The sequence below is a fragment of the Micromesistius poutassou genome (genome assembly GCF_964030765.1).
Source record: "Micromesistius poutassou genome assembly, chromosome: 15".
Lineage (NCBI taxonomy): Eukaryota > Metazoa > Chordata > Actinopteri > Gadiformes > Gadidae > Micromesistius > Micromesistius poutassou.
The window spans coordinates 8,204,305-8,274,635 of record NC_140285.1 but is presented as its reverse complement, the minus strand read 5'-3'; the positions used below and the strand labels follow the sequence as shown (position 1 = coordinate 8,274,635).

Sequence of the window (70,331 nt, the reverse complement as noted above, 5' to 3'; positions counted from 1 at the left end):
ACCAACCAAATGGCCATTAGAGGCAGGCAGCGGTTGAAGTGTGTGTGTGGGGGGAGGCTTCCCCTGCACACTCTTAACCACAAACTCCACATTGATGTTCATTTGATTGTGTCCCTGTAGCCTGTTGTAATCTGTCAGTTAATGCATTAAAAAAACTAGCATTTGAATAAAAAAACACTAAATAACAACACACACACACACAAACATGACATACAAAGGGCCGGTGACACAGGAAGACGCACACACGCCCACACACACTCCTATTGTCTTTGCAATGCCTGAGGTCACATCCTGCACAGTAGCAGATGTGTGACACTGAGCGTATCTGTCAGTCACCTGTCAGGGAGCAGTTCATCTCCCCTCACCCTGCCCGGCACCTCTAACCCCTTCACCCCCCCTCCCCGCCACAACGGCCCTGCTCCAATCACACCATCGCCTTTTAAAGAAAGACAAACTCGTCTTTAAACACTTGGCCCAAGATGACATCATAGTTTCGGTTTAATCCCGGGCGATGATCCAGATCTGTCATGGTCCTCAGGCATCACCCCTGACAACCTGAGCACCCCCGCCCCCACCCCCCCTTCTCCCTCTGCCCTCCATTGTTCTGAGGTCTCAACCCACAGAGCTCATTTTCATAACTACATAAGAGCGGGCCGACAGCAGGGCACAGAGAGGTTGAGTGTATTCAGGGCCTGGCGCCCGCGAGCAGAGGGGATATGCTAACGCGCGTGTCCTCACCTACAGTTTGAAAGGGAACAATGCCGTGCCTCCCACTGTAAGAATAGGGAGTCTTCTTCTGGCTGTCATGCTGTCGAGTTTCTAATTGGCTCTAATTCAGCTGAACGGCGCCCCCCACCCCCCCTCCCCTCCCCCGCTTCTGTGGAGTTGAACGTTGGCCATGTAGCGTAATAATCAACTAATTTCCCTCTGATCGCTTTTTTCTTTTTTCCCTTGTTTCTCACATTTTCTCTCTCAATTTATTCATTGAAAACATGTTCTATCTCTTCATCCCTTTACTTATGTATCCTTCTTTTTCTCCTTTCTCCTTTCTCTTCCCTCCTTCTTTCTTTATTTCTCTCCTTCTCTCCTTTGTCCTCTCCTTCTTTCCCTCTCACTCACTTTCTTCCTCTCCCTTTCCTTTTCGTCCTTCTCTTCCCCTCTCCTCACCCCTCTCCTCACCCCTCTCCCCCCCCTCCCCCCACGTTAGGAGCTGGACCGCGGGGAGCAGCTCCAGAACAAGCTCCACTCCTACATGCTGTTCGGCCTGCCCAAGGTGCCGCGGCAGCTCGCCTTCCACCAGGACGCCTGGGGGGAGGACGAGGATGAGGAGACCAACCTGGCCCTGGAGGACAGCTGGCAGACCCTGCTGGACAGCCCTGAGGTAGATCAGACAGACAGACAGACAGACAGACAGACAGACAGACAAACACACACACACACAGAGACACACACACAGACACACATGAATGCGCATGCACACCACATGCTCACATGTTGCTGTGCGATTGGAGTCTGGATCTCATTAAGTACATGAAGGAGTCCTGTCTCTCATGCTGTAAGTCCCCTCTGAAGGGAAGCAGTAGCTCAGGAGTGTGGATGTCATCAAAATACGAGATTCGACTTTCTCTTAAATGAAACCTTGACTCCCGGTTGACCTGCCTGGTCTTTTGATTGTTTATGACGTCCCGTATGACCCAAGAGTCCCAGCGCTGAGGCTGATAGACCGTTTATGGCAACTGTTATAGATTTACTTTGTCTGTGATGCGTCTTGTCTGCTCTGGAACAAAGACTCTGTGTGTGTGTGTGTGTGTGTGTGTGTGTGTGTGTGTGTGTGTGTGTGTGTGTGTGTGTGTGTGTGTGTGTGTGTGTGTGTGTGCGTGTGCTAGCTAGCTAGCTCATGTCAGTGGCAGAATTTATGCCAATTCTCTGGTGTGTGTGTTGCTGTACTATGGCATTGAGGATCATGTGTTTCCTGCAAGCTGTCCCTCTGATTAGTGTGATCCTGAGTGGCCATTGTCCTGCTATTGAGTCTGTTTATCAGCTTGTGCTAATATTGGTCCACAACGTGTTCACAACCCCTGGCTGTAAACCACACAGTATGTTATATAGAGCCTGCTTTGATAAGGCACATGCATCACTGTCTGGTTTTATGATGCGATGCACATGTGTAACTTATTGTCGTGTGTGTGTGTGTGTGTGTGTGTGTGTGTGTGTGTGTGTGTGTGTGTGTGTGTGTGTGTGTGTGTGTGTGTGTGTGTGTGTGTGTGTGTGTGTGTGTGTGTGTGTGTGTGTGTGTGTGTGTGTGTGTGTGTCTGCAGGTGCTGACCAGGCGTCAGTTCCACCAGCAGGAGGCGATCTGGGAGCTGCTCCAGACTGAGGCCACGTACATCAAGAAGCTCAGAGTCATCACCGATGTAAGTCAGGGGTTGGCCGCAGGACCGTGTCTGCACGCGCTCGAGAGAGAGAGAGAGAGAGAGAGAGAACCGTAGAAGGCCAGGCCGAGGTGCAGGTTGCATGTCGATGCGTGATTCTCCGCCCATGAGTCACGCCGCACTACCTCGCTGACTGACTCACCTGGCCGTGAGCCCCCCCTCCCCCCATCCCCACACTAGCAGTCAAGGTTTCAAATGGAAAGGTTCGATTTTTCCAACGTTCGGGAACTTTCGATGACCTGGGATTCCTGGCAGGATTGCGTCTGTGCCGGTCGGGAAGAATGAGATCATTACCACGTTAGCTGTAGCCCTACTGAACTGTCCTGAACCTACTGAACTCTCCAGACCCTACTGAGCGGCCCAGACATTACTGAACCGTCCAGATCCTAATAAACTCCTGTTGGATCTGGTCTTTGTACATGGTGATCTTTGTTTTTGTGCTGCACTCTTATTCATATTGATTTTCTCTCTCTCTCTCTCTCTCTCTCTCTCTCTCTCTCTCTCTCTCTCTGTCTCTGTCTACCTCTCTCTCTACCTCTATGTCTCTCTCCCGCCCGGGCAGCTGTTCCTGAGCGGCCTCCTCAACCTGCAGGAGAGCGGCCTGCTGACGGAGGTGGACCCCACCAAGATGTTCAGCAACATCCAGGACCTGGTGCGTCTGCACACGGCCCTGTGGAGCCAGGTGATGCTGCCCGCCCTGGAGCAGGCGCGGCAGGCCCGGGCCCTGCTGGACCCCGCCGCCCTCCACCATGGCTTCACCACGGTGAGTGGAGCCTGGGCCCTGACATGACCGCCGTCCAGCGTTTCTGTACACGGAGGCGTTGGTTGTTCATCCTCACAGAGATGGAGGATGGAGAAGACTTGTTTAACACACATTTACTGACAAACCCTACAATGCTGTCCTGCAAATCTGTTGAATATTGGATGTGATTTAAATTATGTAGCATAATTTGTTATGCCAAATGAATTAAACATCACAGTCTTGCGCCGTTGTATTTCTGGCGACTCAACGGCGTCATCTGATGAACTCAGTCATCATCATCTCATCATCTCTCTTCTGGCATGTTGAAATCATCAGAGACAACCGTATTATTATCAGTAGAGAACCCTAACCCTCACAACAGTATCATTATCAGTAGGGAAGCCTAACAACGGTATTTATCGCCTGGTGTTTCTTTTGTCCAGTTTGGCTCCAGGTTCCAGCCCTACATCCGGTACTGCATGGAGGAGGAGGCCAGCATGGAGTACATGCGCACGCTGCACCGAGACAACGAGCTCTTCAGGACCTACGTCACGGTCAGTCCCTCACACTCACTCTCTCTCGGTCTCTCTCTGTCTCTCTGTGTCTGTCTGTCTGTCTGGGGTTTTTGACTGCAGTTTGTGTTCACTCTGGCTCAGTATCCATCTTGACTGTGTGTGTCTGTCCTCTCTCCAGTGGGCCGAGACCCACAAGCAGTGTAACCGGCTGAAGCTGGCGGACATGCTGGCCAAGCCTCACCAGAGGCTGACCAAGTACCCCCTGCTGCTGAAGAGCGTCCTGAAGAAGACGGACGACTCGGCCGCCCGCGACCTGGTCAGCAGCATGGTGAGCTGCACACCCCACGGCCCCTGCTGGGGGTTTACTCCCATGTCACTGGTTAAACAGAATAATACTGGATCGGGGCATGACTAGTGGGTAGGGTGTGTGACGCCCTGCTGGGAATCAGAGCTTACCTTGCGTGGGCATCCGAGAGCGACATGCCCTGTGTCTGAGATGAAGTCGTTTTGAACAGAGGATTTTGTTGAGTGTAACTTGAGCCCAAATGAACGGTTGCGTTTCCTCTTGAAGGTGGTCTCGGTGGAGTGCTTCATCAACAGCGTGGACTCCCAGATGCGCCAGCGGCAGGACAAGCAGAAGCTGGCCACCATGTCGGCCCGCATCGAGTCCTACGAGGCCGTGGAGGGCAGCAGCGAGGAGGTGGAGAAGGTCAGAATGTGTTCTATGATCCACTTTCATCGCCCTCTCCTCTCAAGTGCATTAAGTCTGAAACGATTTGTTTTCAGTTTTTATCTCTCTTTGCGTGTTTAAATGTGAACATTGTATTGAACCTCTGGAAATTCCTCCCGCCGTAGATCCTGAAAGACTTCAACCACTTTGACCTGATGGCGCCCATGAGGGGTATAACGCCAGACGAGACGCGCCAGCTCCACCTAGAGGGCGCGCTGAGAATGAAGGAGGGGAAAGACAGCCGGGTAGGAATAACAAATGTCCTCCTTAACAGCTCTCTTTGTAGAGCTGCATTTACAGAGCTGTGTTTTTATAGAGCAGCGTTAAGAGAGCCGGTTTGAATTCGGGGGGGTTCTAAGGTGGTGGCTTTGTCCCGTTCTGCAGATGGAGGTGTACTGCTTCCTGTTCACCGACCTGCTGCTCATCACCAAGAGCGTGAAGCGGGTGGAGAAGGTGAAGGTCATCCGTCAGCCGCTCCTCGTGCACAACATAGTCTGCAAAGAGCTCAAAGACCCCGGTGAGGCCCTCTGCTGCATCACACTCACACACACACACACACACACACACACACACACACACACACACACACACACACACACACACACACACACACACACACACACACACACACACACACACACACACAGAAATGGCCCAACACAAAAGAGCTTATTAGATCCCGTCAGATCATTGTACTTAAACTATAGTTTTGTGAAAGTCTTGTATTTGCTGACATTTCTTTACTTTGTTCAGTAATCCTTCATCGTCCATACTTTTATCTTATTGTCTTGCATCTTTTACTCCTATTGGTTTAGTATTGGTTTGTATTTATTTCAGTCTTTCATTGATATATAACCAAATGTGTAGGAAGCCAAATGTCAGGTAGAGAACTCAACATGGACTTGGTTCATTGTTTGTTCTTGCGGCTGTAAAACTACTCGCACTTTGTAAACCTGCTCCCCACCTTTTACACATATTCCCTTTTGACTTGGCAATCAGAAAAGAAAGCCACTTTGGACCCACAGGGAACTGAGTCTACATGCAGGGTACTATATATAGATCCAATGGTGTCATTTCCTCCTCCTGTCAACAGCATTGACTCATGTTTCTCCTGTCAACAGCATTGACTCATGTTTCCTTAATTTTCTCCTGCAGGTTCGTTCATCCTCATCTACCTCAATGAGTTCAAGAGCGCCGTGGCTGCCTACACGTTCCAAGCCAACAGTGCCACCCAGGGGCGAAGCTGGGTGGATGCCATCTGCAATGTCCAGGTAAAAGGAAATATCTTCATTTGGCGTCTATGTATCCATTATCTGATGTTAGTCTATTTGTTAATACAGTAATACACTTATTATTTTATTATGTTATTGTTTTATTGTGTTGTTGTTGTAGTAGTAAACATAAATAAAATACTTAATAATAATAATAATAATGGACTCATGGACAGAGTTCTCACATCAGATCATCCGAGTTTTGCATTTTAAATATTCTTTCTGAATTTTGAGGATCACTATGATGATAGTGATCTTTATAAGTTAGAATACATAATGCTGCTATGATGCCCCTCTGGGTCCATGACGCTACTCTGAGAGTTACCACGGGAGTGTGGTTCACTGCATGTGTGTGTGTGTGTGTGTGTACTGATGTGTCCTGGTCCGGTTGACTCTCTGTAGAACCAGCTCCAGAAGCTCCGCACTGCAGAGCTGCTGCGGCTGCAGAGCTGCCCCCCGGTGGGTCCGGGGGCGGAGGAGGAGGAAGATGCCAGCAGCAACTCCCCCACCAGCTCCCCCTCGCTCAGACACACGGAACAGCTGAGCACCAGGTAACACGCACGCACGCACGCACGCACGCACGCACGCACGCACGCACGCACGCACACACGCGCGCAGCCATGACCTATTTATATAATTGAATTGCGTCTCTGTAGGTTGCTATTTGTTTTGGGATTATATTGGGAACAATTTCAGTGTCTGGGTCCAATACATTTTCTCCTAAAAATATTAATTGTACATATTTAAGCTGTGACGTCTTTGAACCTTTACTGATTGACCCACATGAATGTGCGTAAAGCCCTAGTCTATTGAACTCACAGACCCTCGTCCTCTTTCAGCCAATCGGACGGCTCGACGGAAACCCTGTCGGTGATGGACATCGACGAGCTGGTCGGGCCCCCTGCCCCCACCGCGGCCCTGGGCGGCCCCAGCAGTCCTCTGCCGGCCCCCGAGCCCGCGAGCCACCACCGGTTCCACGGCAGCCTCCCCCAAGACCTCCACCGGGACCAGGGCCTGGGGGCCGACGGGGCGGCGCCCGACCCCCAGTGCCGCTCCCACTCCATGGACAGCGCCTACGGTACCCTCTCCCCGGAGTCCCTCCTGAAGGAGCTGGGGGCCCGGACACGGGCCCCCAGCGAGGGCGAGGACACAGAGGAGGACGAGGGAGGGGAACGGCGGGACGTCCCGGAAGGAGAGCATCGGGGACTGCAGGAGGAGGAAGGGGAGCAGTTTAAAACGGAGGTAGAGGAGGAGCCGCAGCACGAGGAAGAGGAGGAGGAGGAAGAGGAGGAGGAGGAGGAGGATTCGACTTCGCTGGGCTCCCAGCTCTCCGTGGTCCAGGCCTCTAAACCGCGGCGTCGGCCTCACGTCCTGCCCCGCCTCCGCTGCCTGCAGCGCCCGGCCGCGCTCACCGTCTCCCGCTCGGAGGACAACCTCCTGCAGCGCTTCCATGGCGGCGGCGGCGGCGGTGGCGAGGTGGAGCCCGCCAAATCCCGCTGCGCCCTCAGCAGCCAATCGGAACGCAGCAAGTCGGCCAGCGACGGTCCATCGCCGTTGATGGTGCACAGCCAGAGCCTGACGGAGCTGGGCCACCACAACGGCATCGAGCTCCTGCTCCGGGCCGAGCCGGTGCCGTCAGAAGACGCGTGTCCACCCGCCGAGAAGCTGGGCGCCACCCTGAGGCGAGCGGAGGCCCGGAGGGGGGCGGCGGCGGTGCAGGCGGGCCGGCCGGACGAGCGCTCGGGAGACGCGGCGGCGACGACGCAGGCCCCCGCCTCGCCGGAGGGTAGGCGGGGGCCGCCGGTGGCGGTCGACGGTGCGGGAGAGGCCTCGGCGAAAAACAGGAAGTCGTCAGGCCCGCAGCACAAGAAGCTGACGGTGGCGCAGCTGTACCGGATACGCACCACCCTGGTCCTGAACTCCACCCTCACTGCGTCGTGAGTTGCATTTCCTGCATTTCCTTCTGCTCCGTTCCTTTGCAAATCACTGTTATTAATGGTTGTGTGTTACTTGGAACTGACCTAACTCGTGTCTTTTTCATTTTCCTAGGGAGGTATAACCACTGTGGCGGATCAGCCTCCCGCGGGCCATGAATAAGGAACAAACACTTGTTTTTTGAGTCTTATGTGGCTGGACTGAAATTCCTATTGACACAAATGCACTCTCTCTCGCTGCCCTCTCCCTTCCAGTGTGACCGTGGATAATCTGCGGGGACTCTCCTTACCGTTTACTTTGCATTGGGACAATAACAAATCCCCTCTTTTTCTTTCTCCAGTTGCATTGGTTTCCTATTGTTTCTATATTGGCACAGAGGGGGAGAGGAGAGTGAGACATTTAACTGCTTTGCACTTTGTTTGATAAGTAGCATTTAAGGGGCTGGATCCTTGATGTTGAACTGGGACCGGGGGTTGCATACAAGACATGAAGGTGCTGCAGGCCCCACCGTGCGAGTTGGACAGGGGACGCATGAGTGAGTGAGTGAGAGAGGGAGAGAGAGAGAGCCTTGAGACGAAGAAGCCATGGTCTCTCTGCCTCATCCGGCTCCAAACCAGAGCCTGGGCAGGGGTACGTGGAGCACGGGCTGGACGGACAGCCAAAGCTCCCAGTCCACATACCTTTCACACAAGTCACAGGGAAAGGGCCACGCAGCTCCGACAGTACCAAAGTACCGAATGGCACCACCAATCGTTTTAGTATTTATACTGCTCCTCGGTCACTTTGAGAAAAGAGAGAATAAATTAATATTGCACAATTATCTTTGTTAGGTAGAAGAATCACTAAGGGGTGAAATTATATTTACAGTGACACGATGAATTTCAATCAAATTGTTTGCCGTTTTGTGTCTGTGTGTGTGTGTGTGCGCGTGTGCGTGCGAGAGAGTGCATGAGCGTGTGTGTGCAAGTGTGTGCACACGCATGAGCGTGTGTGTGCGTGCATGGATGCATGGATGTGCGTTTGTGTCAGCGAGTGAAAGACACAGTCCATTATTCCTGACTGAACCAAATGTATTTTGCATCTGTGAATTATTTGCTAGCATGCCCAAAAAGATTTGGAGGCAGACTTGGTAGCCAGTAGAAGCCAACGCAAGAGAACAACGGTCACAGCCCACCAGATATCTGTCCATGTCATGTGGGTCCAGTTATCGGGTTGAGTTACTGGAGTTTGACGATGAACTGATGCCGAGTTGGTTTTGTATTAAGCACAGGGATGAAAATGAACCATAGGCTTAATGGTTGTTTCTACTATATTGCCCTGGAAGAAGAGGGGATCAGTGTTCTGCAGACATTAGTCCACCCCCATGAATTAACATTCTCACACACTGATGTTTGGCTTCTACAACCTGTTTCCAAAGGTTTCCCCAACCAAATAGGTTAACTTTGTTTACTTTTAGTTTGTCTTTGAAATATTGTAATATTTATTATGCCTGCGCTATCTATATATCTATTCCTATGTCTTTATATAGATGTAGATCTATATCTATATAGATATAGTTATATATAGTTTTCCATAAGGATTTTTGTTTTTGTCTGTGTAGTCTTAATAATTGTTGTCTCGTCTTTCTCGTCAGGCGTTCATGTACTGCTATGAACCAAAATGATGTGTGGCCCCTTTCAGGAATGTCTCTTTAAGTGTCTTACAAAATAAAACAAAAAATGCTAAAAATATGTATGTGGTAATCCTTGTTTGAATGTTTTTAATCCGTTGTAATGGAGCGGGTTTCAGGGAGCTTGTGGTTTGGGTTCCCACAGGTCATTTTCATACAGCCAAAACAAATGTCAAAAGAACACGCTTGTCGGCAGAGCGTGGATTAATGCGTTATGAATACTGGGTTGGTGTGGACGCAATTGAACTGTTGTGTGGAGAAGGAAGTCCTATCAAGTTATTTTCTTTTTTGCTGTGGGGGTGGTTCTCGGAAAGTACCGGTGCACTGCGCAATACCATGTGGGTCTATGCCTCCCTCCCTCCCTCCCCCTGTGTGTGTGTGTGTGTGTGTGTGTGTGTGTGTGTGTGTGTGTGTGTGTGTGTGTGTGTGTGTGTGTGTGTGTGTGTGTGTGTGTGTGTGTGTGTGTGTGTGTGTGTGTGTGTGTGTGTGTGTGTGTCCTACACAGGTGTGCCCCGTCCATCCCTGGCAAAGAACGGCACCTCATGTCCCAAGTCAGCGCCGTGGCCAAGGTGTATTTACAGGTGATTATATCGGCTAATCTGCAGATTACAGCATGTTGAGGCCACACGGGCCCTAATCCACAGGCAAAAGCGGTCCTTTGGGATTTCACCCCCCCCCCCCCTTTTAATCTGGTACTGGACGCGACCGGGCCCCTCCCCTTCTCACATCTGGCCCCCCATTGGATTAACAGTTGTAATCCTCCATTTTAAAACTATTTTATGATGTTCTATGGCTGATAGGCGGGTCTTTCATTATTAAAATGCAGCTTTCATTTTTTTTTTTTTTTTCATGAAGTAATTAAACATTCTGGATCTATTAGCTTGTGGTGGGCGGTAACCGGCTGAACGCCAAAATATTAATGCATGCACAAATGATATGATAAGGTAGAGCAGGTGTACAACTACTTTTGGCACTGCACCGGGTTCAGCATGACATTCTTGCCTTCATTGTAAAACTGATTTATACTTTTTTGGTGGACAGACTTCTGTTGTGAATTGGGATGTTGTTCTTACTGATGCTGCTCTGAATTACTGCTACTGAACGGTTTGATGTTCAACATTAGACATTGTTTGAGTATGTTCTAGTTCTGCATCCCCACCTTTCCCTTTCTACCAAGGATTTTGTGCATCTGGGGGGCGATGGAGAGCCAACAACATCCACGACATGACAGATGTCAAAAATCATCCTGTAACAAAAATGTCAGATTAACACAAAAGGGGCACTTTGGCAAATCCTGATTAAAGGAGCACTTTGGTTTATTAAAACTCCAATGCCAATCCTCTGTACTCTTGGAGCAGGGATTAAAACCAGGTAGACACCATTGTCTGTCTAAAACAATCCCCTGCCCTAAGCTGCGCCCACTTCCTGGTGCCCCCCTGCATGGTGGGCCACCAACAGGCTGGATGGCAGGCTGGCTGCCGGGCCGGTGGGTTGCCTGGGTGTAATCTCAGAGGGGGGGGGGCTTATGGGCCGCTACTACTACCACACATACACATTCCCATTAATCAACATCATCCCCTTCAGAGGGGCGCGGTTGATTGGATTTGGGGCATGTTTAACAGGAGTGGGGAGGAGGGAAAAAAAGGGCAGAGAACATGGGGACTACAGCTTGTTTACAAGGGCCGTTGCTGTGAAAAGGCCCAGGGACAAGCAGCAGCCATATGGACTGGATATCCCCTGTGAACAGCTGCCCTCCATCAGTACCAGGCATGAGGTGGGCTTTAGCGGGCCGGTCCTGTTGACCTTCATAGGCCTTTATCCTGCTGCTGACCCTCATATGCCATGCTGCTCAGGGGCCCTCAGTGAACATCTGGCCCCTGTGGGCTCCCGTTGACGCCTGTGCACCAAACATGACCACCAAGCTAGGAGTTAGTAGTGTGTGTGTGTGTGTGTGTGTGTGTGTGTGTGTGTGTGTGTGTGTGTGTGTGTGTGTGTGTGTGTGTGTGTGTGTGTGTGTGTGTGTGTGTGTGTGTGTGTGTGTGTGTGTGTGTGGCATTGTGGGATCATCCTCCTTGCATCTTGAGATAAGAGTGTCTTGGTTGCTAAGTTTGTGTTTATACAGTTTATTAAGTGATTGTGTTGTCATGTTAATACTAAGAGCTGCTTTAGTCCAAGTGTGGCATAACAAGTGATGCCAACTTTCTGTTGGGGGACAGTGGTGGTGGTGGTGTGTGGTTCACAACCAAGTCGTACAATAGTGGATGCATGGCTTTTTCGCAGATATAGGCGAAAACACATGATGTGCACAATGGAAATTCAACAAATGTTCAATTTTGGTGAAGGCCTATGTGTGTGCAAACGTGTGTGCATATTTGTGTGCATGCATTTGTGTGTTGTGCCTGGATTCTACATATTCTATAAGGTGTAGACATGTCAATTATTTCATATAAACATACACCGACATTGCACACACCAAATACTGAATGTCCATAAAGTTCCCTAGAATTCACATGTATTCTATTGAGTTACATATGCTCTGTACCGGTAGCACCACTATGGGGTAAATGTATTACCAGCTGCTGTCTGACATAGATTCATACCACATAAGCTAGACATATGTTTAGGGGATCAAATCCTCCGGAAAGTGTTGTTTCATAAATGGTGAGAGAATAAGGTCCCATTTTTCACGTGGCAAATAAAATCCTCACCTCAATAATTGTATCAGTTGATAAGAAGCTTACTGTTATTTCAATATTGTTTTTTTAGGGCTAGGGAAAACATCAATTGAAATTACCTGCAGACATCTTAATTAAATGGAAAGGGGCGTTCATCCGGAGAGAGGTTATGGCCTATCTGCTAATGCAATGTAGAGGGATTAAAATGTAATTCGAACACATTTAATATTCACAACCCTTTGACACAATTCATCTGACAGTGGGCGATGGAGGCAGCCTGTGACAAAGCAGGCAGCCCTCTGGTTTTATCCAGAGGTTTAGGAGTCCTGTCGATTATTCTGGTCACTTATTAACAGTATAGCCTACTGCTACACTTAACCAAATATACGATAAAATAGGCATTTCTTGTCGGCGATGTCTTGTTATCTCCATTCACCATGAATATGAGTTGATCAGTTAATTCAATGTGTTCAACAATTGAGTGTGATCTGAGAGTGAGGAGGCGGTGTCTCCCACCGGAGACGAAAGGGTTAAGGGAACCAGCGGGGGTCCTTCTGCTACAGTACATGGGTGGAGTAAAGCTGGACATATACAACGGGGTTTTCCTCCAAAATTAGCCTAGGGTGGGCGTTATGTCTTGAGTAAACGACTAATACACGTTATTTTAGCGGTTGTAAACCTTGTAACCATCACGCTAAGATGGGCGATGTGACAGAAGAGTCGTTGTTGGATTATTTCTACTCAACCGGCGGCGATTCAGGCAAAGTCAAAAATGCTGATCTATTGAAGACATATAAGCCTTATATCGGTCATACTGATTTACAATTACGTGGTAAGTAGCAAATAAATACAGTCTAACTTCATCGATTTATTACATTCATCCCGCAAAATGTCGACATGAAGTTAACTGGTCGCAGGCGATGGGTGACGTCACCCGTCCCCCACTGACGGATAACTGTTATTTTTATAGCTCACTGGGTTATGGGTGGACGTCCTCACACTCGTGTTTTGCACGTTGAAAAACATATAGAAAAATGCTATTCAGCGAGGTTCAGTCTTTCATTGTTCTTGAAAAAAGCACCCGCATCTGGTTTTCATTAAAAGGAGGGAAAAGTGTTCCAGCAGCAGCAGTCATTTCCTCTGTGTGGACGGTCGGGGCTCAGTGGCACTTTACATGGAGTCACTGCAGCTGCACAACCTCTTCACTATCATGGCTATCTGCAGATCCTGGCTATTTTCAGATCCTGTTCATATCCAGATCCTGTTTCATCCAATGCCCGTGTTTGATTCATATTGCCTATAAACACGAATTGCATTACTGGATTCTTTCAAACCCCATCTCTCGTAATGATGGACGAATAAATGTATGGTTAAAGGGCTACACAGTCCTAACGACAGTAGGCTACCACATTAAAACCTCCTCCCAAATAATTTTCTAAAGTGACCTTTATTGCAGTTGTTAGTTTCTAATCCCCAGATGCTTGCTCAGCACTGCAGTTGTTGACAGAGGTTTAGAAAGCTGCTTTCACAGAGTGTGCCATCTGACACGGCTGTTCAATTACATAAATGCTTCTTCCATGCCCAAAGTCTGTCACAGCCATGAGCTGCCAACCTTCAACCCATAAGACATGCTTTCCTCCTTAAAATACAAACCGTAGCCACACACACACACACACACACACACACACACACACACACACACACACACACACACACACACACACACACACACACACACACACACAAAAGTCTTCTTGTGTGTGTGTGTGTTAGAGAGGTCAGGGGGCATTGATTGAACTGATGTTTTTCTTATTCTCCTCGCTAATCAGTAATCAGTTGTTCTACAGTGATACTCACACTGGAGCTGAGTGAGCCAGGAATCCTGTTGTTGAGATAGACACGAGTGCCTACTTCCTGTGGATTTCCTGTTGTTTGGGACTGAGAATGTTGACTGTGGAACCGTCCCACTACGAACGTTCTTTCCACTCACCGTGGGGTGGGGGTGGGAGGGGGGGGAACGGAAACACTTCAATGGTCCTGGAATGTGTACCCCATGTGGCCCACCTATCTGCTCAGACCACTCCTTCACGTGTTTGAGCCATTCAGGACCAGCATCGTTGTGGCTTCATGTATTAAAGACTGAATACATGCATACTAGGCTTACAAAGGCTGGTGGGCTGTAGTGTTGGTATGCACTAAAGTAGTCTTTATACAGGTGTTAAAGGCTAGTGTAGTCTTTATACATGCATTACAGCGTAATGTAATCATACATATTAATGACAGTAGTCCTTCATATATTATTGAAGACTATAGTCTTTATATTCCCTCATCCCCTGAGGAGACAGTGGTCTATCAGTAAACCAAACATATTTGTGTATTTGATTTCCATCGGAGAGAGTAGCCAACTTTCTAGAGAGACTTTGAGTATGCCTTTGAGATGCCATGATGGAATTTCTCTGTTTTCTGCCTATTATGGTAAAAAATACCCTTTCTTTCCTCCCTGCATTTTTTTAGCAGCATTATTCTCAGTTTATGCAACTCCTGGCATCTCCCCTGTTATTCTTTGCCTTTGGTTCCTCATTTGCATGTTTAAATGGACCTCCTCTGGCCTACAGGCCTAATGCCTCCAGATGTAAAAACACAGCATCACAGCGTGGTATTTGTTAAACAGGCCAGGGAAGCACAGATTGGTGGCATCAACATCTGGGATGGCTTTAAGCTGTTACTACAGCAGGGTTGATAAATATTTAGGCTCATCAACGGGGCATGGAGCAGCTGTTACCCACCAAGTCTTTGATTTGTGATTATCTGTCAATCTTTCCCATATACATTAGACTTTTGCCTAAAACAAGGACTCCTTTTACCTGTCACTTTAACATGTTATGTCTAACATTCTGTGTGATAAATGGGCCTACATTTGGTCTGAGTTTTCATAACAACTTTTCTTTTCCTTCTAGCTAAATACAGGGAGGAATTCAAGCTCATCATGGACAGAATAGCTGTTGTGAAATCTGAGAATGTAAGTAGGGAGTATTGTTTATCTCTTCTTTTTATACACACATGGAGCTCTGAAGCTTTGAATTCTGAAATCATATTCAACCACTGAGGCATATTTCCAAATGTAACAACAGATATTTTTCCTTTCTTTTTTGGTACATTTATTAAGGTGGCTACAAACAGTATATAAAACAGCTGTTAAAATGGCTCTAATAAAGAGTAACATCCGTTTGCTAGTATGAGCCCAATGTTGGTTTGGATGTTTCCTAAAGACCCCCTTAAGGCCCGTCTTTCACGTGGCATCAACTCCTCGTCCCCCCTTTGGTTCTCTTCGTGGTGACGCTCTCTCTCTCTCTCCGGCAGGGCGAGAACGTCCTGGTGCTCCGGAGGAAATACAGACAGATGCTGGTCGAGCGGGGCGGCGGACCCCGAGAGACGCCAGGCGGAGGCGTGGGGCGGACGGGCAGCCCGGCCAGGACGCCGGCCACGGCACGCTGGGAGGCGCCAGCCCAGGAGGCCTACTCGCCTGTTCCCGCCAAGAGGCCCCTGCAGGAGATCTCCGCAGAACAGCCCCCCCTGGAGGGTGAGGACAGGGGGTCCGGTCGGGGGCCGTCCCCCTGGGGCCCGGAGCCCGATGGGCCGAGTGAATGTGCGGACCTGCCGTCGTCACTGGAGGTACGTGTCACAGATCAACGTGGAAGTGTCATTGAATCCATATATATCTGCTTGAATCCATGTTTGACTGTCTGTTGTTGGATTGCTTTATTGTATTGATTGTATTGATTGGATGGTTCCAATATGTCATAAGAGCCATATTCATTTGTTGTCAACTCAACAAAAAAGAAGGATGTTGTGCGTTCAGTCTGCCTTCATTTGTACTAAAAAGTGCACTTGGTGTGATGGTTGTAAACAGCATCCTAGAATACTACAGAGCTGCTCTGTACGCACGTTCACTGTCTTTGTGAATGTTTTTTTGTTTCTAAACAAGGCCCCTGTGTTGGTTTACCCAGCATGCCATGCTCTCTTCTCTATTCATGACTCAGCGTTTATTTCAGTGTCGCCGTTGACATGTGGTGCAGTAGTGGAGAGCTGGCCTCGCTCCATGTAACCGCCGGGGAATAGGGTTATTTTAGCCGGGCTTGACCTCAAGTTGATCCGTACAAACAGATAGTTCATGACCTCTCGACAACAAGGGCTGATGTCGGCTTTACATAAAAGGCGGGAACATTTCCTACTCCACAATGGACCAAATCCACAATGGACATGGGTTGAACGTTAAATAATCCAGCTAAAGTAGTCCCTACAGCACAGCTTTTCACATTGTTCATGTGATGAGCTGAATCATTACATGCAGCTTTTTAATGTAAGATTAACACATTCAGTACGTTTACATGCACAGCTTAATTTGATTAAAGCCATAGCTCGATTATGCTCCTCAATTGGACAACTGCAATTGTCCGCGTATACATGGCGGTGAGTAAATCGATTCATTGGCCGAAGCGTGTCATGCCCCGGTACGATAGGTGGCGCTGTGCCCATTTCAACTAGTGGTAATAGAGCCACCGGTTGACCTCTTTACGTCATCAGCAACAACAAACGCATTCGAGAAAGCGATGTTGCCGGCAGAGCAGTCCGCATACGACCGAGAGGAACAACAATGGAGCGTCGGAGAAATGATATGGACCCGAAGTGAACTAACAGCTGTCTGCTGAAACATCGCTTTCTCCTCCATGTCGCGTTTCAATCTGGACTTCAGAGAGTCAAAGCCAAAGTTAATTTCCCCCAATTCCTTTTGCCCATGGGCGAGATAAACCCGACTAGGAGTCTTTACTTGTTGTGGAAGTACCAGAGAGTCGGAGAACCCGACGCAGTCTGTAAGATTCATAATATCAGAGAATACCCCCGTCAGTTCGGCCGCGGCGCAATGAATGAATAAAGATCGTAATTATTTTACAACCTCGTTGATGAGCAACATTTAGAAAAACATGGACTTTTAATTCAGCCTTGGGTTAAATCGAAGCGTAGTGTGTACTGAATGCACGTTGATGATGATACACTGCTTATAGGGGGTAACTACATTGGCACGTCACCGGCGTCCTCCATCTTCTGCGCCAGCTTTTTAAATAAATCGCCGACCCAAAGTTAGTTGACAGCTGTCTGATGAAAACATCTTTCTCCCACCGGAGCAGCCCCTCCGCTGCCCATCCATATACGGCATTCCCCGCTGCATCGCAAGGAATGAATAAAGATCGTAAACACGTCGGGAGAAAAAAGCATTTATTTTGACAGATGTGCCCGAAGTTACTGCTTTACAACCTCGTTGATGACCCACATTTAGAAAAACATGTACTTTTAATTCAGCCTTGGGTGAAATCGAAGTGTAGTGTCCGTGTGCTTCCACCTTTAATGAATGCATGCCATGCGCGCTCCCGCGGCCGGGACACAATTCTTATAGGGGTAACTACATTCACCGGCTTCCTCCATCTTCTGCGCCACCTTTTTAAATAAATTGCCGTTTCTCGTTATCCCTTATCCGACGGCGGCGACAACAACAACAACAACAAGACTATCGTCTCCTTCTACTTCCGGCTCACGGCCCCGGGAAAAGGTCTCGAATATGCGCAGAACGCAAATCAACGCATAAGCCAATTCGATTGGCTACATGCACGCTTAGCTCGACTATGAATTGCATTATCTAGGGGTCTTAACTCGACTATGAGTAAGCCAATTCGATTTGAGTATAGCTCGACTAAGGTGTATACATGCATCTTAGTAATCCAATCATAGTTGGACTAAGCCAATAAATTGACTTTCTTGAGTGTCATGTAAACGCACTGATAGTATCGTTGCTAAGTGTGCAAAAGAGAGGTTGTGACTGACGCTAAAGAAAACATTATCTCTTCATGCACCAATCAAGACAAGCACATAGCATGAGGTAGGGAGTGTCTGGGTTGTATGTGAGTGACACAAGCTTAGTGTGGAAACTGGCTGTGCATTTGAACACACCCACCAACAATCTGTGAATCTCAAATTCTGTAAATCGGGCTCAAAAGTAGTCTAAATTAATGTATTTTTCAGTTGGTCTTTTATTAGAAAAACATATTATTAGGCATGTGCTAAAATAAATATAGATAGCCTACTTAAGACTACTCTCATTTCAATTGTTCATAATTTATTTGTATATTAATACATTTTTAATGTTGTGATAATGCAACAAAAAATGTATGTTAATTTAATCCTACATTTTCAGCAGATTATTCCCTGCAGGTGTCAGGAAGAAGTTACGGCTTTACTGGTAAATACAAAAAAGAAAGACCGTCTGAAATTCCGGGCCGAGATTAATTTATTTTTACTCATCCGAATTCCCTGCATTCACCACTAGATGGTGCTAAGTAAATTGGCTGGATTTGAAACCAATGCGCTCTGTTTAAGTGGGAGGGGGGACACAAAATGGGGTTGAGGCAATCTGCATTTAAATCAAGTCCTCTGTTATTATGTTAAGCAGGAGTATGTTGGAGCTCATTAGAAAGATAATAATGATTTGTACCCATTAAAACAATAGGTAGTCAGCCCAGAATAGGAAAAAAAAAGAGCTTTGGTGGATGCCTCGGACAACACACAGATAACATATGTGAGTATGTGAATGTGGGCCATAATCACACAATCAGACGAAGTGTGTGGGGTTAATCTTTAAATGTAACCATCAGGCTCTCTATGTAGGGTGCTCAATGAATAGCTTAGGTTCAAAATAGGTAGAAGGGATGAACATAATTGTATTGAAATTTAAAATTTATAATTATTTTTCAAGGATCATTACACTGTACAATAAAATGTCAAATGTTCAATGACGTTCCTGAAAGATAAACTAAATGTGTAAAACTAAACTAAAGGCTATTTTATATGAAACATAAAATCCAAAATATTCATTGTGCAAAGCATGTGGCATAAGGTACTATTTTATAAATATGTCAAATACAAAAATATTCCACATTCCTTGTCTAATGAGACATTGTAGGAATATTTTAACATTAACATTAATAACATTTGATTCAGGCATTAGGTGTGTGATAAAATAGATAGCCCATTGAAGACATCCAAGTCCTTTTCACTGAAGTTTCACCGGCTCACACTAACTATCCTGTTGAGCTCATTTTAATGTGTGTCTGCATCTAATCTTACCATTATGTTGATTCAGTGATTTACTGCTGCTTATATAAAAGAAAATTGGGAGAAAGAGGGCCGTTTTACTAATTGTCATGTCCTGTGATCTTTAATTTTCTTTTGCGGCCTATATTATGTTCCCGGCAAAGTGTAGGGGAAAATGAACACGTGTCAATGTGGTAACACTATTTTTTAGCATGTTCCTGTTTCACACAGTGATGTGTGACAGTTGGAGCAGAGTACATGAAAGCCCCCAGTGTTTTGACATCATGTCCCGGTATGATCTGAGAACAATTTGCAATCGAGGGCCTCCTTCAGAAAATGCTCCTTCAGGAAAAAAAGCAACAAGAAAAACACCTGCTTTCCCCCCTCACATAAGTCAACCAATCAAGTGAAGTCTGTGTGTGTGTGTGTGTGTGTGTGTGTGTCTTTGAAAATACATGTGTAAGAGAAAAGGTCTGTGTAGGTTACTCTTCATAACTCTTAACACGGCGGTCCGTTGATCTCCTTGTTCTGTTCAGTACGAGTCGGAGCAGGACGCAGAGAGCCTGGGCCCGACCTCCATCGCCGTGAGTGCTCTCTCCCTTTCTCTCCCTTTCTCTCAGTTTCCCTCCCTTTCTCTCCCTTTCCCTTCCTTTCCCTCCCTTTCTCTCTCTTTCCCTTCCTTTCCCTCCCTTTCTCTCCCTGAATGTCCCAGGGCAGCCGGCACAGCCCAGTGCTCTTGGTTCTTGTGCTGGTGATTCAGTTAGCTTCCATGTCATGGAGGGGGAAATCTATAAATCAATCACATTTTCTAAGCTCCCTCTGTCATAGTAAGACTGAAACAAGGAAATACTATCACTCTTCAAAAATAACAAAAACTATAAAACTGTGATACAAAACCATGAGAAACTTTGGCCGGGGGCGTATCCCACCTCTGTGACCGTTAGCCGAGGCCTGCTCCGTTGAGCCAAACATCACTGATAGAACCAGCTTTGGAGCTATCTGTAAAAACAGAACAGGAAGTGGACAACCACAAGAGCATGTGTGTGTGTGTATGTGTGTGTAGGCATACATACATGCGTTCTCTCCTGTACTAATAAGTATTTTCCTCTGTTTGTGTGGGTGTGTGTGCGTGGGGGGGGGGGGGGGTGTGCGTGTGGTAGCTGGACCCCATAGAGAAGGACTGGATCTACTCAGCCGCCAGTGCACGTGTGCCTGATTTGTCTCAGCTACTGCAGCAGGACCCCTCTCTGGCCAACAAGAAGGTAGCACACACACACACACACACACCAAGAACACGCTCTGCTTCTCAATGGCTGTCTGCAGATAAATAACAGTCATGTTGCCAATGGAAAAAGACTTGTGCAATGCAATTAATGTAATGTAATGAGGCTTCAGCCGTCCATCCCTCTAATAAATGGCTTTGGTGTTTTTGTTTTTTGTTTATTATGGCTGGGCGCACCAGGACTTCACCTCTGTGAGTATCTGACCTGCTGCAGATAAGTTGTTTAATGAGGTTTAAATATAAAAAAAGTCACTCTGAAAATTGATTGCACGTGTTTACCTGTTGATCAGCCCATCTGACATCCCATTTGCCTCCTCCTCATGTGCTGTGTTGCTCCTGACTGCGGCGTGTTTCCATGGTCCTGCTCCCCAGGGGGTAAGTTTATGGGCGACTCCCGCGGCGTCGGTCCCGTAGACCTGCGATTACACACCGTCCCTTGAGATCTGGGGGTAAAATCAAAAAAGCTCACACAAACAACACCGCCGTGGGCGACCCCGCCGCTGTAGCTCCCGAGCGGAGCATGCGGCAGAGCGGTTTCTTCTTCACGCATTGTCAACGCGATTGCGAAAAAAAAAGAAGAAATCCTTTCCTGGCAGTTTTAGCTTGTATAAACTTCACAAGCTCATTCCATTGAGATTTCCACCCCCTTTAATTGTATTCCGAGGGGCCTGTGTTGAAACATCCAGATCATGCATTTCAAAGGTCCACTATCAAAAGGATTATGAAAGATAGCTTTTTAGCTCCTGCGGCCCCCTGACAACCCAAATCCCTTTTATTTGTCTCCCTGTGCGCCTAAGAGATTTGAGCTCATGTTTGTTGTCCCTCCCCTAGGCTCACAGTTCTCACACCGTCCTATGGCCCAGGACAGACCACCTTCTAAGAGAAGCCCTAAGCCCCTCTGCCATCCTCACCCGGACAAGATAGCATGGCCACCGCCATTGAAGTGCAGGGGGATGGGGGAGGGGAGGGGAGAGAGGGGGGAGGGGATTAAGCAGAGTCTTAATGTGCCACAAAGACTTCACCCACTTAAAGATAATCTGAAAGTAATAGAGCAGGCTGGGATTAATTGTAGAACAATGTCATGCCGTGTCCTCAGGAAGGTGCTAAGACCCTTGCGGGACCCTTTGATGTTCCTTCTTCAGCCCTTCGGCTTTTCCCTGTTCAGGAGGTGTTGAATGGGGTTCATCAGAGAGCGGCTCAGGCCACAAGTCATTGGTGTCCAAATGTGTTTCTTTTTGAAGCCAGGAGTCAATAAATCCTGATGTTAGGTCAGCCGGTTACTGTTTCTTACGTACCAGGAGCTATGATAGTGGCCTGAAGTGCCAGGTGTGGAATGTGTTGCCATCGGGAGAGGCTGAAGATATTCACCTATCGTTAATGACCTTGTTGCTTCCCGTTAAAACACACAAGCTTAGCCATTGGAGACGTTTACTGTTTAAGATCAAATTGCCCAAAAAGCTCAAGCCACAGTCAATTATGCAAGTTTTTAAGCGTTTGCCTACGACTCACAGGGCAACGCTTTAAAGGGGAACCTGTTCCAATTGGAACCACCACAACTGTACTTCCTCGCACTAATCACTCATAGCCTCACGATGCTGTCCTCCATCCCTCCCGCTCTCTCTTCCTGTCTTCCCGGTGTTGTTCCTGTGACGTGGCTCCTCGGCTCCTGCTGTGACGGACTTCCTCTCTCTCTTGTGCACTACAGTTTGTAAGTACATCATCCGTCCATCACTCGTTGCTGTCGCTCCCCTGGTCTGACGCTCCGACCTTTGTGGTCCCTGCGCTGTTGACGTGTCTGTCAGCCTGGTCTAAGGGAAGACCCCTGCTCCTCTTACTTGAAGTGGGGGTGTGGACTAGCCACCCTGCTAGTCATTGGTGGGGGCAGGAAGGGGGGGATGACGCTACATCCTGTTTGGCCTCGTCGTCCATCACCCGCACCCACTGGGAGAGCTGGCGGGCTGCCCGTCAAGCCGACGGGCCGCCGCGCACATCTGTCTTGGGGCTGTGGCGGGAGGCGGGAGAGGGGGGCGGAGCTATGGAGCTTCTCCAACCAGACGCTGTCGATCACAATTTGTCACCCACACTGAAGGAGGTGTATCTCACTGGATCCCTCACTCTCCCTAAGACGCCATGTGATCCGATATGAGCTACTGTTGGTCTGTGGCCCTCACCCTCTACTGCTGGTCTGAGACCATAACCCTCTACTGCTGGTCTGTGACCATAACCCTCTACTGCTGGTCTGTGACCATAACCCTCTACTGCTGGTCTGTGGCCATAACCCTCTACTGCTGGTCTGTGGCCATAACCCTCTACTGCTGGTCTGTGGCCCTCACCCTCTACTGCTGGTCTGTGACCATAACCCTCTACTGCTGGTCTGTGGCCCTCACCCTCTACTGCTGGTCTGTGACCATAACCCTCTACTGCTGGTCTGTGGCCCTCACCCTCTACTGCTGGTCTGAGACCATAACCCTCTACTGCTGGTCTGTGACCATAACCCTCTACTGCTGGTCTGTGGCCCTCACCCTCTACTGCTGGTCTGTGGCCCTCACCCTCTACTGCTGGTCTGAGACCATAACCCTCTACTGCTGGTCTGAGACCATAACCCTCTACTGCTGGTCTGAGACCATAACCCTCTACTGTTGGTCTGAGACCATAACCCTCTACTGTTGGTCTGTGTTCTACCGTTTGATGGAGTACATTTCTTTCCTTTGTCTTTTTTTTTAAGTGTTCAACTGCAACATGCTTTCACCTGTTGCAGGCTTTTATAAAGGCCAGTAGGAGAAGTTAGGAATGCCCTGACAAGGCTCGTAGGAGTTTGTAGGAGCGTCTTGAAATGGCCGGGAGGAGTATGTAGGACCGTACAGAGGGCCAGGAGGAGTATGTAGGAACGTCCTTACATGGCAAGAGCCATTGACCTCCACAGTCTCATACATACATAAATACCTGGCAGGTGAACAGGTTGATGTGGTCTGAAGGACCTCTGATGTCTTTGTTTGTGTGTGTATTCACACAAGTGTGATGTTATACGTGTTTGTGTGCGTGTGTGTGTGTGTGTGTGTCATTTAGGTGCTGGCATCAATCTGCGTCTAAATGTATGTGTGTGTGTGTGTTTATTTGGACATATGCTGGTGTCTCTGAGGTGTGTGTGTGTGTGTTGACAGTAGTGCTGTGATTTCTGGGTGGGTCTAGTCTCCACGGGGTCACACCAACATCATCAATCTTCCCCCCCCCCCTCCGCTACCGTGACAGGCTGCTGGGACCCCCGACTGTGGGCACAGGGCTGTGTTGTTTTGTAATTAGGCTCTGTTAGGTGGCAGGAAACCATCTCTCTCTCTTTCTCTCTCTCTCTCTCTCTCTCTCTCTCTCTCTACCTCTCTCTCTCTCTCTCCATCACTGCGTCCCCTCCTCTGCGCTCCCTGCTGTGCACAGCTGGCTCTCTGCCCCTCAATCAGCTCAACGAGGGACGGCTAACCCGCGCCGCCCGCCTCGCGCACAAACTTGTTAGCGCGGTAATGAGGTTGTGGCAATTACCGTGGCTGACGCCGTAGCATCGCGACGTGGTAACATGCTAGGCTAGGGATACGGTCGGCCATGTTTTTTTTAATGTCATTTGAGGTCCTAACGAAGCGCTGTGAGGAGCAGCTTGGCTTGTAATGAGGAATGGTTTAGTTATCACACATTAGCCCGCGATGACCTGATTATAACGTGGTTATGGCAATTAACGTGATCTAATAACGTGGTAACACCAGCTCTCCTTTCTCTCTGTTGCATTAAGACGGCTTTGCACTGGGCAGCAAAGCATGGAAAGGAGGACATGGCCACACTGGTGGTCAACGCCGGCGCTGACGTCAACACCAAATCGGTGAGTGAGCCCTGTGATAATAAGAAACATAACATTGGAATTCACTTTTGTGTGTGTCCCACGCAGCCCCTCACTCACCCTCTTTTCCTTCCATTCTCTTTTCTTCCAGCACGTGAGTGGGCGCCCTTTAGTTTTTTTTAATAACAGCGCTTAAGACAGGAAGTGGTGCGGTACGTAAGTAGTTAAATGTGAACATAGTGCCGAGCTGAAGCAGAGCCCCTGTGTGCTGTGGTCGGAGGGGGGCGGGAGTTGTCAAGTGATGTAATTACTGTTCCTAAACTGTGTGTGTGTGTGTGTGTGTGTGTGAGAGTGTGTGAAGATCCAGCTGTGAAAATGTATTACACCAACACGTGTTGCCGCCCCTAAAACTACCACACGGCTAATAAATCATGTTATGTCACATTAATTGTTTCCCCAAAACACTGTCTGTACGGGCCAGCGGGCCCCAGCTCTAGAACGTCCCCATTTCACTGAATTACCAACCAATTATGTTTGTATCATTATCGTGTGTTGTCATAACCTTTTGCTAATTTGTATATTTTTTTCCTCCCCGGTGTTTTCCTTGGATGCCTGTGGGCCATGGGAAAATCTAGGGGGTAGGTGTTAAACCTTTCCAGCGTTTTTCCAACGTTTTGTCTCCCGAACTCTCTGCAGAGTACAGCGTGTTTAGCTGCAGACATCACAGTCCGTTTGAACCTTTTAAGAGACCCAGGGCAGCGTGTCCCCCCAGGGTAGGGTGTCCCAGGGCAGGGTACCCACACTGACTGGGATCAGCTGCAGCGATAAGTTGTTATGGTTGAGGTGCAACAACATTTGTTGCTTTTCAACTGACATAAATAAACAAAGGACATTGAGTGTGATGGCCATTTTCAACCAATATTAACTCTCAAGAGCACACATGCCTCACGCATATTTACACAATGACAAACAGAAATGTGTTGGTAGATAAATACTTAAAAGGCACGGAGACATTTATTTATTATTATTATTATTATTATTATTATTATTATTATTATTATTATTTATTATTATATTATTATAACATTATTCTAACATTATTGGGATACAATATGAGCTGTATACAATAAATAATAAAGTGGTCATTTTTAAAGCTTAACACTGGATATTTTGATATAATTGGATTTATGAACATAATTCATACAACACGGGTAATGTGTTTTAGTTTGACTCACTCGCTGTGTTTCTCCTGCTTCCTTTTTTCTCTCTTTCTTTCCTTTACTCCTCCCAGGGATACACACCTCTACACATAGCGGCGCTGCACGGCCACCAGCACATGGTTGAGCTGCTCGTCCAAACATACGGTAAGCAGGAGGAGGAACCGGAGTGAGTTTCATCTCCCACTGGTTTCTTATCACAAATCATCAAAATGTTGCTTAGAGAAAGCGCTCCGACTGACCACATGATCCGTCCGGTCTTCTCCGGGTTGCAGGGGCGAAGAAGAACCTCAGGGACTACAGCGGCCATCTTGCCAGCCAGTACCTGACGGACCGGGATCCTGAGGAGCCCGAAGAGGAGAGCGAGACACGTGAGCTTTGATTTCCATTTAGATGCCCCATCATTAAATTACTCTGTGTGTGAGTGTGAAAGTAAAGTAAATTTAGTGAAGGATGTTGGAGCTAATTGTACTTTGTATCCTCGTTCCTTGAAGGGTACTTATACCCCCACAAGATTTTTTTTTTTCTGTGCGAGCTTCTTCTTGCTTCAGATCTCATATTAACATAGGCTTTTACCAACAGATCCTAAACCAAAACAGAAAATACAAAATGAATAAATGACCAACTTAATACCTGCCAATAATGAGCTATTTGTTTGTGATTATTTTTTATTAATACACAGCAACCTTAATACCTAACATACTCTTTGTCTCATTAGAGTTCCAAGCGACCCAGGCCAGGGAGCGGAGCCGCAACAGGAAGCTGCCTTCTCTCTTCCTGTCCAAGAAGAAGTGGGGCTCTGCGGAGGAGCTGGCGCCCATAGAGGAAGAGCGGTCCGCCCCCCCTCAGCCGCCGCTGCCCGCCTACAGGCCCAGGAAGTTCTCCCGATGAACACACCAGAGACTGTAGTAAAGAGAGCTCCTCCAAACACCCATCTCCGCTCACATACTTGACGCATGGTTAATTAGCCACATGATCTATGACTCTCTCTCCCTCTCTCTTGCGCTCGCTCTTTCTCCTTCTCACTCCCTCTCTTGGTGTCTCTCTCTCTCTCTCTCTCTCTCTCTCTCTCTCTCTCTCTCTCAAGCCCTCTCTCAAGCCCTCTCCCTCTCAAGCCCTCTCTCAAGCCCTCTCTCTCTCTCTCTCTCTCTCTCTCTCTCTCTCTCAAGCCCTCTCTCTCGGTGTGTGACTCTCTCTTCCTCCCACCTGCTCTCTCTATCTTGCTCTATCTCTCGCTCTTTAACTCACACAAAAACACCTCATCTAAGTGTGTTACATCATAGGAGTTAATATCAACGAGGGACTAATGAAGTGCTTTGCTTAGATGGCATTTATGCCAAATGAGAGGTTTAATTGATTTGCAATGCAAAGATATAAATTAATATACAGGTTTCACACACACACACACACACACACACACACACACACACACACACACACACAGTTTGCTTGCAAACTCCTCAAGAAAGGGTTAATTTTGAAGGATTTCAAACGAAATAGGAGTTGATCAAGTCAGTGCCTTGCTAACGATGATCAACACATTTGTGCTAGCTCAAAGATCGTCACTGTGGTCTGACTGGTTCTTGTTGAACGTTTGATCATTTATATTTTATTTAGTTTTTCCAATAAGCTAGGCTGGGATGGGAGTCTCTCCCTGTGTGTCAGAAGCCTCTGTGTCCCAAGTGAACAAATCTGACAAGCAGGTAAAGAGCACATTATAAGCTTATCTGAATCTCCCTTTCACACCCACAAACCGATTCTGAGCCAAAGGAACATTCCAGAGGTAATCCCAAAGCTATGTTAGAACCTTGACGTTACAGGAGTGTTGTCATCTCAGGCGTTACGCTCGGTTTATCAGTTTAGCTAGTATTTCATGTTGATACCTTCAGACTTTTGCACTTGTTGTATTTATGTATTAGTTTCCTTGGTTGACCAGATGTAAACCATTGAAACACCTTGCCTTCACCCTGTAATCTTTAGTGCACCATTTGCATTTTCTGAAGAAAAGCAATTTCGTTTTGTGTCCCACGGGACAATTTTATTATTAGAGGAATGTTTGTGACTGAATAGTGAGCACATGCTGTATGTGTTCATCTGAGGAGCTGTACCATAATAATATTATTTTTTTGTTTTTACACAATACGGAGGGACGTCATGATCAATTGATTATGCCGAATAAAAATGAAATGTCCTAATAATGGCAATTTCTTTCTTTTTTTCTTTTACTTGAATTTTATCCTTTTCAAGCCTTTGATGTCACTTCAAGCAGCTGAGTGTTTGGGCTACAGATGGAGTCAATATGGGCCCGCCAACTCTCCATACAGCTTTAGACCTTAATACCTGATTAGTTGAAAAGGGCAGCACTTGCTATTGGGTCTTGGATATCAGAAGACCGAGGGGCACAGAGGCAAGAGTTTTACCCTTAAATATCAGAAGAGGAAGAGAGACAAGTGTTTTACCCTTAGATATCAGAAGACATAGAGGAAGAGAAACAAGTGTTTTACCCTTAGATATCAGAAGACAAAGAGGAAGAGAGACAAGTGTTTTACCCTTAGATATCAGAAGACATAAAGGAAGAGAGACAAGTGTTTTACCCTTAGATATCAGAAGACATAGAGGAAGAGAGACAAGTGTTTGAGACTTAGATATCAGAAGACGAGGGGAACAGAGGCAAGTGTTTTTGTGGTTTATTTTGAAGGAGGAGGTTGGGGGGCTATCGGGGATAAGATGAGGGTTCTGTAATAGATACTTATCTTACTGCCCTCAAGCCCTCCAACAAAGTCCCCCTCTGAAGAGATTAGAACCCAGGGAGGGCACATTAACTCTAATCCTATGCTTTGAGGCCTAGCTCCTCACCCCAGCCCCACACCTCCCTCTGGCCCACTTATTTCAACCCCTTCTGTTGGGCTGGGGGGGGGGGGTACCTTGTACCTCTGGTATGTGTATGAGGAGTGTGTGTGTGTGGCTACACATTGGGGATGTGCGCGTGCGTGTGTGTGTGTGTGTGTGTGTGTGTGTGTGTGTGTGTGTGTGTGTGTGTGTGTGTGTGTGTGTGTGTGTGTGTGTGTGTGTGTGTGTGTGTGTGTGTGTGTGCGTGCCAGGGCGGTGGAGTGGCTGCTCTAATGAAAAGCATTGAGGGGTGCATACTGCTGTGTAACTGATTCCTCTCTCTGAAGAGATTAGGAGCTACATTGTCGCTTGGTTGCTCATTTCCATGTGACCACAGCCTCCCACCAGTGGCCGGTCTGCATTGTTATTTTGAGTTGCAAACACAGAGCCCATGTCCCCGGCTTCCTTGTAGCCATTGTTTCACAAATAGGCCAAAATGTAGATGTCATGTCACAGATGCCCAATAACATCATTAGCTGCTTCCGTGAGGCTATGGGGAGAAAATAATGCCTGCATGAAGTTCCCTTGCTGGATTGTAACGGCTGATGCAATCCACAACACATGATTATTTCCTGAGAAAAACCGAATAAATGAAAGAATAATTGCGCTGGCTGAATTGTTCTTATTGAAACGATTCAGTCGATTTGCTAATGCAAAAACATTAGTTTCGTTTCCATATGGTATCAATTTGCTGTACAGATGTCTATCTTCTATCAGAACTGTGTCCTCATCTGTGTCAGAACAACTGTTTCCTTTGTTTACATGCAGCCATCGGTCTCATTATTTCATACTGAGACATGGAGGAGAGAGAAGACCTGCTTGAAGCTCCACGGTATGAGGAGGAACTATCTCTCCTCCATGAAACTCTGCAGTATCTAGAGGAACAATCTCTCTCCTGCATGAAGCTCTACAGTATATAGAGGAACAATCTCTCTCCTGCATGAAGCTCTACAGTATATAGAGGAACAATCTCTCTCCTGCATGAAGCTCTACAGTATATAGAGGAACAATCTCTCTCCTGCATGAAGCTCTACTGTATGTAGAGAAACAATCTCTCTACTGTATGTAGAGGAACTATCTCTCCTGCATGAAGCTCTACTGTATGTAGAGGAACACTCTCTCTACTGTATGTAGAGGAACGATCTCTCTCCTGAATGAAGCTCTACCGTATCTAGAGGAATGATATCTCTCCTGCATGAAGCTCTACTCTATGTAGAGGAACGATCTCTCTCTCTCTCTCTCCTGTGTGAAGCTCTACCATATCTAGAGGAACGTTCTCTCTCTCCTGCATGAAGCTCTACTCTATGTAGAGGAACGATCTCTCTCTCTCTCCTGTGCTAAGCTCTACCATATCTAGCGGAACGTTCTCTCTCCTGCATGAAGCTCCACTCTGTAGAGAAACAATCTCACTCTCCTACATGAAACTCTACTCTATGTAGAGGCACGATCTCTCTCCTGCATGAAGCTCTACTCTATGTAGAGGAACGTGAGGCTATGTGAGGCTCTACCATATCTAGAGGAGCGATCTCTCTCTCCTACATGGAGCGCCATCGTATGAGGAGGAACAATCTCTCTTGTCTGCTTAAGGCTTTATATGTAGAGGAACAAGCTCTCCTGCGTGAAACGCTACTGTATGTAGAGGACGAATCTCTCTGTCTTGCGTGAGGCTCCATGTAGAGGCTCAATCTCTCTATCCTGCTTAAAGATCTACTGTATGTAGAGGAACAATCTCTCCTGCAAGAAGCTCTCGATCTCTCCCTGCCGTCTCCCACAGTTTCTTCATTGTGTGTGTGTGTGTTTGTGTGAGAAGGGGGTGTATGTAGGCAAGGCAAGGCAAGGCAACTTTATTTATATAGCACTTTTCATACACAAGGCAGACTCAAAGTGCTTCACATATTGTCATACAATAAAAGAAAATAATAGATAAGTAGAGTCCAACACGGCAGCAGTGGCAGCAGCAGACCCAGCTGTCGCCTTGGCCCGTCACTCGGCTAACGAACGCCTCCTGTCACTCACCCAGCGGTGGGCCGTCAATCAATCGCGACGCACCCAGGGGGGGAGGGGTGGGGGGGAGGCGGGCCGCTGGCAGAGCTCTAAACAAAGACATGCTCACATTTGCAAGCGGTTTGAGCGCTGCTAACCACTTTTCAAAGAATGATAGAGTGATCCTGATAAGAGTGTCGTGACAAAGGACAAAGGGGTGGAGGAGGAGGAGGAGGAGGAGGGGGTGGGGGAGGAGGAGGAGAAGGGGGGAGGAGGAGGGAGGGACAGATTGTAAACAGGTTGGTTAGTCGGATCTTGATAACATTCCCCGCTCTGCCTCTGCATCTTTCTCCATTTGTGTCCGCATCTCAGGAGAATCCCATTAAGGTGGAGAATGGGAGGTCTGGCCAGGGGGGTGGGCGGGGGGGCTGGGTGGGCGGGTTAGGGGTAGGGTTTAGCTAACCCTAACTGTATAACCCATCACGATACAGTTTTGTGGTGGATTGATCGTTTTCACACACCGAACTGCTCCTTCTGCCAGTGGACAGTTTTTAGGTTTATAATGTATCTGTACAACGTAAAGTATAGGTAAATAAAATGTACAAATGTACAAATGTACCTGTAAAGTACAAGGTAAATAAAGGTATATCAAGTATCTGTAAAGTACAAGGTAGTATAGGTGTATATGGGTAGATACAGTATCTGTAAAGTATAAGTAAATGAAAAAAAGGGTCTGAATGAGGTCAAACAAAACCTGCATGTTAAAGTATTGTTTACTCGATACATGACCAAAGTACTACAATGAGTTTTACTACATGAGTAGTACAGGACTATTAAAGCTCACAGTAAAGTAAGGTAATCTTCAACTTGCACTAGTTTCAATTCATAAATTTACTTTAACACTTTTGTGTTGTTGTTAGTCGGGTCAAATATGTTTTTTTTTTTTTTTTAAAGGGTTGGGCTTAAATATTCGATGCATATCTAAGGAAAGGCGCAACAATTGCAAAACAATGGCCAGAACAGAGCGACCAGTATCTGCCAAGTAAAAATAAACTAACATGTAAAAGGTGTTGGAAGACTGTGGATTCTCTGCTGTGCTTTTGTTGCCTCTTTCACACCTAGCCAGGAGCTATTCTAATGACATGCCCCCTTTGTCGGCTCACAGGTAGGTGATGGCCTATAATTGAGGTCACACCTAAAGCCCATTGTAGCGACCAACTCATTAGCTCCCTTGTCCTGTCCTCCCAAGAATGTCTCCCAAGCAGGGGGATGGTAGGGGGGGGGGGGGGGGGGGGGGCTTTTGATCGGCCCCCTTTTACGACGGTTTGATAACCGTGTTGTTAATGTTGCTAACGACCAGCGGCCCGGCAGTCACATGTAAATGATGGATGAGTCGGTAGAGCACGGATAAGACCGGTGCTCGGACATGTCCCGATCGTCAAGACACTGCCAGGACGGAGGAGGAGGAGGGGGGGGGGGGTGTGTGGGAGATCTCCCCTTCAGTCCGCACATCCCCCCCCCCCGCTCCCATCAACACACACACACACACACACACACACACACACACACACACACACACACCAGAAAAAAAGGCTTCTCATCTTTCCCATTTGGTCCACTGTTCCTCTCCTCTGTAAACGAGCGACATCCTAAGAGCAAACACGACACACACGGCTCAACCTGCCTGGCCTGCCCTGCCCTGCCCCCCCCCCCCCCCCCCCCCCCGCATTGTGGAGCTGTGTGTGGTGCTCTTGCACAGAGGAAGACCCGGAGAAAGACACGTCCACAAGCGCAACAAAGGCCCCCGCAGGCCCTGAGCTGTTGACGCTGGAGAGATGGGACTGATGCTCTAATCCGCCGCTCATGCTTCCTCCTCCTCCGCCGGGGCCCCATTGAAGCGCTGCTACACATTCGCCTCGAGGCCCATGTGAACCCCACCCAAATATCTCCTCCAGTCGCCTTCACCCATGTGATGTGCCACTTTTTTTTTTCTAACCCTATATTTTTTATCTTTCTCAACCTGCCCAACCCCCCCCCCCCAAGAATGGCTTCTCTACCCAACCCCCCCCCCCCCCCCCCCCCCCCCCCCCCCCCCCCCCCCCGCGTATGCTGGCACCCAAGCACTCTCTCTCCCACTCATTCTCTCTCTCTCTCTCTCTCTCTCTCTCTGTCTCTCTCTCTAACTTAATCTTTACCTTATGGTTTTGTCTGTTATCCCGGTTTGTATAAATGATTATTAATTGGTAGTTGTAATGTAATGTAAATATTATTAAAAGTCACATAGTAATAGGCTACATTATATATATATTTGTTGATTATATATATATATATATATATATATTTGCCTTACTGGCTAAGAAAGGTCCAATGTTACATTGAAAGAGAGACCGAAATAAAGTACAATAACAAATATAAAGTAGGCCTACATTTAATGTTCAACCCCTTGCTGAAATAAAGTTTTAAAATTACAATAAATTATTGAACTATCGAAAATGAGCAAGACAGCAAGCAAATGAGCAAGACAAGCACTTAAAAATAAAGTGTAAAAATATATGATCTAAGCTATATTGGCCCTGCATAATTGTACTCCCACATCTGAACTTTTATTAGTCAGAATGAAATATTGCCTTATTGGCCGATATGCTCTAAATGCAGGAAACAGCGCCCCGGGCGCTATAAACAAGCTCTATCAGAGCACATGAAAGGGGCTGGTGGCAGGACAGCCGCAGTGTTCCCCGGCTATCTTTAACAATCTCCTGACCTCCCCACATTAGCATCTGTTATCTCACTATTATCATACGCATTATCATATACATTAGTCAACACCTGTTTCACTTAACTATATTTAATTAGGACTATTCAAGCGGAATGTTTGAGTGAAAACAAAACCATCCGACCTTGTGAAAGAGAGTGTGTTGTTGTTCGCTTGATATGTTGACAAATAAAAAGGTATTCGCCCGCGGCAGGTCATTTATGTGTTAAATCCATTTATAACATGTTTTGCATTCAAACGCATGGAATAATAGGCTACGCATTGACATTTAATATTTTTTGCTTTAGGCCTGCTTTGAATTTCTTGGGACACTGGTGGTTGGGCGGGGTGGGAGGCTGGGGGCCGGTTAAGTCGTTAAGGAAATTATGAATAAATTAATACATTGGCCTATCGGTTTGTGTTGAAATTTAGACTTAAAAGATCAAATTAACATTAAAAAATCCAGCCGATGAATGGGGCAAAAAAATAAAAATATCCGCGCTTTGCATAGTTTATTAGCCTATCCTTCGTTGAAACAGCTAAAATCGTGAGGGTAATTCAATTGACATGCAACTGCAGAGATATGCGTGCAATACTAAGTGTCAGATAGCCTACTGAGCCACAGACATGAGAGATTGACATGATGTTGTTAACTCCATTTAGGTAATGTCATAGCCGCTAAATCAGTAGGCTAAGTGCCAGACATCCAAATCAACAGCCCTATTCATGAATTGACTATCTAGCAATGAGGCTAAAAAGGATAAACACTTCTCAACTTACAGAAACGTAGATGAAAAGAAAGTTCAAATGGGTTTTGGAGGACTATCTATATATAAGGTAGCACGACACAAAAAAATAACATTCTTTACACATACTTTGAGTTATAAAATGTAGGAAAAGTTTGAATATTATATTCGTTAGTTGTTTTGAGATAATAAAAAAAGCACATATTTCGCCTCTTAACGGTAACGTTAAAAGGAACAACGGAGAGAGTCTTTGATGGGATTTGCCTTTAGTGAAAGCTGACTCTCTGTTGAGCGCATCTCTGAGTCCCTGGGACTGGGCCCGCCCCCAACACATGCTGCATGTGTATATAAACGGCCTGGGAAGTTACATTGGCACTCACACGAGACGCTGGGACGCAAACATGCCCGCCCAACCTGGATTTGTCAATTTTTTGGAAAGAAACATTAACATGTCAACTGGATACCAGATACCGTTCTTGGGATGCCCGTCAGGTTTACAGCCATCGCCCCACTCGCTGGGAGCGATGTCGGGCAGGGTTCCACTCGCATATTCGGGACTACAAGGATACAACTTCATTCCCTACCCTCACCACAGACACATGGCTCACATGGTAAGTTCATAAAAACATATAAGCCACATCTTATTATTTATTTATTATTAAACATGGAAAAGGTGCAGGGAAGTGGGGTTTTCCCTCCCATTCATGTCAGTTTGTCGGAATTTCGTCAACGTGCGCAATTACGCACACGCGTAATGCGTAAATATTCTGGTCCTAACCTATCATACTTTCCTTCTTCCCTCAGAACGCTGCGTTCGATCTGAAGGCAGCTTCCCCGTATCACCACGCACTCCTGGCCCGAGGGGGCCCCTTCTACTCCCCCTACCGACCAGGGCCCACCGAGGACCCCAGCAGGATCGCCAAAGTGGCCACCCGGGAGAGCACCAGCGCGCTGAAGGCCTGGCTCAACGAGCACCTGAAGAACCCCTACCCCACCAAGGGCGAGAAGATCATGCTGGCCATCATCACCAAGATGAGCCTCACGCAGGTGTCCACGTGGTTTGCCAACGCGAGACGAAGGCTGAAGAAGGAGAACCGAGTGAGTTGGGCCTCTAAAGGAAAGTCAGACGAGGAGGAGGAGGAGGAGGAGGACGAAGAGCACGATGGAGATAGTGATGGAGACGAGGGTCCTCTACGGACATGTCGTCTAGAGGACCAGGAGGAGAGAGGCGTCCGATCTGTGGACGAGGACGCGAACGAGGAGGTCGAACACGTGTACGGCAGTTCGAGCTCTCTGCACGACAATTCAGATGTTCAACACAAAGTCGACTCGACGCGTAAAGACAACGAGATCGCACTTGTGAAGAAAGGTGATAGTGATCCGGAGCAGACATCCGCTCCTTTGGAGAGGAAAGACATTGTCGCCTGCCAAAAACCTAAGATCTGGTCCCTGGCAGAAACGGCCACTTGTGAAACAGTGAAGAAGCCTGTGGACACCACGCACCGGCTCCATGGGGCAGACGTGGGCCTCCTCTGGGCAGACTGGGCCGCGAGGAACGGGTTTTACATCCCGCAGATGTATTCCACTCCTGGGAGATTGTAACCCATGTAGTTGAAAGCCAATTCAGAGACTTTCCCCCGCATTGTTTGCACTTTAAAGTTTTACACTTCACTGTTGGGAAATGTAGTTTTTTCCCTTCATAGTGTTTTTCGGGACCAAAGAGGAACCATCCCATGTTGATATGTCGCTGTATTTTTTCAAATGCCAATCTGTAAATTATATCTCCAATGTCTTATAGTCCTAATGAAGAATTATTTTTGCTTTAATAAAATGTTAACAAAACACAATTGTCCTGTTCCGTATGTGTCCTATAGCCTATGCCTACGTGTATATACATAATTTAGAATAGGCCGAATATAAGAACCACTCACTATTAAATTACAATAGAACTACCAAACGGACCAACTCCGATGATATTATCAAACAAGATATTACGCTAATTTAAAATCAATAATCTGTAACAAATCGCTATGGTTTTTCCATTTTTATTAACTTTATGTACCGTTGATTTTTAAATTTCGATCAGTTCAGTCACAAGACATCAGATATAAATAGGCCTACATTTAGGCTACATGCTGTAGGCCTACTGACTCGGGCTGCTTATAATCAGACAAACTTGTTACAAAAATTAAAGACAGTAAAGCAAATATTATACAGACATTTCTAATTAGACAATTCAGAAAATAGTATATGTGAGGATGGGTTATTCCTGCACCATTCTCACAAGAACCAATTTCATGGTTAAACCATGGTTTAAACTTTCATTAACAATCAATCAGGTTTTCTTGTTCTGCTTCACTCAATTTAAGCATAACCAATCTACAGTGTACACACATACACACACGACACCACTGTCTTAATCGAGAATTTGTCATCTTGTAATCATTCATTAATTAAATTAATGAATACTCGTTATACAAAACCTAAGAACGTATGGTTTTCTTTAACCAACTATTACCCTTCACATATTGTATTGCTATTATTATGCAGCGGGATCCAGCGAGAGTTGCTCAAAGGTTGCTCAAGTGAATCAAGTAACAATTCCCTCACGCTCAAGGGTAGGCCTACTCCCAAAACAATTTAGCAGATCACTAGCAGCCCCTTAAGGAAAAACATAGTCATGACATGGTCGCATATTATCCTATTAAAATCTGAACAATAATAACACCAACTGCAAGAACGTAATGATAAACAAAAAATAAATACAAAATGTACATTATATATCACACACTTAACAATATTAGTCTATAATAGGTATATATTTACAATGTCTATCACAGACCTAACAATTTAAGTGTATAGAAGGCACTACATTTAAAACCTACCCATCAGGGATACAATACTCCAGAAGCAACATAACAATGTTTCAGTGATATTGTTAATAGTGCTGAAGCACTAAGCTTAGTGATGGCATGTTGGAAGAAGATAGTTAATGTTAAAGCAGTTTTCCTTGAATAACTTGGTTGAAGTTAGTGATTAAAAGGACTGATAAGCAACAAGGGATCCTGGGATTCTTGCTGTGGGACTACAGGACTTTTCCCCCTTTCCTGTGCTAAGACTCTCCCGTGTTCGGTCATTGGAGGGGTGCCGTTGGTGCTCATAGGTGGCTGAGGACAGACCAGCCGGTAGTCGCTCTCTTCTGGTAACGTTATGGCTACTTCCGGTTCATGAATGAGCACGGGTCCATCTGTGCCGAGTTCTTCAAAACGCTGCTGTGGAAAACAACATGTATTGATGCTGTAAAATCTGTTCTGAATACTTACATCAACGGTGAGGTGGTGCCAATTGCACTGCTAAAATAATTCACAGATGCAATAGTAGAGTTGTAAGGCAACAGAAATGAAATCTACTTTACCTGTTTATTTCCATTACCTAACACACAAAATAAAAAACACAAGTTTGAGAAGACATTAGACAAGCCAAATTAATTTAGGAATCCAGCAGTTCAAATGGTAAGATTATTATAATTTACCTCTTAACTTCCAGTATGCAAATACAACCAACAGGGCAATGAGGAGGATTAATGGGGTTATCCAGAAGACATAGTAACGATGCGTTGGCTCTGGCAAGAGAACAAAGGCATAAGCATCATATCCCTCACATACAAACCATTTGGAATTAAATCATATCTGAAATATCTTAAACATAAATGTGTCTTTGGAGCAACTTTGATTACTTTCCAGCCAAGGTTTAATATTTAAATCAGAACAACTTTTCTCCCTGTGTATTGTTTACAAGGATATGCATTTCCCTCATTCCTGTCATTGTTGTTCATTGTTTAACTGAGATGTACCTGTGTTTGTATGTACTCGCTACAATATGGCATATTGGAATACTGGAATATAAATATCACTCATTAGAGGAACTACCAACGAGCGTGTCATTATGACTAAATGCCGTTGAAGGTGTGAACAGTTTTCTAACACCTTAGGGGAACACCATCACATGCACAGAAACCACACAGGAAGACACTGATTTCAAAGAGCGATTATGCGAAACGCTAGATGGCATCGCAAGTTTAAAAGCAATGCAGAACTGAGCACCTATACAGTACTCACCACAGATTGTGTCAGATGTGGTTGTACCAGGGGTTTTTTCGGCTCCAGGTTCACAACTGTTGAAGTGTCAAAGCATTACATATTGCTTTCAAACAAAAACAATTGCTCCAAAAATAATCCCTTATATATATATATATATATATATATATATATATATATATATATATATATAGGTACTTCAGTTATGGTTCTACAGCTAATGTACTAGTTACAGGAGCTATAGTAACAGTGCTACAGCTAAGGTACTACAGTTACAGTACTACAGTTAAGGTAAAGTTCTAGTAAAGACTTCCTCACACTCTCCATAGGTTTGGTGCATTACTTACACTGTCCAATCATCGCATTCACTGTCTGCCGGCTCCTCAGTAGAAAATGTGTTGGGTGGACAATCTTGACACACTGTGTCATGAGAATAGTTCCCTGCAACAAAGTCACCACCAAATCAAAATAAATCGCAGCAAACCGACACACACCACAACCCAAATCAGCAAAGTGTCTCTCTTTCTGTTTTTATATGCGACACTGAAGCTCATTATACCGTGGTCTCTGACCCTCTGTCCGGCTGCACAGTGGGAGTGGGCCACACAGGTAATGCACGCCTGGGTGGAGCAGTGGAACCCGTCATTACACCTGCACACGCTTAGCTTCTTCGTTGTCACAGGTTCATCGTGGACCATGTTTTTATCTGTGAGAAGGAAAGATTGCAACGGACAGGTGATGATGCTATGCGTAGAAGCTATTAACCCTGGTGCATTTTGAATACATGCAGTGGAGTTTGATGCAGACTCACTGGGGTCACAGTATGGTTGAAGTTCACACTGTTTTTCCACTGTGTACCCCATCTGATACTCATCCACAGCACATGGCTTGCACAGGGGATCCAGGCAATTGTTGTGATCGTCCGACATCCTGGTTCCTATTGAACAAAGCAGGGCTTTAGAGAGAGAGAGAGAGAGAGAGAGAGAGAGAGAGAGAGAGACAGACAGACAGACAGACAGACAGACAGACAGACACTAATGTGTGATATTAGACTAGCCTAAACATTTTACAGCCTACCTGGAGGACATTTTTTGCAACACTGGCTTTCTCTATTCTGGTATTGGGTCTGTGGATCGCAAGCGAGTACAGCACCAGCCACCTGTAAACAAATATTTTGTCATAACGTCACTCAGCTAGGCGAGATCCACAGAATTCCCCTAGAGGAGGCTGTGGCGTAGGTAGCAGTGCCTTCATGTGCCTGGTTTTGCGTTGCAGCGCAGGATTACAATGCGATACACGTTGCATAAAATTCACAAAACTGTCAAACGTATTCATGACAGTACCACGTAAATGTAGCTATGTGGCTTCTGAACAACACTCCCAACTGAACATCTACGGGGAAACGAAACTGAAAGTAAAACTGCAGGCTCATACTAGGGAATCGTTGTTAGGGCTACTACATAGGCTACAATTGTAATTATAATTAAACAATTCATTGCGCGTTAGCTTATCTCATGCGTTAACTTAATTCATTACATGAGGTAATTAATAATAATAAAAAAAACATGTTAAAAGATTGATGCTGTTTCTAAAATAGCACAGCTGCTACCTCAAATGACCAACCATGAGGGAAATATTGCGTCGTCGAGTGGAATGCGGCTACTCACCGTAAAAAACAAAATGTATTTCATCCAGGACATATCGAGTGCTGATTGTCGGAATGGTGCAGGATAGTGATGCGGGATAAGGTCGTTCCGTGAAGTCCGTGAAGTCATAAAGAAAGTAAACTGGACAACACCAGTAGGGGCGGGGCAAGGAGACGTTGTAGTTCCCCTCAATAAATAATCGAACCCATGGCATACACACAAAGTCATTATAATGTTTAACTTCTAAATGTGGGATGTTCGAACAAGAATCATAGCAGGTGTTTGCAGGATTTAAATCCCAAACTAAACATTTTATAATAATAATTTCATCAGTTTGTATCTCAGAGCCCAGTCATTCTAACCCATGTTGTTAAAAAATATTCTCATATTCATTTCATTGTAGGCCTATAACTGCCAACACTGGAGGGAATCCCCAGATTGAACAGCAGCGTTCATATGCTGTTGCGGTGTACTCTGAAACCCCCCGGATAAGTAGCACAGCGCCCTCTTCTGGACAAAACATAATTGGCAATCGCAGTATGCAAGCGACAAGACTCGGCATGTCAAACATGGTTGCTGAGATTTCGTGACAGATTTTCATCCGGACCAAGCCTCGTCTTGTTTGTGGGCGTGGACAAAGTGAAATCTAAGACCATGCAGACCTGGAATTTGAAAAGGGGAAGGCTATTCAAGCAGCCAGGCTCAGTCAACTGGACTAATCTCTCCGAAAAGTTCAGGTAGAGTTATCTGTTAATTTGCAAGACATTTTAACTATTTCTGTGTCTATTTATTTTTGTGTTCATATTCCATGATGCAAGGATTAGGACCCAAGAGAAAGGAACATCCCCTCAGGATGGACAGAGTCACTGAAGAACTGCCACAGGTAAAATACAGAGCTTAAGGTGATGCACGGCATATACTTAGCGTGTAGGCCTATACAATCCACGTGTTAAATGGCAAAAAAGTGACTGTTCACAATCACGTTTTTGCATGCTAAATAAAAGTCATATAGCTAGACCACCATGTGATGCTATAATAACCTATCCACTCGCTAGTCGCTACATGCCAGTTCATCCAACTCAGGGAATAACTTCTTCTTTTGACTTCCTCGTTCACTGTCATTTAACACAGAATCCACAGCATGTTTATGAGTATACAAAATTCACAGAAAACAGCAACCAATGTATACATTTGATAGCCTTTTGCCTTGTATAACCTGATGTGTGGGAAAGCAGTAGGCCTACATTCTCTTTTTAATGAACAAATGACCAAACTTATAAACAAACAACAGCAAAGAAACACATAGACAAATAAATAAATAAATAAATAAATACATAGATAGGTAAATCAATATATGGCTGTGAAACCAAAAAATATATAAATATGCATAGGCCTACTGCAAATAAATACGATTTTTATTTTTTCGAAACTAGCGAAACTAACATTTATTTATTTTTCGAAACTAACATTATTTCAGGGGGCTTTTTCACAATGCCAGATTTCTATCAGGTATTTAAAAATGTTTGGGTAGTTGTTATTTCACAGATTCAGACTAGTGATGCGAAATTCTGATCTTATTTCGGAGTCTTCGGACTCCGTTCCTCGTTCATTCAAATTTCAAGAGTGAATATTCCTTCTTTCGCTAGCTGAGCAACGAGATGCAGCTGAGCATCATGAACAAGGTGAAGAATGGTGAGCTGTCCATCGAAGACGCGCTGCACCAGGCCGAGCGAGAGAGGAAGCAGTTGCTCCAGCATATTATGGGCGAGGCTGAGGAGGTAGGAGAGAACGACAACATGCAGATCACAACTCTTCAAGAAAAGCCTGTTGGACTGTTTCTATTAACTTAGAATTGTTTATTCTGTAGAAGTAGTCCTTTGTTCCTTTGAAAGTATACCTCACATGAAATATGCTGCTCTTCCTGTTAGATCCCTGTTCAGAGATTCCTGGAATCTATGTTGTAATTGTAATTGTGTAATCAAGGTAATTTTAAACCCCACTGGGGAATTAATAGAATATGTGTTTTGGGTTCACTGGGTCTTTAATTACTGTATAATGACTTTGTTACTCCTCGTTTAAAACGCGTTGGGTGTTCCCCTTGAGTGAACCTACAGTAATTATAGCGTCTGACAGTTCATTTTCTTTGGGTTCTACAGGTGAAGCAACAATCACAATACAACTTCAGCGTTCACAAACATGGCCGCTACAGATGGCAGAAGCGAGTCCTCCAGGTGAGTTACTTCACTGTATTAATATTAAACCGTTAACTGAGTGAAGCCGCTGGTTGACGTACAGGAAGGCTTCGTCTAGACACGTGTATTGAATTGGTTAGCTATAATAAGCTAATATTGACCATTAGTTTATCAACATTCTCATACATGTTGTGCAAACCTTGTGCAATCTATGAAGAGCAACAATAAAATCGAGAAGAAACAAAGTCAACTCAATAATCAAATAAATAAAATAAAAATAACAACAAAATAAACTAAATAACCACAACAACAACATCAATAACAAAAGTAATTCACATTTAATCATTCATCGGACGCTCAATCCAAAGCAGCTTCAGGTGAATGATACCACAGGTTGCTACCATAACTCTGTCACATGAACATATTGCAGATTGACTTCAAGACCCAGATGGTGTGCAGCATAGAGAAAGGCATCGTCAACCGGCAGCTCCCCTTCTCGCGGGTGAAGAGTTGCGATGACGGCGCGGGCTCCCGGTTCTCCATCTCCTTCCGAGATCACCATGACTACGAGCTGGAGGCCACGTCGCTGGAGGACAAGCACAAGGTGAGCTGCCGGTCACTGACCCCCAGGTCATTGCAAACCCTCTGAAAAGTGTACGGGGCCGCTGGGCTGGTTGGCTGTCAGGAATATTCGCCGAAGGCAGGGAGTCCCAAAACCTTTTTTTTTTCAGGCCGGCAACCTCATTTTGAGGTCAGAACATACTTTCCAACCCCGGTGTACTTAGGAAGTAGTTAGGAGTATTGTGCTAGTGGCCGTCAGTCATTAGGAAGTCTGTTAGTATGTCAGTACCCAAGAGACTTCCAACCTCTATTTCGATTTTGATATTTATAACAATTGAACTACATTTTTTAATTATACATTTTCGTTAAAAACATGGCATCACATATCTATAGCTTATCAGCCAATGATACCTACTTACCAACCAGAAATGAAATGGTACAACAGCTTGATCATAAACCAGAGCTCACGCATATTATTACTAGCATGACGTTAGAAGACATTTTCACTAGGGGTGTAACGATACAATAGTTACGATTCGGTACATACCTCGGTTTTTAAGTCACGGTTTGGTATGTTTTTCGGTTTTTATTATTTTATTTTTTATTAAACAATTTGATTTTGATTTGATTGATCAAATTGTATCAAACAAATGCCTTACACAAATTAAAAGACATCAAATAGACCTTATTCTATAAACGTCACCGCGTTCGCGGCGGCCATATTGTTGACATAGTTGACATTCCTAACATAGGCTCTACGCGACAAACTGAGGATTTGAGCCAGCGAAGGAGAGATTTATGGCTGGCTAGAATTAATAGGCGAGACTTCAGCCGACTACTCATAGCGAAGTCTGTTCCCAACATTTCACAACATTAGTTAGAGTTAGATCGGGAGCGTAAACTATGTTCCCCGGTCGAGTTTTTCGTAGGTGGAATCCGGAAAAAGTTCCGCCTCAAGCGCTAGGATTGGACAGACAGCCTGTCAGGCAAACTCACACGCTGACTCCTAACCCTAACCATAACCATAACCGTAACCCTCACCCTAACCATAACCCTCATCCTAACCCTAACCATAACCGTAACCCTAATATTCATTCTTCCGGATTCCACCTACGAAAAACACCGGTCACATACAAAGCGGGGAACATAGGGATGACCCCGTTAGATCGGTCTAGCACACAGTCTATACATTATTTTATCACAGGGAGTAAGTTGTAACGTTACGATGGATGGTTTCCATTTGATAACGTGCGAACGAAGCCATAATATTGATAACTCAGAACGACAGCTCACTTCACTCAGTTCAGACAACTCACTCTCAATCAGTGTCATGTCAACAAAATGGCCGCGGCGACGTAAAAAGGGGCGTGCGAATACCCTCTATACAATTGAGGATAAAAACACAATAAAGTCCAGGACATATTTACATTGTGGTCCTCCACACAAAACATCAGGACAAGGCAAGACACTCACAGAGTGTGTGATATTCAATAAAAACTAATTTCACAAAACAACAATTAAATAATGAATCAACAATGGTTGATTGATGAAAAACATAGTTATTGTTCACTCGCTCACTGGCGTCGCTGTAACCTATATGAGGAAATATTTATTAAATCCCACTAGAAAATTCTCCCCGCACATCCTTGCCTGCAGGCAACCGGTGTGCCGCCGTGTTTGCTGGAAACCACTGCCCTAAGGTATGACAGGGTGTGTGCTCCGAGACATAAACAGGTTCTTTTAGTTTTGGTTAAAACAACTCTTCCTCATTTTTTCTTGTTCCTCTCTTGGCATTCCCTCTGGCCATTCTCTTTGTGGTTGATTGTGTGTTGTAGATGATGCAGCTTGTGAATCAGATCATCTATGGAAACATCTACTGTCCACCCGTGGAGGTGACGTCAGAAGCCCACCCACAGTCTCCGACACCCTCCCAATGCATTCTGGAGGGAGTCCTGCTCCTTCACAGAGGAGGCCTGGCCTCATTCAGATGGGTGAAGTATGGATACTCTAAAACCTTGCAATACCTCTGGCTCAGTGCCTTTCCACTCCCTCTTTAAGTTAGGAATTAAATGCATGTGAATGTGTGAGAATGTATAGGCTACGCCCAGCAATCTCAGATTTACCTCTGGGGCCAAAGGGTAATTTAATTGTATCCATGTTTCAGGTCTTAATAATAGAAAAGAAAATAAATAATTAAAAAAGGAAATAGAAATAATAAATAAAAGTATATATATATTTTTTTTTTCTGAGTTCCAAGATTGCAGAGAGCCACAATCTTGGAACTCATCTCTTCAAGAGGTATAGGCCTTAAAACGTCATACATATGTCAAGGATGAGTACCATACATCCCACTTAACATGAAAGAATGAGAAGTGAAAATTAACCTTTTCCTTATTTCCACATTTGCAGGCTTAAATGTTCTTCCAATAGGAATGTTTCTGCTGCCCTCACATGAAGCATACAACATGCTAATTAAGCTGATAGTAGGCCGGCTTGCACTGATTTCCACGCCCTCAGTCCTTCCACCAGCATTAAAACCAGCTAGACCGCTTGACTACCATACGAAAAGACGACCATTTCCTTTAGTCCAACGGGCGTATTCATAGTCTTGTGTTGTGTTTTCTTCATTGTTCTGTGCATGTCCCACATTATTATTATTTGGAAATGCATACCTTCACTTCCGTAAAATAGGCCTACACTCTTAACTGCCATTTGACCCTAAAAAACCAAAAACCAAAATATGATTATGCAATCACAAATGCAGCCGGATACAAAGCATAGTATCATCCCTTTCATACGTTTACATTAAAGGGAGAATCCAAACACAAAGTTGCTTTATGTGACCATAGTGTACCCCCCCCCCCAGGTATGAAGCCCAGCTCCACCCGGGTCAGCTCATCCTGCTGCCTGCGGGACATCCTGCAGTGCTGCCCCAAGGCGAGTCCACCCCCGCCTTCAACAACTCCAAGGTCATCCACCTGTCGGACGGAGACACGCGCGTGGAGCGAAGCCACAGCCTTGACACCTTCACACTGATCACACACAAGAATGAGTATCAGTGAGTAGGCCGCATAGAGCCAGCCTTCATAATAGTATATCTTGTTGTGTACATTTCAGGGTCTAACAGCTCATACGGTTAACTGGCCGGCTGTGATAATATCCAAATGTGTTCATATTTTGGCTTTTGAACTTCCTCTTCCTCTTTCTACCAAGCGACAAGCTGGTGCTGGGGTCGGTCTGTCCTTTAAAGGAATATGGCCTGTTTTCTTGGTCCCAACATAAAAATTAATCTGTTTGACAACAATATCACTGTTGTACGTAGAAATTAGCAGATTATGCGGCTGTGCATTAGCTGCATGTTAGTACATGGAAGTGGACGAGGCACAAGCATTCTGTGCTTGTTTGAAGTGGGGAATTTAAACCTTCAGAGCATTTCCACATTGTATTTGTGCATGCAGTACATCTTACTTCTGTATAACGACGAGTCAAGGCACTACACAGCTACAGCAGTTTATTACTGTTTAGAAAATAGTTTTCAATGCAGCTTATCAAAGATACACCACTTGTCATTTCTATTTTCATTTGTCACAAAGAAGAAAGATGTACAGCATGCATAATGGAAACGCAAGTGTTCTGAAGGTTTATAATCCCCGCTTCAAAGAAGCGAATGCTCTCACTTCCCTGTTCTTCCATGCATTAGGCTAGTGCAGCTAATACACAGCCGTAGATTCTCCGGATTATGCGATAAACCGACCCCTAACTGCCACCACCGCATCTCCACATTCTGTTGCAGATTCCGTGTGCCCATCACAGCCATAACCATGGGTCCCATGGCCATCGTGCAGTCGAGGGACGCCTGGGTCCAGGCCGTGGACAGGCTCTGTAAGGACTGGAAAAGGAAGTCCCAGTTATTTTACACTCCAGACTCCCTTACTCAGGGACGCCCCGAAGCGGCCAAGGGTCTCTCGGAGTCTGGCGGCGAGCGCTGTCGCCAAGAGGCGGGAGATGCGGACCATGGCTACCCTCCAGCGGACTATGAGGGTGCAGATCTCAGCGATGAGGACACGGCCGGCATAGGCGGTGGCGGCGGCGGCGGTGGCGGTGGTCTTTCAGCGGCTGGCGTGAAGAGTGGGAATGGGGACGATTCGCCAGCCGAACACGCCAGACCCACCGCTACACCGAGGAGCATCGCGAGGCCTGCAGGATCATGGCAGGCCCCCTGCACGCAGGGGGCCTGCCATGATCTGGTGTCAGGCTCACCTGCTATCTCTCCTAGCCCCTTACCTACCCCTTGTACACTTTTACTTACCCCTCTTAGACCTGCACCTATGCCGCCTAGTTCCTTACCCAGCTCTCCTAGCCCCTTACCTACCCCTTGTACACCCTTACCCACCTCTCCTAGACTTGTACCTATGCCTCCTAGTTCCTTACCCACATCTCCTACACCCTTACCTACCTCTTGTACACCCTTACCCACCTCTGCTACGCCCTCATCCACTTGTCTTAGTCCCTTACCCAGCTCTCCTAGATCTGTACCTATGCCCCATAGTTCCTTACCCACGTCTCCTGCACCCTTACCTACCCCTTGTACACCCTTACCCACCTCTGCTACTCCTTTATCCAATAGTCTTAGTCCCTTACCCAGCTCTCCTAGACCTACACCTACCCCTCGTAGTCCCTCATCCACTCCCCCTGCTCCCTTGCCCGCTGACACCACCCACTCTACCTTCAGCCAGCTGCCCACTGCTCTCCCTGCGGTCCCCGGCCTCCAGTCGGAGGTAGAAGCCCAGTGTTTTCGGATCCCTCCTCCTCCACCATTACTGCTGAAACCCAAGGTGAAGCCCCCTGCACGACGCACCAAGGCCTTCCACTGGGACCTGGTGGGCTCCGATAAGGTACCACATCGTCATCAATGGGGCTCGTACATGGAGATGTGTCACATCCCAATGACAGTTGGAATGTTAGTTATTATGTAGGTTGTCTTTTTGGTCATTGTTTAGTAATTAAACATGAACTGATTTATCATTATAGTATTTACAACTTTGCACGTTTCTCATGCCAGGACATTTAAAAACAAAAGATTTTACAGTACTTGAACTCTCTTGAGTCATGTTAAAAGTATCAACAAAAATCCCATGATGCACTCATGTACAAGCCCTGTACATGATCCAATTGTATCTATTGGCACAGTGTGCAAAAACATGTTTTAACCCTGCTTAAAATGTGTCAATGATTTTATTATTTATTCACACTGAGTGGCCAGTTTAAAAGCCATACTCAGCGACCACATTGGCATATGTGTAGCATTTTACTTTGAGAGAGGGGATCATTTCTCCTTCTTTAGTGGTAATCTACCACTAAGGCTCAACAAAGTCTCACCTCAGTGCGAGTGGTGGTTTTTCGGTGACTGAAAACAGACCTCATGGAAACCAAAGTATCCTTGGAAATACAACTGAAACTTGCACAGTGTCTGTTGCAATCTCTCTAGACACGAATAGTGACTATACAATCATCTTCACTTTGCACAGATTCACTTCCCTTTGGTTTTTTCCCCTGGCTTTGTTTTTCATAATGTCCACAATGACTAAAACTAGAAAAGAATGAATTCAGCATAATATTGATGTGGTTTCTGTTCGGCAGATTGACAAGTCATTTTGGAAGCATGGGAGTGCTCAGAAGATAGAGCTCGACACAGCGCGCTTGTACGAACAGTTTGCTGTTCAACATTTGGGAAAGTTTGGTGCAATAGAGCCATCGCATGTTCAACATATTATGCTCAACGCAAAGATTGCACACAACTTCAGTAAGTAAAATAAGATAAGACACTACTTATGGGTCCCAGACCGAACATTTGGATAACATTGAAATGTCTTCTAATCAAATCATCAAAATCATGATGATTTGATTAGAAGACATATATTATTTATCCAATCATAGTTTATTTAGCACAACATTAAGCATTTGTTGTGGTCATCAAAAGAAATCAAGTAATTTCTGGAATGAAGCAGAGTAATGAAGTGCGGTCGTACACCACCAGAGGGCACTAACTCACACAAATGAATGTCACAATGTTTGACTTATATTCATGTCTGTTTTTGACTTTTATTGCATAATTAGCACCAAGAAACAGACTAAAGTAGGGCTGTGCACAGTGTCCCTGGGCACTGTCTATGAATGTTTTATTCATTTTGGATTAAATGAAAAGCCACAACAACCAATGATGGTTGCAAGGGCATAATTTATGATGAGATCGGGATGAGCTATAACCCCACCCAGTGTCTTATGATAAAATAACCATTCATATTTTGTTTAATTCCAATGTGCATTGCTAAGGTTATAGAGGCTGTCCACCCACATCCATCATGCATCTCTCTCTCTCTCTCGCACACACACACACACACACACACACACACACACACACACACACATACACACACACACACACACACACACACACACACACACACACACACACACACACAATTCACTCGAAGCAGCTCAAAGTTGCATATTGATTTAAGTCTGCACATTATGGTATTAACCTTGTGTTGCATACAGGGGGCAGCATTTCACCTATTAGACCTGCACATCGGCTTACATCACATCTGTCCATGCAATCCTCTGCATCTCATGGGACTTAAATATAGGCAGTTTACAACGTAACGGCATACCACTATTGATCTGCCGAATGTAGGTGGCCCTTTCTAGAGAAGGACCCAAAACATGTGGAGAACTCTTTGGTCCTGAGGAGGTGCAGAGGATCTGTGAAGTAGTCCAGATACCTGGTACAGGTCGGCAGACCCACCTCATCATTACGGTGCAGTCAATGATCCAATATGGATGTGGATCTGACCCACAATGACAGCAGCTTGTTGTGTGATGTATGATATACTCAGATTGGCGTATCCTCCTCATCTCTGATATGGAAACTCTCTTTGTGTCTAGTCTAGACCTTACCCTGAGCTGACCCTAACCCCAAGGCAATATGTTTCTGTCAGTCAGATAATAAGGAAATAACCTTTTCTACAATTAACATTTCTGGTTGTTTATGTTACTACTACTAATGTGATGTAGATATGTCATGTTTGTTAATTCCAATGTTTCCCTCTTACATAACTTAGTTTTTGTTAAAATGGCATTGATATATACTTATACACACTTTCATACATGCATGCACACAAGCCATTCCGTATCAACAAGATAGCTGGCCTTGGATCTACAATATACCATCCATAACTGAATTAGTCTGCAGTATTAACCCTTAACCTTAGCCTCAGGTAATATCCAGTGCAACATATTTATTGCAAAGCCACATGATGCTAGAATGTGGCATTATTGGGGCAGTATTGCCTCCACGTCTGTAATTAAAAGAGGCATTCCTCTGGGATTGAAACAGTGATGTTTGTGGGTGTACCAAGCACTTAGCACAGAAAAGACAAGCAGATACTTAACTTAATGACAATAAAGTGTTGGAAACAAATGCAGGGGGACGTCTGGCGTGACTGATGCAAATAATGCCAAAGATAATCACTCACCTCCTATTCCGTTGTTATGGGGCACTCAAATCCATTGTTCTATCGTCAGTGACAGGAAATATATCATAACAAACAACCCCAATCGCCCCTTTGAGGGCTAGAAAGTTGCAATAATACGCCATTCATAACGAGCAAACCGCTGTAGCGTTTTGTTTAGTTCTCCTGTTGTTTTTTCCCCGTGCTTGTAACCTTGTGCGTTCAAAGCGACAGGTTTGTGCGGTTGTGTAATCTCCCACGAGGGCCTATGAGTACACTAGTTAATGAAGCCTGTGAACCGAGAGCCATGATCCAATGTGTCTTGCGAGTGAAGAGTGTCCTGTGGGTCATTTTAAGGCCACATGTTTCATCCTATGCCCAGTGTGGTACACTCTCCTCATTTGGCCATGCGCGGTTCAGACTATTGCTATGTTCATTTATTTCTGTATTGTGTGTGTGTGTGTGTGTGTGTGTGTGTGTGTGTGTGTGTGTGTGTGTGTGCGTGTGCGTGTGCGTGTGAGTGTGTGTGTGTGTGTGTGTGTGTGTGTGTAGCATGTTCTAAAATCTCTGGCTTTTTGTGGGCACATTTATATTTTCATATCTAATTTTCACTTGAATATGTGATATGATATGAAAGTCTCTGCTCTAGCCTCATTTAGAGACGCCATTGTTCGAAATTAAATGAATCTCATTCAATTTAAAGTTTGTCCGAAATTATTTTCTTTCATCAATATTATCATGGCTATAACTTTGCCTTTAAATCAAACTTGAGATGGATTTCTGCTGTGTTCAAATACATACAAACAAAGACAGGCTCACACTGGTGGATGGCCCTGATAAAACAATCAAAGTTATTTTAGATGTGTAACTGATTCCATATCAATAGTTCCCTATGGTTACCACAGAATCAACCTTAGTCCCATCAACCCTGCACCAAGAATTGTAAGAATGCTCCATGGATTGTTTAAATCCAAAAAGAAATCCTTAGCCACTTAGGTTAGACGGCTCCCCAGCAGGGCTGCCAGAAATGGTCTGTGAAACTATGAGATATTCACCTGCGCAACGAAATCTCTGGACTGTCCATGTCAGGCTCCCACGTTTCTCATCCCAGTGATTTCAATGGAGTCTTTTCACCAGACTAATGAATTGTATGTCTGCCAGCTCCTGCATATTCAAGGAGGGGTTTTAGGTGGAACAAAAAAGATTACAGCACTTTTTATTTCATGGGATGCAAATGAGAGCCCTTCTCCCTAGATGTCTGAAAGGAAGGAATAAAGCAAAAGCACCCTTGTCTCCTGAATGTTGTTTTATTTTTGGAGAAAGCACACCTTCCACATAGGCAGGATGCTATTTGCACTCCTCTCTATTGTCTGCATATGTGTATTGAATTCAGTGGAAGTCATTTTTTGTATCCATTTCTTCTCCAGACATTTTCCTCAAAAGTTTTCCGGTCCAACCAGGAGAGCTGAAGGACAAACTGTTCATAGTCAACGAGGCCGATGGAGGACTCTCTGAAGAGCAGATCGCTTCCCTCAGGAGGTACACACACATTGTGTTTCAACCATCTTCTCACCCTTTGTTTTAACACTTGCCCTTTAACACTGAGGCAATGGAGCTTGATGGTGTGGGCTTAAAACGCTAGCCGCAAACATAGTGAAGCTTCCTGGTAGGTTGAACTGTAAGCTCCATCTGCTAAGTAGAACTGTTAGATCCAGCTGCTACATAGACCTGTTAGCTCTAGCTGCCAAGTAGAACTGTTAATAATAATTATTATTATCAGCATTAGCATACCATTTAAATATCAAACAAAAGCTTGCATGTATTAAAACAATACCGTGTAGCTTGTTTTGCAGACCTGAATAAGGTGACCTAAACTAAGGTGATGCTTTAGGGTGCTCTTGCCAGGTTTCCTTGGTCCTACATGCAGGCCCTTGGCACGAATGAGAGTCCAGGACACCTGGTCTCTATCCATTCAGGAAAATGTGACACATGTCCCTTCCTGCTAGCAGCTCACACAGCTCAGTGACTGGCCCATACTCCTGAAGCCATCCCCACACTCAAAATACCAGAACCTTTTTACCAGAGTGGCCTCCTCATAAAACTTTAATCTTTGGATATTTATGGAGACGGACACTATTGATATACCCCTAACATGGTAAGTGGCTATGGGTGAAAAAAAAACATTCAAACCATTTAGTTTACTGCGTTGGTTAAAGTGAACCACTGGGAAGCAGGGATCTAATGTAGCCTCGAGTCCAGAGACTCACACGTATGAACTTGTGTATGAAAACGCAAGATGTTTTTTTAATTTGTTCCACTGCCTGGGATGTATAGGGAATAAATTCTCCAGAAGGACTAATCTTCCGAAACAGAGGCTGCAATATTAATGAACAGAGTGCTGCCCTGTCTCACAAAAAAAGAGGTGAATTTGGGGGTTGGACTGCACTCAAATGACAAAAGTCCATACCAAGACAAGTGTAGGTTAGATACAGTGCAAATCAGTGGTAGCTCTTTCATTCTTTGGCGCCGACATGTTAGATAAGCTAACGTTGACAATTCCTACTCTTTTATCCTCTTACTAGCCCTGCGACCACTGTGTATGGTGTTTAAGATTACTACTAAATATATCATTTTATTATAACTGCTAAAAGCTATAACTGTGTGTAAATGCTATTTCAGAGTTTTCTAATTAAGATTCAAATGAGAACATTATATTACACTTCATTTCTTCTGTTTATTATTTAACAGTTTATTTTATATGTTTATATGTCCTAATTCCTAATGCAGGCCTGACTAATTGTTATTTGTTGTAATATAAATAATACTAATTATTATTGTGTGCGTGTGTGTTGAAGGTATGTTCCCACCCCTGACGATGTGGAAATGTATAAATCCCACAAGGGCCCTCAGGCTGAACTGCACATTGTGGACCGATACATGATGGAGGTAGGTTCACATGGATCCACAATGAACAATCCAAGGCCCCCATGAGTAATTATTATCAGTTGGTTCACAGCAATTGAATCATATCACTGAATCATTCAATTGAGCATTAGCTAGCGCCTCCCTATAGCAGCCAGCCCTGCATTTTGTAGGATCGATGCCGGTTGAATGAGGGTTAGGGTTAGGCTCTTTGTTTCCTCACTGAGGGGTGGCATCGCAGCCTCCTCAACACCGTCACGCAAACCCCACCGCCACATGGCTGCAAGTGGAGGTCAAGGTGCCGCACAATCAGACCAATAAATGGACATTCCTGTTCAGGAAGATCTGACATTCAGACATTCAGGCATTCAGGCAGAAGAGGGATTGTAGCTAGTATGGTTACGATACCCACTGATAAACAAAATTACGAAATCGGTTGAGAGAAGGTGATGTGTGGGTGTGGATGAGGTTCCTGTGTGTGTGTGTGTGTGTGTGTGTGTGTGTGTGTGTGTGTGTGTGTGTGTGTGTGTGTGTGTGTGTGTGTGTGTGTGCTTGTGTGTGTGCGCTGATGTGTCAGGGAAAGTGTGACTATTTAGGGAGCAAGTGGTTGTCGGCTGAGGGCTTCTTGATCCAGACTTCATGATTAATCAAGCTAGATGTAACATCTTTAACCCTCTTGGGATTTGAAGTGCAAATTGAAGTGATTCCTCAAAAGTCATACGAGATACCGACTGGAATACTGTCCATTTCTGTCCCACTCTCGCTGTTTGGTAATGAGGTGTTTATCACTGTGGCTAGGATTTATCTACACTTTATTTATGCAGTAGGCAATTCTATATAACTTCATAACTACTGCCATAACTTCATTTTAAACCTGTGTAATTATCAACAATATAACAGTATAAAAAATTGCAGGGCGATTCCTGTAAGGTTGTGATGCATTTCAACATAAAAGGTCTGCTCTCTCCTTAGAAAGAAACAGAGGCTGTAGTTTAAGTGGAAAAATGCTATATAAATTGAGGGGCTTTGACATCATCCTCTCAAAGACAAGTGGATTTAAGTATGGCCATGCTGTTACAGCCCAGTGGAAGTGGTCATAGTCCACTTTGTCCATGCTGGTATGTAGTGCAATGGCTCTCTCTATTTTCTTCAATGGATTTGATTAAAGGTGCAGTGTGTAGGATTCAGTGTTATGTAGCGTTGAGGTTGCAGATTACAACCAACTGAATAACCCCCAGCCCCACCTCTCCCCTCCGACGACATAGGAGAAGCTACGCCTGTACTGGCCTGTATTGTGTATGGGGGCAGCAGGTCCTTCCAAAGGGATGTAATCGCCTGCGACAGCATAGAAGTGTCAAGTTAATAGATTAATAGATGTATAAATTGTAATTAGTTAGTCTGTCAAACTAAAACTCCTAGCTGACAAGTAAGATAGCGATTATGATGGTGAATTAAAACACGTCCTCTCTAGAGCCTTTTGGCCGTGGCTCCATGGAAGAAGGGTCCTCTGCCTTCTATGTAGATATAAAGGGCAGATTTTAAGGTAATGAATTATTAATTAAAACATACTTACTTATCTTATAATTGATTTATTCTGTTTCACTAGATGCCAGTATATTCTACACACTACCCCTTTAATTTGTAATTTTGTGATTGCTGATATAAAATGATGGATGAATGAGTTTAGCCTGGGATCGAAAGTCATTCTCTGTTAGGAGTCAACCAAGGAGGAGTCTCACAGCGAAGAGAGAGAGAGAGCAGCAGCATCACAAAAGGTGGAGCAGCTCAGCCGGTTGATTCAAGGTGTCAGGCGTGTGTGTTCCCTGCTAAATCAGCCTGTCGACAGGCTTGTCTTCCACCACCCCGGTACCCGGAGTCCTTGGTCCGTACGACCGGGCAGCAGCCATCCCATAATAAGAGCACCCGAGATTTCAGCTCAATGCTTTTGAAACTAAATCTGAATAATGTGATGGCCATAACTTGATCAGTGTCTAATGTGTGTGTGTGTGTGTGTGTGTGTGTGTGTGTGTGTGTGTGTGTGTGTGTGTACTTTTGCGTACGTACGTGTGTGTGCCTGCCTGTGTGTGTGTATGTGTGTTTGTGTGTGTGCATGTGAAGGTGTAAGCACACAGGTATCTGTGTGTGTTGATGTGTTTGCGTGTCTGAAGGAAATTCAGATACAAATAGTGGGTGTCTTTCTCACCTTCTCCAATGTGGGCCTTGCTTCAGACAGTATTTGTGTGTATGTATGCATTGCATGTGTGTATGTGTGTTTGTCTCTATGTGTACATCTGTCGTTATGTGTGCATGTGCATTTGTCTGAGTGTGCGTATACGTTTTTGTAAAATTTCACACATTCTCCAACACGTGTCTCTCCAGATGTGCAACATCTCCTACCTGAGCAGGCGTCTAGACATCCTGCTCACCCTGAGGGAGCTTCCAATGAGCATGAAGGACCTGCAGCCCGTGAGTTCCTCCTCCTAGCCAATCAAAGTGAACCGTGTTAAAACCAAACCCTTTGGGCCAGAACCTCGTGAAGTTCAAAGTCAAAGAATTCCTTCACAAGAGGACAAAGAAAAGCCTAATTGCATGCAAATTCTGTCCTGTAATGCAAATGTTAATGTACAGATACATCAGGGTTTTAGTCTTAAATCAAAAGGACATTTGAGGGAACGGTGGCATTAATGCTTAAAAGCTTTTTTCCACCTTTCAGTTTGACTTCCATTATTGTGGAGTGCTCTGTATTCATGCAGATTGGCACGAAAGGCACTTTCGGCACTTCATTTTGCTGGGAAATGGAAAGAAAGGCCTGAAAACCCTTTATCTTTAAACAGTGTCATAATATTCAGAAAGCACAATCATCAAAGAAAGGCAGTCAAATTGATTGGGAACCAAACACAGATAGTTGTTATTTTCATTCCGTTTTAGGTACTTACCAAGTATCACTGTGGATCAATGAACTTGAACGCAACAAATCGTTACATTGATCATCCTCTATTACATTTTTGTTTGACTCAACACTTGTGAACAGGCTAATGTTTCGTTAGCATAACCACACTTCTAGAATCCAGGTCAACCTCAACAAAATTTAAATCTGAAATAATTTGAAATATCTTCCACATCTCCAACCGGTTCTGTTGGATAAAGTTGTCTATTGAGCAGCCACAGAGGAGGCTGCTGTCCAAAAACACGACGTGTTCTGACACAGGGAAGGTCACTCTCCTTGGCGGGACATAACAATTTAGCTTTTTTGTTCCCTTTGTTCTGATTGCCGTCATCACCAAGGAAACAAACAAAGGAGATATAATGCAATTACTTAAGTAACATTAGCAGAAGTGTTTTGGTCTGTCTAGCAAACAGCAGACATTTGTTGCCACAACTGCTCATAACTAGTTCTAAGCAGCTATACATGAGCAGTAGAAGAAGTTGTGGCTAGAGAATACAAATGAGTGTGTACAACAGAATACTGCAATCAATCAGAACCCTGAATCAAATTCAACTGAATGGGGTTGATTGGCTTTGGCCTTCTCGATGCACATTAAAAGTCGACAGGACATGTGAGAATATGAACGCTTGCAAGACATCAAAGATCCCGAAGTGGAAGAGGATTCACTTAATGAGTAGAACAGAGGTGCTGAGCAGGAGAAGCACTATAATGATGTGGAAGAGCGAAGCTTGGGGCTATTTTTATCAGCCAAGGGCTTACGCAGATCGAACGGAAAAGGCAAACAAGTTTGGGCTGTTTTTTTTTTTGTCTTTTTCTTCTCTCTCTGATAAAAATCCCACAAAACAAAGTCTCACCGCAGCTAAACAGCGGTTCATGTTGGAGGGCATCAGCAGCGCCATCCTCTGCTTCTGTGTTTCAGCTGATCGAGCAGAAGATAAGGATGTGCACGGAGCTGCTGGGCTCGGGCTCCTTCGTCGCCATGCTGGAGTACCTGCTCGTCGTCGGCAACTTCCTCAACAAGAACGCCGGCAAGATGGACGCCAAGGGATTCCGTCTGTCCTCCTTATCCAAAGTAAGGCGCCCGGCCCTATTGGGGGCGGACCTGAGGGCAACTGTTTTGAAAATCTGCCTCTTCTGACGTCATGATTGGCCGTGTCCACCTAGATGTGATCAGCCTACCAGCCTACCCAGTGGACTGTAGCCAACGTTGCTCATCTATCCATCATACATCTAGGTGGACACGCCCACTTGTGAGAAGGGGCAGATTTTCAAAATGGCTTGTAACGGCTAACCACACTCACACCTGGTGGTATAATATGTCACCTTTAAGAGTGACTCGGCTTCTACTTGGCTTGTCCTTTCAAACGCAGTTCTGAAGGGGGGGAAGATGTCAATTGTCCAATCACCACAATAGGAGGCGGGGTCTGGGTGAAATGGAAGTCAAGCGCGCATGCTTACCAGTGTCATACATCCCCATGTGTATCTCTAAGCAGTCCATCCAGATGAATACATTATGATACTCATGATTAACGCAAAAGCTATTATTATATATATATTATATATATATATATTAAGCGATTAACGATATAAATTTGTCAGAATGTGATTATTTGTGATGACTGTGGTTGGGATTATTTGAATGCGATTATTTTGTATTGTATTTATTTTTGCTGGAACTTTATGTTGGTAGCCCAAAAGCACTGCGGCAACAAGTTCACGCAGTTGCAAAAAAAAGAAGCTACCCTTTATTGACCCCTGTGTGAATGCTCTTGCTCTGCACGTACCACCATCCCTCTCTGTTTACTGCTGGCTGTGTGGTGTGTTTGTGAGGGGGGTATTCCCCCTAAGGGCTCGGCACAGGTCAGTGCGTGCTCGGGGTCCTTTCCTCTCTGAACCCTCTCTCTCTTCATCCAGCTCGCACAGCTCCGTGGGAGAGACCGGACCTTCACCTTGCTCCACGCCCTTGTGGAGCAGCTCATGTTGCACCAACCAGGCACGCTCATGCTTATCCAGGAGCTTGCCGAATTTGAAACCGTCCCAGGAGGTATAAGCAATCAAGATTTTAATCAAACTGTGAGAAATCTGTGGGTTGACGCATTCTTTGTTTTCTTTTGGGTGAGTTCCGGTGTAGGCTGGTATAATTGATGCTTGCATCTTTTTTTCTTTGTGTGTGTGTGTGTGTGTGTGCGTGTTTGTACACGATCGTGTGTGTGTCTCTGTTGTTGGACAGCATCCATCAAAGGACTGACCGCAGAAGTAGACGGTGAGTGGATCAGGGTTTTACTTACTTACTCTCTGTCCCAGACAAGAACAAATGAGTCCACAGTCTGATCCATCAGAGATATTCTAAATATTCTGGAGACAAGGGCAGTGGTTGGATAACAAAGTCTTACAACCAAAATAGAAATGCATGTCACCCTAGAATAATTAATTTAGACTCATTTGAAAGTCCCTGGTCACCCATATCCAAACTGGGAAATGGGTTAAAAATTGATGTTTTTATAAGACATTCATCAAAGTTTTACGTTTTTTTATTTTTATTAACTATGATAAAAGTCTTATTGGTCTCCTACTGTTATGTACCTGGGCACAGTCTATGAACCGTGCCCTGGTAGGTAGATAAAAAAAAATCTAACGTTTATGATTGGTCAGGCTTATGATAAGCACCGTTGGTCAATTCGGTGTGATGTCAGTCCTAATTATAGATATCATGCCCTAAAGATATAGAGTTTTATTTTTATCTGCGTGTATCTATACAGAACTTTTGATATCATTTTGATTCTGCACACTGGATGTCAACAACACGGATTTGGGTGGCCAGGGATTTTGAGTCCGAAGGAAGTGGCCTAGCTCCATTTATCATTTGCATTTGCTCCATTTACAATTGCCTTTGTGTGTGATATGACATGATAATGCAACAGTTGACCCTGACAGAAAAATAAGGCTTGGGTACGAATCCGACAGGAGACCAGTATTTGATTTGCTGGTGGGGTCAAATGATGATGGATGGTAACTCAAGTGTGTCACCCCTACAGTCCTGAAGAATGAGCTTCAGAAAATCTTGCACTACAGGAAAATGAACAAAAAAGAAAATAGCATGGATCAACATCAAAAGTTCTCCAAAGACTTAAAGGTGAAGTATGCTAAGAAGATGCTAAGTACCTTCCTGTTAGCTTAAGCATACACACTCTCATTCTCCGATGTTGGAATGGTGTGGATTTTGTGCATTAAATCTTTGTCCCCCTATTTGAATCCAGCTGTATGATATGCTGTTTAGCCCCTCCAAGACAGAACTTGGATTCACTAAATCCCATTTAAAACGTAATGACACTTAAATTGATGAATAAACATGATCAATTAAAAAACAAACCTTCAACTTTTCTCATATGCAACAGATGGCCATCGGGAAGTACAAAACGGATATCTCTTTGTTGTCGAAGAAATGTGAGGAGATGAAGAAGCTCTACTCTGACCTACTGGTAATTATTCTGGGAGTTATTCACATCTTTGTTTTTGTGCTATTTGCACAGATAAATAGCCCCCAATTTCAGGACCATCCAATGTGTTATCTCTTTCTAATTGATTCTCATCTTATCTCCTCCTTCCCATATTGAGATGCTGGGACATATTTCAGAGTGAATAGACTTGAAGGTTACTCTCTGTACCGAATTGTTGGTGTCCTTTAGTCCTTGGGGCTGAACAGAGTCGATCACACTTGTCCATGGCGTAGGTCGAAATTCACCCACAGATTTTCGTTCCCTAACTGCAAAATAATCTTCAGTTGCACATTGAGTTCTATTAGTTCTGCATATTGTACCTGTCCACCAGGGATTTTGACATTTTTGATGAAAACTGTAAATAATAGTACTGAATTAGAATAAAGGGAGCTATTATTCAACTAATATTGTTACAAAAATATAGGTAGTCAGCCCCCTAGCCCCCATATCCTCCTCCCACTACTATTTGAGCCAGCTGCTAGCTGTTTCATTATGTGTGCTTTGCAAATTGCACATTGCAATGTTATATTTTATTTCGATAATGTTGATTATATTTACTTATTTAAATTCATTGAAGTTTCCTAAACAGGAATGAAAAATAAGGGTTAGTCATGCTCAGTCATGCTTTTATATCACTTTCTAATCTTTATTTAAAACAAATCCAAATCGGTGAGACACTCTGAAGTACAAGACAAAATAAGAGTGTGTTTTGTCTTCCCTTAATAGTCCAAGTATCAGAATTGAATTGACCTACATTTACAACACTGGTCCTTTAGACTTTCTTTAATCCTAGCTAGGAGGGATATTTTGAGAACCGGGCAATGGAGGCGATTGTGTTATGCCTGTATGAAACACTTATGATAGGGAGAGGGGCAAGGAAATGGCAAGCAGAACTACATCATATTTATGATCTGACATACAGCCTCTTGACATCATCAGATGGTCCTATTCATAACCTATGGAAGGATCTTTGCTACAGATATGGTCTTAGCTGTTGAAATGGCCTGTACAAAATACCACTTGACATGCAAAAGCAGCAACATTTTTTTTTTAATTATTATTATTTTCAAGGTCATGAAGCATTTGACAATTTGTGTTTAATTATGAAGAGTGTAGGGGGTTATATTTATACTTGTTATGCCATTGCTGTTGTGCCTGACAACAAACAGGCACAACAGCAATGGCAGAGAGATATAGAGAGTAGATAGAGATCATTGTGTCCCTAAATGCAACAGTTTGGGAGATGTAGACGTCAGGATGATTGAATGTCAGGCAACACAGAGATGATCACGCATTATGTTCAGTTAAATAGGGAGTGAATCGTATGTGTATGCATCAGAGAGGCGTTCAAGAATGATTTCACAAACACCTATAATTAAACACAGGTAATTTATTCGAACACCCTATGGGTTACATTATTCCACAGCTGCTTTCACATGCATGCCATGCCATATGCACAGTAATAGGTTCTGCGTGCCACACCATATTGTACTGGGGTTAGTTTGATTTTAAAGACATAGACATCACCCAAATGGAAATGTATATGTACAATACATGAATATCTTTAAAGATGCAATGGCAGATTCTTTCTGCTATTTCTTTGCATACAAGTTGTGGTTTGAGTCATCATATTTCCACTGCTTCAACACAACGGCAACCATGGATTGATTGTTCTACATCAAGGTGCAGGAGAAAGTAGTATTCCAAGTTATTTCATCAATGTTTGTTTGCTTTGTTTTACATTCGTGTTGATGTCCTACCAAAGCAGTCACCATTCAAAATGTGAGATCAAATATTTGAATGGCTGTGAAGGTCATGGGGCTATCGCTTGTGCAGATTTAAAAAGGGTGGGGAAATTTGGGGAACAGCGCCGCAACAAAACACACTGGTCAAGAAATTTGCCACTGTTCCTTTAAGACTGTCCTGTGTATTGTGTCAAAAGTCATATGCTATCTACATGCAATGCTAATCTAAATTGAATGCTGAAACCAAATATGCTGCTACTCCTCTAATGTGGTCTTAGATTGATGGTTGTCAACCAATTTGCAACAAACTATTTTTCTTTCTTTTCTTGTGTTTAGGTTAAATTTGGTGAGCCAGTGGATCAAGACTCGCAAGAACTTTTTGGGTGTATCAGTCAGTTTCTCCATGACTTCAAGAAAATACATGCTGAATTTCAATAGTGTATTAAATGCCCTCAGGTAGCTTCTGTACTGCAAGACATAAGGAACCACTATGATGGCCAACACCATACATACTCTACAGTGTAGAGTCTTCACTGTACTGTATGCACTCCAAGATGTGGATCGTCTACAAGGTATCTAAAACGGTCTGCTGAAATCAGTTTTTTTCAATTTCTATGTCGATGAATTGAGTGGACAGGAGGGTGAGCGGGAACAACCATTCTCAAAGCTACAACCATTTTGTTTCAATTTTCTGACTGGGAGCCTATATTCATTTTTTTATTTCAAATTATTAGGCCTAGGCTTATATTTGTCACCTGGTTTTCCGCGTTCATATAGCCTGCATGAAACAATACGGTCAGAATGCATGGGGCAGAGTTTCTGAGACTACTTTTAGTATAGTCCATCTTCCGATCATTGTAGTTTCACCAAGACAGGGTGACGTCCATAACATCCACCAACACATAATTACCTGATCAAGTGTAACGTTAACTGCTGTCGGATATTCCCTTAGGACCGCGATTGTCTTTTGTTATTTTTGATTCTCCCCTATCACATCTTTCCTTGCCCTCGTGACATTTTCCATCAAGGTCAAGGAAAATTGGTTAGGAAAGGACATAGGGCTTAATTTTGACTATTATATATTTTACCAGAGCCAGGGTGTCATCTTTACCAAAAAAATCCTTCTCATTACATTTGATATCATAATAATATATACTGTTCCTGTGTGTTTGCAGTTGTTTGTGTAAACTTTGACAACACATTTTGGCAAAGTGTACATTCGGAATAACTTGCAATTCAAACACATCTATACAAGATGAAAAACACAGATTAGTTAGAATTGGGCGGTCTCAGTGATGGCAAGCCGATTGAGATATTTAATTTGGTTTTGTGAAACATCTGTGTTGTATTACATTTGATTCTGAGCAGGCTTATCTGATCTGGTCACGGTCTATTCGAGGACTCTGAGTCTGCTACCTTTTGTGTATGCTCAACATGCCCCATGCAAGATCGTCTGGGGTATAAAGGAGTCGCTCTTACCTCATTTCCAAGATGATCTCCACCGCTCGCTCGAGTATAGGAGGATTAAATGGTGTCGCGCACCTTCAAGGTGGTCATCTCAATGCTTTTTCACCATGATAATAAGAATATTAAAAACAGGTTGCTTGGTTATTCAGGAATTCAGGAAGGTCAAGAGCTACTGACTCAATGGGCTTGAACTTACTTTATGGAACTTCAGATCACATGATTGAGTAACTTTAGGTATTTTGTTTGTGATCTATGAATTGTATCAACAGCATCAGTCCTCCCTTCACACTTTATGTCTCTAGAATTAATTATGAATTATCTAATTAATTCGATTTTTATGTTTGTATGAGATACAGTTTAATCATAGAATGATATAGTTGGTAAAAGTACCAGAAGGACATGTTATAATGAATGTTGGTTGGTTGTAAGCAGATAAAATACTAATTTTAATCAGATCTGTCAATTTTAAGGAATAATTAATGTGACATTTAAAAATAAATGTGATGTTGAACATTGTTTTCCTTCTCTGAGAACTGTAATTGGTCAAAATTGAGATTTAGAGAACAAACTTTTTTTTATGTCGAGGTATCTCAGTCTCAGTCAGTGCTCTAAAAACTGAATTTGTCCCTGGTTTGAACCTTGAGATATTTCCACCACAGGGAAGCACTTGGCCAATACTGATGACTTCCAAAGTCTAACACCGGTATCGACAGTCAACAATCAGAAGATCTGTGGTGTAGTCTGCCTATAGTCTGCACATGTAGCCTGCTGTCCAAAACACAACTAGAAATCCATCTAAGATGACTAGCAGTTTTGGTGAGACCACTTATTCCAGAACCTTTGAGAGAACCTGTGTTTGTAAGTTCACACTGCAGACCTTATTTTACACCCAATGAGCTCATCACATTAACAGAGGGAAGAAACATACACAGATACACTCAGATACAGATACATAGAAACATACAGATTACTTTATTGATCCCAAGGAACATTTTTATTACAGTTGCTCAGCTCAAGCCAGACACAATGTAATAGAACAAAATATGCAACTAGGAACATACACAATAAATATTAATATTCTCATTAGAAATCAAATATGTGTCTAACCAACAATATTCTACACTAAAAGGTGGACCTATTGACTCATGTAGCAAGGATGTCAAGTAGTTTTCTGTATGCTGATGATGAGACCCTAACCAACCCTAGTCAGAAAGGGAACTGAATTTAAATCCCCAGGGACTCTAAAATAATCTAACAACTTTGAGATTCTTTATCGTTCTTTGATTGAAACTCATTTTCTCCCATGCTGCTCCTTAAGACAAGTGTGTGCAGCTGCCCTCACTGGCCTCTGAGCTGCTGACTGACTACCAACGGCTGGTCTCATACCCTTCATTTGAAAACGATTGGTGCTGCAAAACTATTGAGTGAAGGGAACATTTAAATCCCACACGTCCACGTTTTTAATTCAACCATTTCTTACAAGGTATGCTGCTGATGCTGTAAGGTAATTGTGCCAACTGCAGACCACATACTTCTTTAATGACTTGTTTGACAATGTAATTAAAGCAATTTGTTTTTGGATATATCATCCCAAAACGCCCACTCAGCCCAAGCACTAAAATGTGACGGTGTTGACAGTAGCCATGTTGTAGGAAAATTCCGAATGCTCCGCATTCGTTTATGTTGATCGTGCTACACGTCTATTTAAAAAAAAATAACATGGTGAGTTCCATGAGAACCCTTGCACGACACAGTGAGCTCGGATTTCTTCTAATGAGGCAGATGCAAACGTTACATTGATTAACGGAATACGAACTGTGATGTACAGAACAAATATAATGGAGAACTGTTCAGATGTTTGAACATATTGGCACTTGTACATTAACAGACACTTGCACCTTACTCATTTGGAAACCTTAATTCCCAAAAACATTCGGGACTGAATGTGTTTGTTGGGTTACGCGCACAAACTAGAGGGGGGGGGGGGGGGGGCGGGAGAGGATGTGACTGTGAATGAAACACAATGTTTTCAATAAAGCGTGATGACCCAATCCTCCTAAAATGTTGATAACTTTTGCTGTTAAGCCCCGACTTAGGTGTGTGTGTGTGTGTGTGTGTGTGTGTGTGTGTGTGTGTGTGTGTGTGTGAATAAGGCGGGTAATCCTTAAAAACCTGCCATCACATCTCGTCTGCCCCGCGTTGCGCCTTTTTTCCCAGGCTCCTCTGACCCTGAACTCACACCTTCATTTTCAGATATAATCGTGATCAATTCACCCAGTCAATCATAGCTCATTATATGGTTCTCAAGCTCATTTGTTTTGTATTGAATGATGCTTGTAGGCCGAACTGTCTACAGAACAAGAGAACGACCAGCACACCATGTCTAGTAGCCTAACGTGCGTAATGTAGCAGACCAGTGCACGCGGTGCGCACCAGATAAGGGGACCCTCCGATGCGCCAGCTTGGGGAGAGGGGGGCTTTGATACACAACCTACCGCCTTCCACGTTCGACCGAGAGCCCTCGTCAATACCGTGTCAATTGAATTGCTATAAATAACGATAAATAAATGTGAATGGAATAGGCTGTTCCGTCTACTGAGTTATTTTTGATTGTTTATGTAAAATTAACATTTTAACATCAAATCTAAAAATGCCCCATTAGTAAACGGAATAAGAGAAGTGTGCGGCATCAGACGCGTGAGCGGTGCTGATCAGCAGCAGTGTGCGCGGGACTGATCAGCAGTGTGCGGGACTGTGCGGGACTGATCAGCAGTGTGCGGGACTGTGCGGGACTGCTCAGCAGTGTGCGGGGGACTCAGTGTGGAGACGCTGTGTTTGGAAATGCTGCCGTCACAGCTGGTCACCGGGGCGAATGCCCTTCTCGTCGTGCTCTGTTGGACTCTACTGTGTCCGTTCGGGAGTGCCCAAAACGACACGGAGCCGATCGTCCTGGAGGGGAAGTGCCTGGTGGTGTGCGACTCCAACCCCACCGCGGACTGGAGGGGCTCCACCTCTCCGCTCGGCATCTCGGTGCGCGCCGCCAACTCCAAGGTGGCTTTCTCTGCGGTCCGCAGCAACAACCACGAACCCTCGGAGATGAGCAACAAGACGAGAATTATATACTTCGACCAAGTAAGACTCCCTAAATTCTGTTTTGGTGCACTTTTATCTCCAGGCGTTCATTTATCATTGCCGGTTGTTCCACGTGGACAAATAACCGTCAACTCGGGGCCCTGGTATCTGGTGATTGACTGCTGATTTAAACAAACAAAAAATGTGGGGTATCCGCTTGTTATCGATAAAATACGACAGGGACTATGTTGGATCGGGCTGTACATCACACACGTAGTGTTAGAGGATGGCCCTGGGGTGCAGAGCGTCCCCAACACGACGCACGGCGCGGTGAGGCGCGCACACTCTGCGCATCCTCATGGTCGTGGCATTGGACATAAACCGGTCCAGTGATTATAATGTGGATAAACTTACAAGTTAATCATCAACATGCAACCCACAGTTATTCATCACATTTCAAAATAAAATGTTGAATTATGCTTAGCTTATGTTTCTTCGGCTGCAATGGTTGCAATTTTTTTGCAGCAATTGCAGGTTGGAGAAAGGTCGTTTTGGAGAAAGGATGTATCCATGTGAAAAGTGTTTTAGATGTTTTGTAGCAGCGGCTACTGTGCTCTGAAACGTTAAATAATCGTCAAATATGCTTAATCACCTTGCAGACACGTATGGTAAATGTGGATGTGTTTGATTTTAAGAATGAGAGAAGGATGTAGCCTGTAGGCTAAGACTGTAAGGATTGATGATTGAATCGATCAATGTAGGTCATTTTTGTTGATAACTGATAAACCCGTAAGACTAAGCAGTTGGCTGCAGAATGTTTAGTTGACCAATCACTTGACTATCAATTGATCATAATTGTGATAATCGACTATAATTTTTGTTGATTGATATGGAAAATATTGGAAATATTTGGTTGCCTTTTTAGGTTTCTGAGAATTACTAAATTAATAATCAGCAATTCTTGAAAAGCAGCCAGGATTTATCAACCTGGCTGCTTGTCAAACATCCAATATGGATCTGTGCGTTTGTCATTGTACATGACTTTCTTTAGACATTCTGTCAGAGGGGGGGGAGAGGTCCCCCCTTTCTGACAGAATATATATATATAATTACATGACAATGACAATTATTTCATTGCCGACAAAATGTTTCATACTGATTCCTTACACCAATTGATTGTTTCAATAGCTTCAGCTCCTTGAGAAACATGGATGTAATATTATGTATGTGTTATTCTTGCAGGTACTTGTGAATATTGGGAACTACTTCACGTTTGAGTCAGTTTTCTTGTCACCAAGGAAAGGGATCTACAGTTTCAACTTTCACGTTATTAAGGTTTACCAGAGCCAAACCATACAGGTACACACACACACACACACACACACACACACACACACACACACACACACACACACACACATGTATTTGGGTGTGGAGGATATACGTTTCATCTTAATCATATGCTGATGAATGCAGTGATTGATAGAACTCCAACTTTTCTCCTTGCCACCTGGCGCTCAGAAATACCTCAAACCGCAAAGAATAATCAGTGTTCAGAACACCAGGCCTGCTATCATAGAAGTAATTCCTCCCTCAAAACACTCATTAGAGTACACGTGTCAGAAAGAGATTAGCATCAGGAGTTTGCTCCGCTCTCACCCAGACACGTAGGTGGATTTTTAAAACAGTCTTGCATAATGGATCTGCTGAGCGGTGCTTTGCTTACCCCTGTCTGTGTTTGGGTTCCTCCAGGTCAACCTGATGTTGAACGGCAAGCCGGTCATCTCGGCCTTCGCGGGCGATAAGGACGTTACCCGCGAGGCGGCCACAAACGGAGTCCTGCTCCTACTAGAAAACGAGGACAAGGTGTATCTAAAACTGGAGAAGGGCAACCTGGTTGGTGGATGGCAGTACTCCACCTTCTCTGGCTTTCTGGTTTTCCCTCTGTAAAGCAGCAACAACCACAACAAACAAACATCAACCACAGCAAAAAGGAAGATCTGCTAAAGGACATTCCCACAATGTGTTGTCCATCATCCATCGAGTTCTGTCGCCGTCCCTGGGGTGACCCTGCCAGATCGGGAGAAGTGGAGAGAGGAAAGAGGGACGGACGGCGACATCCGAGAGGAAGGCAGTGCTGCTCTCTGAGTTAACCCTGGACGAGTCCCTGTTAAAATCGCTCCTGGTGAAAAATGCATCGTTCTTGTGTTGTACCAGCAATCATAAAGAAGAAGAACAAGAGATATCCCAACAGTATCATCTGATTGACATTGATTTGTTGAACATACCGCGGTAAGATTGAATGTCTGCTACGTCAATTGCATTTGATTCCATTCGTCCTTTTCAGATGTATTTTATTAGTTCCTCAGAGGCCATCGGATCATTCATCTTTTATCTTTCGTTTTATTTTCTCCACATGGAAATAAAAGGTAATGTCAATTCCCAGTGCATCTTAGATGGACTCTCGAATTTCTCTCACCAGAGAGAAATGATAGCATCCTTTGTAGTGTTTTTGGAACAAACTTAATGATTACATCTTGGCTGCGGATGGGGCAACTTTGGCCACTGCAGACAGATGGTGTGCACAGTGTACCAAAGTGTGCTAAATGGTAGTGAGGACAGACGTTTGGCTGTAAAACACATCTTGTTCTGACTGCATTGTGTTGTTTGCCACACGGTGCCAAGGATGAATATTACATTTTTTACTGTTTGCATAATTATGTGGTGATGATCCGAATCCAATATTGGATTTTTGAAGAGGAAAGGTAAAAAGTAGAAGCAGTTGATCAATAATGCAATTGATCAAAAGGCCAGCAGAACGCCAGAGATGCAATGCTGGTTTTAGCTCATTGCCATGTAGTTCATGGTAAGTATGTAGCCCCCCCCCCCCCTCCTGATACCAACCTGAGATCTGTGGATGGCCTTACGTCAGCACTTTCTGCTTTTGCAATGTCCTCATAACTGCCCTTGACATTTCTTTTCTTGTGAGGGTTCTCTGTGATGTGGAATCAAATAATAAAATATGACTAATAGTAGTAGTCACACTTGAACCCGACCTAAGGAAAACCAAGAGACAAATGTTTGCTTAGTTCTTTCTAAAAGTTTCAGTTGATATGGGTTGTTTGAGCAAATTATTTTGAACATGGAAAATAAAGAGATGACCTTTATACTAAAACCACATGCTCTTAGTAAACTTCACCTTCACAAACACTAGAATAAAGTTATAATAATCGTAATAGAAAATATTGTATGGTAGATATAGACCCCTTCCGTTTTGTGCAATCTGTATTTGATTATACTTTGAGAATACTTGCAGTCTCGCAGAGATGCACGTCTGACCCATGCCATGAAGTATCAGATAACATTTGTATGGAGCAGTGGCGGTTCTAGGGGGGGGCCAGGGGGGGCAGTGCCACCGTAACTCTGAGTCCGGCCCCCCCTGTGGCCCCCCCCCCTCCCCCGTCAACAATCGTGCCCGCAGTAGCGCTCGTCCGCGATCCACCCCTCCCCTCCCCGTCAACAATTTTGTTTGTGCCCCTCTAACAGTCGGCCCCATCTCCGCCCCCCCATTAAAACCGGTCTAGAATCGCCACTGGTATGGAGCAACTTAGATGAGCAATGGAGTGATATTGTACGTTTCGATGTCGCTCTATCTATATTTTCTGGATGAATCTGGTAAGACGCGTATTGGTTCATGCTTGCTGCTATCGTTTCCACATAATAGAAAAGAAGATTCATTTTTGTCTGTGGAGGACCTTATTTGGGTTTAATTTTGGGGCCCTTTAAAGATTACGCTGTCAAAAATGACAGATTCCAATATATTCTGAACCTACAGAGTGGATCTGTGGGCAGTGTGTTTTCTGTTCATTAGTGGGATCCATTGAAAGGACACCTGGGATTTAATATAATGGTGCTTGAATTGGATATGTCATCTACGGAATCCATGGCGTTGAATATAAATGTTTTTGGGTTATTTATGCTTATGGTTAGGCCAATATGCTATTTAGTCCTTCCTAACTTTGAACCCTGTATTCATGTGTGTGCGCCCATTCTGGTACAGTTACAGTGTACAGTGCAAATTGCTCTGCTAAGTGCTTTGCTAGGTACTGTGCAACTTTGGTACTGTGCAAAGTATAGCGCTAGGTACTGTGGTAGGCACTGTACTAGATACTGAGCTACGATGCTAGTATTATGCTGGTACTGTGCTAGATATTATGCAAGGTTCATTTTTCAACATAGTATACACTTCATGGTATGGAGGAATTTATTATTACGGCAGAGAATTCAACTGAAGGGCATTACATTGAACTAAGCAAAACTTTTTAATATATATTTCACAACCTTTTCTGTTCATCCTGACTTCTCATTGCCCTTCATCTTCATAATTTGTAGCTTCTCTATTTGTCTCTGCTATGAAACCCACACTACAAAAGACAAAAATGGTCAGATTACTTCTAAAAATGAAGCTGTGTAAATATTTTTACCTGCCGAAATTCCATACTCCAAAGGGTGAAATACGATAGTCATGGGGAAAAATGGGGAAAAATGTAATTGTTATGTTATGCTGAGCTTTCATAATGTGCTGAAAACCTTTTGAATGGAGTCTCCTATGTCATATTTGAAATGTGTCGTGCAACCTATGAGCTCAACATGAAATGTGAGCTCATACTTACTACATGGGGATCACTACATGGTGATTTCTCCTCTCTATGTGAACTTTGTGACCATCATTAAATGTTGGCTCCAAAGACCAATGGTTATTGATTTCAAATCAAAGTATTTATATACAACAGCACATATTGGAAAGATGTTGACCATGTCATTTCCCCAAGAGAAAGTTGTGAGCCAGCTGTCATTAGTAGATCATATGGAT

At 44.5% G+C, this 70,331-nt stretch overlaps 6 protein-coding genes across 9 annotated transcripts in view; 5 read left to right on the top strand and 1 right to left on the bottom strand.

The window, feature by feature from the left end:
* Positions 1-9,336, top strand: part of plekhg5b (pleckstrin homology domain containing, family G (with RhoGef domain) member 5b) — a gene marked incomplete at both ends in the record, with an annotated part of 47,868 nt that extends 38,532 nt beyond the window's left edge. Inside the window, 12 exons of one of the 2 annotated variants that reach the window (XM_084480042.1) lie at positions 1,208-1,381; positions 2,319-2,414; positions 2,995-3,195; positions 3,618-3,728; positions 3,868-4,017; positions 4,261-4,398; positions 4,545-4,664; positions 4,804-4,936; positions 5,575-5,690; positions 6,093-6,241; positions 6,530-7,627; positions 7,740-9,336. In XM_084480042.1, the coding sequence (XP_084336168.1) occupies positions 1,208-1,381; positions 2,319-2,414; positions 2,995-3,195; positions 3,618-3,728; positions 3,868-4,017; positions 4,261-4,398; positions 4,545-4,664; positions 4,804-4,936; positions 5,575-5,690; positions 6,093-6,241; positions 6,530-7,627; positions 7,740-7,749 (2,496 nt within the window). Of the gene's footprint in view, positions 1-1,207; positions 1,382-2,318; positions 2,415-2,994; positions 3,196-3,617; positions 3,729-3,867; positions 4,018-4,260; positions 4,399-4,544; positions 4,665-4,803; positions 4,937-5,574; positions 5,691-6,092; positions 6,242-6,529; positions 7,632-7,739 lie in introns of those variants that run through there. The other variant, XM_084480041.1, reaches the window with a different exon arrangement.
* A 3,223-nt stretch (positions 9,337-12,559) lies between these two features.
* On the top strand, positions 12,560-27,617 carry LOC311359772 (uncharacterized protein). Its single transcript, XM_084479813.1, has 11 exons — positions 12,560-12,801; positions 14,927-14,988; positions 15,330-15,641; positions 19,649-19,696; positions 20,273-20,374; positions 20,575-20,586; positions 24,170-24,256; positions 24,366-24,368; positions 25,506-25,578; positions 25,707-25,802; positions 26,150-27,617. The coding sequence occupies exons 1-11, from the start codon at positions 12,669-12,671 to the stop codon at positions 26,320-26,322; spliced, it is 1,101 nt and encodes a 366-aa protein (XP_084335939.1). The 5' UTR covers positions 12,560-12,668; the 3' UTR covers positions 26,323-27,617.
* A 6,585-nt stretch (positions 27,618-34,202) lies between these two features.
* On the top strand, positions 34,203-35,403 carry irx7 (iroquois homeobox 7; the record flags this gene model as incomplete). The annotated part of the gene is made up of 2 exons (XM_084479219.1): positions 34,203-34,412; positions 34,606-35,403. The coding sequence occupies 2 exons, from the start codon at positions 34,203-34,205 to the stop codon at positions 35,401-35,403; spliced, it is 1,008 nt and encodes a 335-aa protein (XP_084335345.1).
* Positions 35,404-35,839: 436 nt separating this feature from the next.
* cd40 (CD40 molecule, TNF receptor superfamily member 5) lies at positions 35,840-39,701 on the bottom strand. 2 transcript variants are annotated; one of them, XM_084479596.1, is made up of 9 exons: positions 39,566-39,701; positions 38,976-39,057; positions 38,710-38,835; positions 38,458-38,604; positions 38,246-38,339; positions 37,920-37,975; positions 37,334-37,423; positions 37,217-37,233; positions 35,840-37,073 (listed from the first exon to the last, which is right to left on the bottom strand). In XM_084479596.1, exons 1-9 carry the CDS (start codon positions 39,671-39,673, stop codon positions 36,831-36,833), a joined length of 963 nt encoding a protein of 320 aa, XP_084335722.1. In that variant the 5' UTR covers positions 39,674-39,701; the 3' UTR covers positions 35,840-36,830. The 2 variants fall into 2 exon arrangements, with proteins under 2 accessions (XP_084335722.1, XP_084335723.1); XM_084479597.1 differs by having other exon boundaries at positions 35,840-37,070.
* A 535-nt stretch (positions 39,702-40,236) lies between these two features.
* Positions 40,237-62,902, top strand: LOC311359866 (uncharacterized protein). 2 transcript variants are annotated; one of them, XM_084479893.1, is made up of 18 exons: positions 40,237-40,281; positions 40,363-40,427; positions 41,191-41,322; positions 41,701-41,775; positions 42,167-42,340; positions 44,133-44,293; positions 45,164-45,355; positions 46,091-47,192; positions 47,938-48,100; positions 51,236-51,347; positions 52,664-52,754; positions 55,110-55,196; positions 56,597-56,749; positions 57,592-57,721; positions 57,908-57,940; positions 58,713-58,810; positions 59,073-59,156; positions 61,256-62,902. In XM_084479893.1, the coding sequence occupies exons 2-18, from the start codon at positions 40,398-40,400 to the stop codon at positions 61,355-61,357; spliced, it is 2,919 nt and encodes a 972-aa protein (XP_084336019.1). In that variant the 5' UTR covers positions 40,237-40,281; positions 40,363-40,397; the 3' UTR covers positions 61,358-62,902. The 2 variants fall into 2 exon arrangements, with proteins under 2 accessions (XP_084336019.1, XP_084336018.1); XM_084479892.1 differs by having other exon boundaries at positions 40,265-40,427.
* Positions 62,903-65,227: 2,325 nt separating this feature from the next.
* cbln4 (cerebellin 4 precursor) lies at positions 65,228-67,408 on the top strand (the record flags this gene model as incomplete). The annotated part of the gene is made up of 3 exons (XM_084479335.1): positions 65,228-65,518; positions 66,701-66,817; positions 67,211-67,408. The coding sequence occupies 3 exons, from the start codon at positions 65,228-65,230 to the stop codon at positions 67,406-67,408; spliced, it is 606 nt and encodes a 201-aa protein (XP_084335461.1).
* Between the last annotated feature and the right edge of the window lie 2,923 nt (positions 67,409-70,331).

Coding starts and splice junctions, on each gene's coding strand:
- LOC311359772 (XM_084479813.1), top strand. CDS start 12,669: ATGGGCGATGTGACAGAAGAGTCGTTGTTGGATTATTTCTACTCAACC. Junction 15,642..19,648: donor ACCTGCCGTCGTCACTGGAG/GTACGTGTCACA, acceptor TGTTCTGTTCAG/TACGAGTCGGAGCAGGACGC. Junction 25,579..25,706: donor GCTGCTCGTCCAAACATACG/GTAAGCAGGAGG, acceptor TCCGGGTTGCAG/GGGCGAAGAAGAACCTCAGG.
- cd40 (XM_084479596.1), bottom strand. CDS start 39,673: ATGACTTCACGGACTTCACGGAACGACCTTATCCCGCATCACTATCCT. Junction 38,836..38,975: donor TTGCAAAAAATGTCCTCCAG/GTAGGCTGTAAA, acceptor TTTGTTCAATAG/GAACCAGGATGTCGGACGAT. Junction 37,976..38,245: donor GAATGCGATGATTGGACAGT/GTAAGTAATGCA, acceptor ACACTTCAACAG/TTGTGAACCTGGAGCCGAAA.
- LOC311359866 (XM_084479892.1), top strand. CDS start 40,353: ATGATGCAAGGATTAGGACCCAAGAGAAAGGAACATCCCCTCAGGATG. Junction 41,323..41,700: donor TTATGGGCGAGGCTGAGGAG/GTAGGAGAGAAC, acceptor TGGGTTCTACAG/GTGAAGCAACAATCACAATA. Junction 45,356..46,090: donor ACACACAAGAATGAGTATCA/GTGAGTAGGCCG, acceptor ATTCTGTTGCAG/ATTCCGTGTGCCCATCACAG.